At 47.8% G+C, this 71329-nt stretch overlaps 1 protein-coding gene across 1 annotated transcript; it reads left to right on the forward strand.

Annotated features, from left to right (window-relative positions):
• The first annotated feature begins 7184 nt into the window (after positions 1-7184).
• Sfrp1 (secreted frizzled related protein 1) lies at positions 7185-47760 on the forward strand. Its single transcript, XM_075986364.1, has 3 exons — positions 7185-7866; positions 12847-12924; positions 44355-47760. Exons 1-3 carry the CDS (start codon positions 7323-7325, stop codon positions 44675-44677), a joined length of 945 nt encoding a protein of 314 aa, XP_075842479.1. The 5' UTR covers positions 7185-7322; the 3' UTR covers positions 44678-47760.
• The last annotated feature ends 23569 nt before the right edge of the window (positions 47761-71329 follow it).

Genomic DNA, 71329 nt, shown 5'->3' on the forward strand with positions numbered 1-71329 from the left:
AGAAAGACTGCATTCACAGCAACTCGGAGGCTTTTGCAGAGACCCAACTGTGATAACACACATCAAAGAAAGTTGGGGAGGAGTATAAAAAGGTAGCCTGCTAGAAAGTAGGCCTTGCCTTAACCCAGGTGTGCTGTGGGATGTCTTTCTGTATGCTGTGAAAAGCATAGATAAGAAATCTATGGCAAAGCACAGATCAGAAATACAGATTAAATTTAAATGTAAGAACTAAGTGGTAATAAGCCCGAGTCATTGGCCGAACATTTATAATTAATATAAACCTCTGCATGGTTATTCGGGAACTGGTGGGAGGGAGAGAAGTGTTCAGTTACACAGGCGAGTGGGTGTCACTCCAATAGTGGAGGACTGAGGCACTGGACAGTCAGGCAGAGCTGGGATGTGGTTATGGTAGAGAAGACAGCGTTCACAGGGGCAGCGGAGGGCTTTGGGGGGGGGGGGGTTGCTCTCTTCCTCCAGCACCTCATCTATATCCCAGTGAGCTTCTGTTCAAACCCTCCACGAGGGGTTTAAACATCTGCCCAGCTACCAGTGGGGTTTAGGTAAATTAGTGCATGGCCCTGAGGCATGTGCTCTGGAGCCGAGCTGTCCCTTGGGGCTGTTCAGGCAGATTTATGGGCCTCCTGCAGCTTCACTTTCACTTCCTGCCGGGATCAGAAGGGTGACTAGTTCAGTTTCCTCAAAACTAGCTCTCCTGCCCCGTGGTGTCCTGTAATGCCTTGAGCCATGAAGCCATGACCTAGAGCCAGGTGTCACACTGAGGGGTCCCCTTCTATGGGCTCCATTCCTCACTCTTAGACGCTGCTGCCAGAAGCTCCTAGGACACTTCCCCCTCCCCCCATACCTTCAGTGCATCAGCCTTGGGATCTGTGTGCCAAGAACTCGGGCACCATCTCTTTCCAGGAAGTTCTTTTCTTTGCCTGGAACCGGCTGTTGTCCTCATGACCCACTTCTACTGAGCAACCTCCTCCTTGGGGCAGACAGTGGCAATGGGGGTAAAACTGATGCCCACAGGGCAGGCTATGGGGAGGGAAGAGAACTTGCCCAGACAGAAGGCTTCTATCTACGGTAGAATATAAGGCACCAACCACCAGTTGCTGTAAGGACTCAGAGCTGGGAGGTATTTCTTTCTTGGAAGCGGAAGAAACCGCAGGAGCTGCTGCTCATACTTACTGCCTTGATTCTCAGAAATCTTAGTGCAGCATCAGTGCCCAGAGGCAGTGCTCCGCCAAGTCTGTGCTTTCTACCACCCTCACATGTATTACCAGGATGAAGGGCCTGAGTATTTCATGTGTATATCGGGTGCAGTGCCAGGAGCTGGGATGCAACTCAAGCTGGCAAGACATACCAAGGTCTTGCTCTCTGTAAACTCAAAGACGTGCAGCAAATCCTCAGAAACGGGCAGATATACATTGTAGAAAACCGGCAGTTAGACACTGTAGACATCAGAGCTGATGTGAGGTGGATGGCTGCCCTGGATGCCTAGGAGATGGGAGAGGAAGGGAAGAAGAGGGAGGGAGGAGAAGAGGAGAAGGGGGGAGAAAGAGGGGGATGGGGGGGATTAATCAGATCAGGAATGGAGGAGGAAAGTAATGGAGAGAGGATCAGGCATGGTAGCCTACAGGAAGCTTCACCAGAAAGAGGAATAGGTGGGGCTGCCAAGAAAAGATCCAGGACACCCAGTAAAATCTGAATTTTAGATGAACAGCAAATGCATTTTTTTAAAGCAAAAGTATATCCCCAACTATTGTATGAGACGTACTTACTCTACAAGTTACGCATTGTTTAGCTAAACTTCAAACCTGACTGGGCATCCTGCTTTTATTTGTAAGTCTGGGGACCACGGAGAAAAATGCACATGCAAACAACAAATGGACAAGGTGCAGAGGGGGCAGAGGAGAAGCCAAGCTAGCACGCTGGTGTCTTAATGCAGCTGGACTTCGCCCAGGAGACAGTCCAAGGGTCACTAAGGGTTTAAATCCTAGAAATAGCCAGCTCTTTTTACTTCTATCTTTACAAATTCATGTCAAATTGTGCTATTTAACTCTAGTTCCTTCTTGAGGATAGTGCTTTGGGCCACAATTCATATGTTTATAGATGAATTACAACATTCAGGAATGAATAATTGTTCAAGTTCAACTTGACAAAGACTCCTCTGGAGATTGAGGAAGTGGATCTCTGAGCAAACAGGCAGGGACAGTGCCCATAGCCTTTTCCTCCAGGGAATGGCTGAAGTTGTCTTCCCAACTCTGAGCCTCAGACTCTCTTCTGCCTTACGCTGGAGCCACCACTACCTGGCCATAGGCAGGAAGGAGTAGCTCTGTGACTGGCAGCTCTGCTGATTGGTGAGTGTCTGCTGATCTTACTCTTGTAACTCAGTGGCCTAAAGATCACTGGTGAGTGAAATGCTAAGGGGATAGAAGAGGAGCCAGAGCCGAGGCAGGATTCTCCTCTCCAGGTTTTAAGTTCTTTGCATGGAAGAGGCCACCAGCTAGGTACTGGGAGGCCCCTCAGTAGTCCTGATTTCCTGTCAGCTTTTTTTTTTTTTTGGTTTTATTTATTTATTTATTAAGGATTTCTGCCTCCTCCCCGCAACCGCCTCCCATTTCCCTCCCCCTCCCCCAATCAAGTCACCCTCTCTCATCTGCTCAAAGAGCAATCAGGGTTCCCTGACCTGTGGGAAGCCCAAGGACCGCCCACCTCTATCCAGGTCTCCTAAGGTGAGCACCCAAACTGCCTAGGCTCCCCCAAAGCCAGTACGTGCAGTAGGATCAAAAACCCACTGCGATTGTTCCTGAGTTCTCAGTATTCCTCATTGTCCTCTATGTTCAGCTAGTCCGGATTTATCCCATGCTTTTTCAGACCCAGGCCAGCTGGCCTTGGTGAGTTCCCGATAGAACATCCCCATTGTCTCAGTGTGTGGGTGCACCGCTTGTGGTCCTGAGGTCCTTGCTCGTGCTCCGTCTCCTTCTGCTCCTGATTTGGACCTTGAGATTTCTGTCCCGTGCTCCTCTGACTCTGTCTCCTTTCATCGCCTGATGAAGGTTAATATTCATGAGGATGCCTATGTGTTTGTCTTTGGGTTCACCTTCTTACTTAGCTTCTCTAGGAACATGCATTATAAGCTCATTGTCCTTTATTTATGGCTAGAAACCAAATATGAGTGAGTACATCCCATGTTCCTCTTTTTGGGTCTGGCTTACCTCACTCAGGATAGTGTTTTCTATTTCCATCCATTTGTATGCAAAATTCAAGAAGTCCTTGTTTTTTACTGCTGAGTAATATTCTAATATGTATATATTCCATACTTTCTTCATCCATTCTTCTGTTGAAGGGCATCTAGGTGGTTTCCAGGTTCTGGCTATTACAAACAATGCTGCCATGAACATAGTTGAGCATATACTTTTGTTGTATGATAGGGCCTCTCTTGGGTATATTCCCAAGAGTGGTATTGCTGGATCCAGGGGTAGGTTGATTCCGAATTTCCTGAGAAACCGAAACACTGCTTTCCAGAGTGGTTGCACAAGTTTGCATTCCCACCAGCAATGGGTGAGTGTCCCCCTTTCTCCACAACCTCTTCAGCAAAGGCTATCATTGGTGTTTTTTATTTTAGCCATTCTGACAGGTGTAAGATGGTATCTTAAAGTTGTCTTGATTTGCATTTCCCTGATCGCTAGGGAAGTTGAGCATGACCTTAAGTGTCTTTTGGCCATTTGAAGTTCTTCTGTTGAGAATTCTCTGTTCAGCTCAGTGCCCCATTTTATAATTGGATTGATTAGCCTTTTACAGTCTAGTTTCTTGATTTCTTTATATATTTTGGAGATCAGACCTTTGTCAGTTGCGGGGTTGGTGAAAATCTTCTCCCAGTAAGTGGGTTGCCTTTTTGTCTTAGTGACAGTGTCCTTTGCTGTACAGAAGCTTCTCAGCCTCAGGAGGTCCCATTTATTCAATGATGCCCTTAGTGTCTGTGCTGCTGGGGTTATACGTAGGAAGTGGTCTCCTGTGCCCATGTGCTGTAGAGTACTTCCCACTTCCTCTTCTATCCGGTTCAGTGTGTTCGGACTGATATTGAGGTCTTTAATCCATTTGGACTTGAGTTTTGTGCATGGTGATAGATATGGATCTATTTTCATTCTTTTACAGATTGACATCCAGTTTTGCCAGCACAATTTGTTGAAAATGCTGTCTTTTTTCCATTGTATACTTTTAGCTCCTTTATCAAAAATCAGGTGCTCATAGGTTTGTGGGTTAAAGTCCTGTCAGCTTTGAGACTAGTAAATGCCCCCTTAAGCTGATACAAAGCAATAGGCATGGCACTTCCCAATTTCCATGAGCAGGGGTGAAAGAAGATGGGGTAAAGCTTCATTTTGTCCCTGCTCACTTGAATTATTAGGGCAGGAGGAAGCCATGGGCTTCTCCTGGTTTATAGTTCTCAAACTCAGAAACCAAGGTTTCTGGGAGCTGTGTTAGGACAGTAGCATTTTAAACATTTAAAAAAATTTAAAGCATTTAAAAAAATTCTTTGTTCTAGCACTTTCTCTTGTATATACACTATCAGAGAAAGGGAGATTAGATTTTGAAGTATACGGTCTAGTGTTGCGAGATATTTGATTACACTGTGTACAGATATGTCACCCTGATTGGTTTAATAAAAAGCTGAGTGGCCAATAGCTTGGCAGGATTTGCAGGCAGAGAGTACCCTGGGAAGAAGAAGAGAGAAACACAAGGGCACAGAGCAAGCAGCATGGGCACTCCAAAGTAAAGGTAACTGAGCCACGTAAAAGAAATAGATGAAAAGAAGCGAGTTAATTAAAATTATAAGAGCTAGTTAGAAACAAGCCTCAGCTATTAGCCAATCTTCATAATTAATAATAAGTCTCCGTGTCATTATTGGGAAGCTGACGGTGCCGACAAAAAAATCTGCCTGCAGTCTAGTGATGAAAATTAGAACGTAGGTGTGGTCGGCCTCGGCTGACGCCGTCCTGCAGTGTGGCTTCCGGGGACGCTTTTCATGTCAAGCGGGATGGACGTCTATCAGTGGGGTCAACACTCAGCCTTCCCTTCCCAGCTGGTCCTTAGGAGGACTCAGGAAAACACAACCGTTGACATTCCTCATCCAGCCTGACAGTTGTGTCCCCGGCCTAGTGCCAGAGTCAACAAGGCTGTCAGGATGCAGGCCAGTTCTTCCTGTGAATGGCTTTGTGCAGTTGACTCTCCACTGGGGACTGTGCAGCCATCAGAGGCCACTCACCTGCATGCATTGCCAGCACTGTAACAGAGGGTAGACCCAAGGCCTCCTGCTGTAGGGGAGAATTGCACACAGGTGAGAGAGGGGTGGGCTAAATCTCCATCCCACGCTAATCTTTCCAACGAGTAAGCAAGCAGACACTTTAGCTTGGAAAGAGGGTCTACCCTGGGGAGAGAAAAAGAACCTTCTAGCAAACAGTTTGAGCCCTGACCGTTGCTGAATTGATACAAGGTGCCAGGCCTCCTGCCTCTAGGCTCTGTGAAGAATGTGGTTCCCCAGCTCCTCAGGCAGGCCAGCACTACAGGCTGTTTCTTGATTAACCCCTGGCCATCCACAGCCACGTTCTGCACGACCTTTCCCTCTACCTAAATAGGCCTGTTTGGCTTTGAGCACCTGTCACTGGCCCGGGAAGGACAGACATGTTGGCCATCTGCAGCCGCTTCCCGATTGTGTGGTGGAGTCCCAGGGTCAGCGTGCGCATGCTTGCTTTAAGAAAAAAATATCCCTGCATCTTTGCAAGCTCCAGGGCTTTTGCTTGGAACCAAGAAATCAGGTCTATAGAGTTGAAAATAAGAGTTCCCAGAGTTCTATAAACAAGTCGCCTGGGCCAGCCGCACCTCCAACTAAGAGTGGCAGTCCATTTGCCGCCTGGTGTGGCGCCACAGGGCATCCTTGGCTACCCCTCCAGCCACGCTGAAGGACACAGCATGCGGAGACCCAGAGAACTTCAAGAACTGCTTGTGCCTTCTCCGGCCGTTCTGGATCACCCCCTAGCTCTCTGATTCTAAGGCACTCGAGTAATTCCCAGGAAGTGACTAGTGGGGTAGGGGAGCCTAGGGGACAGCCTGGCTATTCCTGCCTGCTGGGCTTCTGCCTTGTTGAGCAGTGGTGGAGACATCTTTGGTTTTGACCTAGACTACCTGTGAGTTGGCGTGTATATCTAGCTCACTGATAGAGTTGGTAACCACCCAGACTCGCTGATAAGTGTTCATGTGTTTTTTCAGTGCTTTGGCTTTCTAATCCACAAACATGTCAGCATGTATGTGTTTGTGCAGATATGTCTTCCGCTGATCTGGGACTTGCGTTGGGTCTTGAAAATATCATTTAAAAACGTAAGCTGTCCTCCAAAACTAACACCTATCCAAGCAGTATTGTCCTCTATAGTGAGCTCCTTTCCCCTTCTGCCTCCTGTCACCTGGAAGGGTGCTGCGGTTTGAACACAGCCACGAAGACCACTTTCTCATAGACTTTGCAAAAGCCCAGGCTCATTTGGGAGAATTTAAAAGACCTATTTCATAAGCTCAGCCTGCTCATCCGAGTAGCTGAGAAGCAGCCTGCCTCTGTACATAAGCGGCACAGAATAAACCGTGGAGCGGAGAGCTGCTGGTCTGTTGCTCTGTTGCTTGGAACTGGGAAAACATGTAAAAGAAAAAAAGTCTTCACAATTGCATCAATTTGCAAGTATTATGAAAATTCCTTTTTTAAAACAAACCGACTCACATTAATTACAGCGTCCAACATCGTCTTTATCCATCGCAAGCTTTAACTACTCTCTTCTCTCAGCATTTGCCTTCTTCGAAGTATTTGCTTAGTTTTTGCTTTTGCTTTTTAAGGGGTGTTGACCTGTGTCTAGTTCTAGTAAACCGATCCCTCTGGCCGGCGCGGCGATTGGTTAACAGCGCGGCTGACTGACGCGGTATGGAGAGCGGCTCCCGGCAGCGCCGAGCTGATTGGCTGCGCGCGGGAGATCCAGGGCTCGGCCACCCGCACACCGCGCACTCGGGCTGCAGCGTCGCAAGTAGGTGCAGCCTCCCGCCGCCCGCCGCGCCTCCGCCAGCCGGGACGGCACTCTGTCCCCTGCGCCCCCTGCCCCGCGCCAGCCTCGCCGCGGCCTGCGGCATCCGTGGGCCCCATCGTCCCGAGACCCGGGGAGCAGCGCGCGGCCGCGAGCCGGACGGGGCCGGCCACTGCGCCTTTGTCCCCGGACGCTCCGGGAAGTTTGCAGCGGGACGCACGAGTGAAGGCAGCGAGGGCAGCCCCGACGTCGCCGAGCAGCATGGGCAGCGGGCGCAGCGCGCGGAGCCGCGGCGGGGCCGCCTCGGGCTTGCTGCTGGCGTTGGTGGCCGTGCTGCTGGCCGCAGGTTCGGCCAGCGAGTACGACTACGTGAGCTTCCAGTCGGACATCGGCTCGTACCAGAGCGGCCGCTTCTACACCAAGCCTCCGCAGTGCGTGGACATCCCGGTGGACCTGAGGCTGTGCCACAACGTGGGCTACAAGAAGATGGTGCTGCCCAACCTGCTGGAGCACGAGACCATGGCAGAGGTGAAGCAGCAGGCCAGCAGTTGGGTGCCGCTGCTCAACAAGAACTGCCACATGGGCACCCAGGTCTTCCTCTGCTCGCTCTTCGCGCCCGTCTGTCTGGACCGGCCCATCTACCCGTGCCGCTGGCTCTGCGAGGCCGTGCGCGACTCGTGCGAGCCGGTCATGCAATTCTTCGGCTTCTACTGGCCCGAGATGCTCAAATGTGACAAGTTCCCTGAGGGCGACGTCTGCATCGCCATGACGCCACCCAATGCCACCGAAGCCTCGAAGCCCCAAGGTAAGGGTGCTCCTTCCCACGCCTGCTAGCTCCCGCGTCCAGCCGCACTGACCCGGGCTGCAGCGGCGAAAGCCGGGGAGCTGCGCACTGCAGCCCACAAGGTGTGCAGACCCAATCCCGAAAGCTTCTAGGAGGCCCTGGGTCACTTGGTGCTTCTCCTGCCCCAGGTGCCCTGAGATTGCTGGAGGAGCCTTGGCCCGGGACGTGGGGGGGAGGGGGGGACGGACTACCTGGAGCTGCTCTTCCTGGGCTCCAGTCTGGCGTTTTCTATACCTGAAACAAAGCTCAGCCAAAGTTTTCAAGAAAAGGAGGGTGCTCATCCTAAGCTTTAAACTTTAGAAACAGAGACTGTTCCATAAGAAAACAACTCGCTCAATCTGCAGAAAACTCAGAGACTGAGGGAAAGCTTTGTTTATTTCATAAATTTGAAAAGTATTTTCCCCTAAAAACAAAACAAACAGCAACAAAACATCCCTTCTCCTTAGTTCATCTTCCCGTCGTGTTGCAGAACTGGCTGAGGAGAGGAAGTTTAGGAAGAGCCACTTCTGTACCTTCACCTTGCATTTACCAAATCTAAGGGATGCAAAAATCTCTGGTCCACCGTCCTTGCCTTCCCCCTGCGCCTCCCATTCACACAAATCCTTAGGTAATTAGAAAGATAAAAATGTAATTAGCTCATTGTTTATCTCCTCCTTGGGGGTGAGGACCTGCAAATTGGGCGCTGCAAATTCTGAACCCTGGGGGAGCAGAATTTCTTCTGGAGACCCAGGATTTAAAGGGAAGGGTTTTTTTGTTTTTGTTTTTGTTTTTTTAATGTGAGAAGGGAAAAAATCTGGAGACTCTAAAACAAAAACAAACACAGAACCCAAAGTAGCTAGCACTGCAGCAGGAGCAGGGTGGGGGCAGTTACTTGGGGCAGAGTTCTTTTTTTGTGAGAGGAGGCTCAGGAATGATAGATATTCTTGTCCAGTGGCCTTTATCACAGAAGAGGGCACCCCAAGGCCATTTCTGAAGACAAAACTTTAACTTATCTTGAAGTGTTGATTGTCTTGGCTTTCTGAGACAGGGTCTTAGTGGCTTGGTGTGCAGCCCAGGCTGGTCTTGAACACAAATTCCTCCTGTTTCAGCCTCCTCAGCTCTGGGATTACAGGCATGTGCTGCCAAGTGTTTCTTGTTTAGTGCCTCATTTGGCTGCCTCAGAGTGATGACTGGGGTAGCCGTGAGGAAATTTTGAAGGCTCCTATTCATTCTAGGGAGGAAGGTAGGTCCAAAGTGATTGCCCTCGTCTGGCATGGGCCCCAGCCTGTAAGGTAAATGGTAGCCCTGGGCATCCCTGTCCTCTGGGCTGGTATGTGCAGCCTTTTGAGACAGCTCGCTGGGGGTTGAGCCTTTCCTTAGACCACAGCACTGTGTCTTCTATCCCCAATTGAGTCCCCCCTCCCCTCCAGACCACAGTTTCCTTCCTAGCTCCTGCCTGCCAGGAGAGCCTGTGGCCAGTTTTGCTTGTATTCTGTCCATTCCCCATGGTCCCTGATTGATTGCCCTTTTCTGGGGCTATTGGTGGGCACACAGTGGAACCCTGTGGGAAGCAGCTTTGTGTAAAGTGGCTGATGTTTGGGGGTGGTGCTGTTTCTGAGGATCCCCCAAACCAGTCCCTCCAAAAGACTGGCAGGGCAAAGGGCATACTCGCCCTGACCCCATTTCTGGATGCTTTTGTGTGATTGCACGTCTCTGGTTTGACCTTGCCTGGAGCTCAGGTGGAGCAATTCTTTGCTGAAGAAATCTCTCTCTCTCTCTCTCTCTCTCTCTCTCTCTCTCTCTCTCTCTCTCTCTCTCTCTCTCTCGTGTGTGTGTGTGTTGTCCGGCAGGAATGTGACTGCGGCTCATTTTCTTTAAAGCAACTGATTTTTGTGAGAGTTACCAGTGTCTCTCCAGAATGACAAACCATCACCATCAGGGTGTCCCCACATGCTGTGTACCCCCCTTTGCCCTGCAGGGCTGCCAGACAGTCAGCTGACTGTTAAGCTGGTGTGTGTTTAGAGGAAGGTTAAAGCAGATTAGATTACTGGTCCTCAGAACCTTAGACTGATGGCCTCGGAACAAGACCTGGGACTGGGATGCTAATAAGTTCCATACAGGGGCCTTACTCTGTTTCTCATCCATCCTGTATTCTTAAAACTGAAATCTCAGGGCTGGAGAGATGGCTCAGTGGTTAAGAGCATTGCCTGCTCTTCCAAAGGTCCTGAGTTCAATTCCCAGCAACCACATGGTGGCTCACAACCATCTGTAATAAGGTCTGATACCTTCTTCTGGTCTGCAGGTATACACACAGATAGACTATTGTATACATAACAAATAAATAAATAAATAAATATTTAAAAAAAAACTGAAATCTCAGATTCTCAACATAGCATTACATTTTAGCATACACAGGAAGATTGGGAAATTCTTTGTTACTAAAGGTAAACTTGCTCATGAGCGATGAGCCAAAGACTTGGATTTCCTCTCTCGCCAACAGCGGCTGCTCACGCCACCTTGGCTTCCGTGACAGGGAAGGTAATTGTCCTGTCCGTCCCAGGAGACTGACTTCTAGATCTTGGACACACACTAGACTAATTTAGTAAGTTGTCGTTCTCCTTCCCGGCCAGGTTTCACTGAGTTGTATGAATGAGCCCTTCTTGTCCAGTTGTGTTGTTTAGGCATGTTGTGCATTAAGTCATAGGCTGGAGAGGCCTGGGAGCCCCTACTTCCTCCCAGAAGGCACCCTCTTCTCTCCCCTTCGTGAGCTAGCTGCCCAAGGAAAATCAATCTCCCTGCCTTTCCCTCCTCCCGTCTCTCCACCCCCACCTCTTCCCCACTCTCTCCACTCCCAATGCTCATTGATTTTACCGAGTCATCTTCGTCCTGATTCCAGTGTTGGCTTTCCCCTCTAGTTTCTTGTAAGCATTACCAACGTGCAAAATCTCTTAGTCTTTATTCACTGTCTTTATGCTTTCCAGCTAGGATGTGGTTTACCTGTCCAATGAACTAACTCTCAGTGGATTGATTCCTCCTGTGAGGTAGCCTGGCAGGGCCCCAAAGACACACGAGGGGCAGAGATTAATATTGCATTACACATTCTTCTCTCTCTGATGAAAGCTGCTCAGCTCCTGGCTGCAAGTATTGAGAAGAGGGAAAGCCACGCTGAACATAACCGGTGACCCACCCCCACCTACCCTGCGCCTTCCTCACCAGTAGCACTGATAGTGCTTAAGGGCCATGCACAGGCTGAGACATCTGTCCTGTTGGGGTGCAGAGCCATAGAGGGTCAGTAGAATTGGAGGTGTATGAAGGAGACCAATAAGACTTGCTCTTTATGTTTGGATCCCTTGCTGCTCCTTTGCTCAACAGTTTATACCTCAAACTTTGCAACGTGATAACTTCTATTAACAAAGAAAGGCAACCATAAAAATTACAGCTAGGAAACCCAAGCACGTAGTTCATGTTCCTATTATAGGTCACATGGTCCTGTCTATAACTTCCTTTCCTTTTTCTTTCTTTCTTTACATGGAAGCAAACACCATGATGGAGACTTCTGGGTAAGAGGTTTTCGTTGTTGTTGAGAAACATTACTTCCAGAACCCAATCTCAAGCTCTGTGAGCAAAACAAACATATTTCCAACATCTGGCCCAAAGAGTTTTGCTAGCCTCGCCGCCCCCCCCCAACTTTGAAAGGTATATGTGGAGAGAAACTAGTGGATACAGACTAAAGGTGTGTTCGCAGTCTTGGAGGGAGAGGGCTAGGGATCAGCTGCATCCCAGCCCCAGGGTGCCCATAACAGTGCCCAAGCCATGGGGAAGGGGGAGGGAGAAGAGATGGTGTTGATGAGCCACAGATGACAGGAAGTGGAAGGGAGCAAGTGGAGGTGCTCAGCACCCCAAAGCCCACCTTGAATGCTGTCTCAGGGCGACTGCCTTTCATCTCCCCCTGGGATCTGGCTTCCAGTGTCCAGAGTGTCTGAAACAGACTCTGTTTAGTGTACTTCTGGTTTTCTAGGTCATCAATAAACAGTAAATTGTTTGATAGACAATGAGGAGGAGAGATTATAGGGAGGTGATAGGCTACTTCTACCCTTGGTTTCTCCTGTACACTCTTTCTGCCCTTCCAAGGAGGCCTTGGAAGCCACCTCCCACAGGGGCCTAGCTACCTTTCAGTTACTTGTCCTGCATATGTGCGCGTGGGTGCACACACACATACGCACACGTGCATGCACGCACGTACACACACACTCACGTGCATGCATATGCACATGCAAATACATGTGCATGCACACGCATGCACACATACACACATGCAAACACATCCATGCACGTGCACACATGCACACACACGTGCATACACACACGCACACTCCTTTTCAAAGCACTTCATGAAAGATCATCTAAAGGCTTTCTTCCTCCTTAGCTCCGTCCTCCATTTGGTGACTCCTGCTAACCCCCCCCTCCCCCCCCCCCGCTTCACAGCCTGCTTTCTGGAGTCCCTATGGCACTTCAGGGCCCTGGGCTTGAGTAATTGAGTATGACTGTTTCCTTGGTCCTTGAGACCTGGTCAAATTGATAGGCTGTCTTGTTCAGGGTTTGCAGATAGGAAGGGGGCCCGGAATCAGGGGTGGAGGGGTAGATAAAGGGGAGGGAAGATCAGTTTTGGTTTATAAGTCAGCTTTTTATCTTTCAGATACTCATAGCAGCCTGGACCTGCCCCTACCTACCTCAGATAGCATAGATTAAATCATCGTCACATCCGACATATCTAGGCCAAATGTTTGAAGAAAACATCCATCTGTTTACATGCCCTTGATCCCTTTATTGCCATTGGCTGGACGCCTTTCCAGAATCCCAGACTTTTAGCCCTTGTTAGCCTGGCCCCCATCTGCTCCCTTGTCTGGGGGTTCCCATCACCATGACTTACAGCTTCTGTTTCGGCTTGCTTCCCCTCGCTAGGTACAACAGTGTGTCCTCCATGTGACAACGAGTTGAAGTCGGAGGCCATCATCGAACATCTCTGTGCAAGCGAATTTGGTAAGCTGGAGGTCCAGCCTCATGCAGGGCTCTTGGAATCCCCGCCTTTTCCTGTCCCGTGTCTCCACCCAGCCCAGAACATGGAGCTCATGGGGGGAGCATCGTGTTCGAGCCTTACCTCCTCTGCTTCCATCTTCTTGTTTTCCCTCTCGGGCAGAAGGCAGTCCAGGTAGAGTGGAGTGTGGGCCATCTTTTATTAAAGTTAGGCAACCTACTTCTGTGTCTCAGATTTGGGAAAATCTTCTTTGATGGCAGAGGGAGACAGACTTGGGGACTGGGTGAAGCCCTTCACCTGCTACAACAGTAGCCCTGGCTTGGCTTTCTTGGTGGTTTGATTTTTATATCCACCCCTAGGTGTCAGCACTACTCTACCCTGGACTAAAATGGCCCCAGTGTGGGTGGGGTGCCTTCCTAGGAGGGGAGATTTCTATGCTAGGGGCCTCCTGGGCCAAGAACATTGATGTTGACACAGGAGTGTGTTTTCTCTCCCTCCTTCCTAAGTCACTCTGGGTTGAATAAGAATTCGGAATTAACACCTGCAGCTGCCAGAGTGAGGTTAGACTGGGCTAGGGAGCAAATTCAGGGCCCTGCTAGGATGGCCCCTCTGGCCAATAGGAAAGCCTAATGGCTCCGGAACCTGAGCTGTGCACTTTTGGAGCCTGCTCACCCCCTCTCTTGGGTCTCCGCTGCTGGGTGTAGAGCAGTAGCCAAGGCCAGACCCATTTCGCTGAAGGACAGATTGAGGCTGATGCCTGCTATTCCAGGTTGTGTCCCTGGGAGTGGATTTTACACTTCTTACAGGAGAAAGCATAATGGTGGGGAGTGTAAGCTTTCGCGTCTGTGCAGCGCCACCTCCTCTGTGCGTGTGATAGCCCCATAGGATGACAAGCACAGGAAGAGTCTGATCTTGGGAAGGGCTGTGCTCCAGTGAGCCACACATGTGGGGGAGGGAGCACTCCCAAGCCCCAGGAGTTTGTGTGTCATGGTGCACATATTCACAGGGTGTTGGCAGATGTATGTACGGAAGCTGAATTGTTCAAATCGTTCACCAAAGACACCTTAATGAGAATAGATGCTTATTTATTGATTTTTTTTTTTTTTTTTAATTTTCGAGACAGGGTTTCTCTGTAGCTTTTGGTTCCTCTCCTGGAACTAGCTCTTCTAGACCAGGCTGGCCTTTTTAAAGCTACGTGTGTGTGCTCGTGTATGTGGAGGTCAGGGGACAAATCTCATCATGTGGGCCCTGGGGGCTGAGCTCAGTACTCTCTGAGCTTAAGGCATCCCAGTTTTTTTTTTTAAAGTTATATTTATTTCTGATGGTTTTAATTTTGATATCAAATGTCTGTATATGCCTTATTTGGTTTCCATTACATTTTGCTGCTTGTGCGAGTCACACCCTTTTTTCCTTGTTGTTTTAAAAAAATTTCAGACTTTTTTTTTTTTAAACAATCTTGAATGTATCCCAGTCTGGCCTATCACTGGCTGTGTAGCACAGGCTAGCTTCAGACTCTCCATTCTTTTACATTGACTTCCTGAGTTGTTGAGAAAATAGGTACAGGCCACCATACCATAGATACCTTCTGCAATTTTATTTTGAGTTCATTTAGAATGTTAACAAGAAGCTGGGTATGGTGGTGCATGTACCCTCACTTAGGGGTGGGGCCAGGGGGCCGGTCTTGAGTTTTAGACCAGTCTGGGCTATATAGGTAGACCCTGTATCAGCAAATGAACATGTTGCAGATACATGGAAAGGCTGGTGACTCTTCCACTCCCATCTTGATATTAGCTCCGTTTTGCTCCCCCAGGAGGTCCCCAAACTGGGCTCAGCCCAGTGGGTTTCCCTCATACAGCGTGTGGATACACAGCCCCATATTGCTGTAGCAGCAAGCTTCTCAGCCACAAAGATGCACCGGGTTCTTCCCAAGGATAAACCTGGAAGGAAAGGGACCCGGAATTGCAGAGAAACCCTGGCAGGAAGCCTTTTGTTACATGGTGAGGGCTGGGAGAATGGGCTTAGATGTGGCTGAGGTCCCAGAGGCTCCTAGGGAGGGCTAACGATGAGGCTGTTCTTTCCCATGTCATATCATAGTTCAGAGTGTTCACTTTTACCAGTTGCCCTGGTGTTGTATGAGATTGGGGAACCATCTCAGATGGAACCCAGAAAAATAACACCTTGCTGGATGCTTCCCTGTGTTTATGGAATTTTATCAGGTTCCGGGAAGAGTGATGGAAATCTCTAGATCTGAATGTATGGAGGTGACAGGTAAGAGATAGCTTCCTGCTAAGGAAGCTCCCAGCTCATGGTGTCTGTGTCTGAGTCTTCCCCTGCATATACTCTTTCACCTGGCATTCATTGAGTACAATGGGTTAGGCTCGATGCTGATCCAAAAATACCTACTTGGAATAAATTAAAATTTAACATCCCAGTCAGACCTTCGGCAGTGGTTTTCTGGAGAGTGGTGGATTTCAGTTAGAGTGGAGGTTATAGGAATTTAAGGGCCGGGTCAGCTCAGCCTTGTTGAGAAAGTGCGTGTAGGTCCAGAATCTTTGTTGAAACTTCCAATCCCAAATCATCATTATATCTCCTTTTCTCTCACTTTCTGCCCACAATTCTGTTCTGGGGGGGGGGGGGAGTTGTGCAGCTAAAGTACATACATTTGTAAGAGGCTCGCCTTCAGAAGAACCTGCTATGGTAAGCTTGGTTTTCTAACAAAGGCAGTGCCACAACCCACCCGTGTTGGGTGTCCCTCTATGGCAGTAGGACCCCCGCCAAGCCAGCAAGCCCCAGGCCTTAAAAGAGTGCCTCATTAGTGACCAGTGGGGGGCATGGTGAGCAGGAGTGCCGGGCCCTTTAAGACTGCCTCCTTGGAACCCCAGGAGTGTTTTCTTCTTGGGTTCATGAGGTCCTCCAACTTAGTCTTCATTTTACCAGATCCTCACATTTGATGAGCTAGGAGCCGACTTTCCCTCTTGAAACACTTTGACTCACCGAGGAACTTGTTTTCTCCTTTCCTGTGAGACAAGAAACAGTGCTAGGACCATCTGTGTACGGTACGACTGGGCGCGCTAGGCCTTTCTGAGGGATGGGAGAGAGTTTCTTGGCTTTTGGCTTGTAAAATTTTCCAAAGACGATCAATAGGATTTTTCTTTCCCTTTCTCTCTGTGGGGACCGAGCTTAGCCCTGCCCTTCTTAGAAGGCAGCCTTGTTGAGAAACTTGTTGCCTAGCTCGGTTCATTTCAAGGAAGAGAGGCAGTCAGCCACACTGATAGGATTCAGTTAGAATACAAAGACGTTTGACAATGGCAGGCTAACACACAGCAAAGAATGTTTGACTCCCCTCTCCAGGGATCAAGCTTTATATTAAGTGGCCCTGGTGTCCCCAGTGGGAGGACATCAGTTGCTGGAAAGCATTGCTTCTTAGGGGTGAGCACACACGCTCGCTCACTTGCTCCCTCTTGGCTCCTCCATCTGCGCACCTTAGCTTTTCCACAGCCAGCGTGGAGCCGGACATGCCGAGCCTGCGCGATTCCAACCCCGTGGCTGTATTCACTCCGTCCTTTTGCACGCTCCCCTCTCTCGGTGCAGAGAGCATTTTTTTCCCTCACTAGACAAAAACAACAGTAGGAAGTCTGCGCTGATGCTCAGGAATGCTTCAGATCAGCCTGGATCCAGAGCAGTCCATGGGGGGGAGGCCGCGGTCAGCTGACGCAAAGCCTTCAGACTCAAAATGGTGGTCACCCGGCCTGCCGTACCACAGTTAGGACCCACAGGTCTGCCTGGAGTCTTCCCTGTGGTTTCCCACTACTCTGTGACTGGGTGCTTTTGTCAGCTCCCACAGGATAACTTTGTGACTGATGGCTCATGCCCACAGCCACCTCTCTCTAGGTTAGTTACCTGATTCATAATTGCTGTGGCGTTCTTATTGTACTTCCAGTTACTTTGTTTAGTTTCTGTTTCACTTCCTATGAGTGCCCTCAGGCCTTTCCACAGTACCCATTTGATGATTCAAGGTGCTTTCTGAGGATGTTCCTTGCATGGGCATCTTTACTTTGGGGATCTGCAAGTTCTCCTGGCAGCTTCTTCAGCCAGCGTTTTTCTACTCAAGAAGAAAGGTTTCTTTGCCTTCCCCCACCCCCACCCGAGTTTTCCTTGCCCCCCTGAGAGAATATCACCCCTTTGTTTGTTTATAAATTTCCTCAAAGAGAGAAAAAAAAACGGTACTTGGCAATCAGTAAAATTAGTAAAATAGGAAAAGAAAAGAAAATCAACTCTGAGTCAGCACTGGGAAGGTTTCCTAGAAGGATTTCCTGTGGTCCCTGCTCCTCCGTGGATCTGTTCTCACTCTGCCTCGCGCCTCTCTCAAGGTTTCCTGGCCGAGTGGCTGTTGGAGGACCAATCTTTGCTCTGCGGGATGGTTTGCTGAGCTGCTGTTGAAAGTTGGGTGTGTGTGTGGGTGGGGGGGAGGGCTGAGCTTCCTTGCAAGGCGGTTTGCTCTCTTGCAGAAAAAAGTCAGCTCAGACTTTCCAAACTAAACTTCGGGTTTCCTCTTGGAAATGGGGGAAACCAGCTGCCAGCATGGCAATTCTAGCGCTGGAGCTGCTTGCGAGCAGGCTGTGTCTAGGACCAGATTTACCTCCTGCGTGATTAATAGATGCTCTATCAGCTCTGTACCACTGACAAAGAAAACACAACCTCATTGCTAAAATGTGAAAGAAAAACCTGCGTCTTAGAACAAAATAAAGCCCAGTTTGTACTCAGACTGGTCCCTGGGCAATGCCTCACACACAGCAGGAGACCATCCCTCCCGAGTGGCTGTGTGCAAATTGTTATTAAATTGAGGGGAGCAACATGCTAGGTTTGGAGTGACTGGTCCAGTTCAGTCTCAGGCGTAAGAGAAGTGGTGCTAGGGAGACAGCAAATAGCTGAGAGCACCTAGTATTCGCCAACATGTATCTCATCCTTATTCTCTGAGCTTGAAACAGTTGCCAACCGTTCCAAGCCCTGGGAATTGTTGAGCTGGGGGCCCTTTGATCCAAGCACTGCCTGTACAAGATGGCTCACAGTCTGCATCTCATTGTAACCAGACTACCTGATGCATGCATGGGGTTGGACCGTGCTGAACTCAAAGCCTTGAAAACCTTCCAGGGTCATGTAGCTAATATGATCACCTACTCATTCGTGGCTGCTGATTGGACAGTACCTGGGGGACTGGTCCAGGATCTCAGAGCCAGGGCCTAAGCAGGAGAACCACTAGGTTGATGTCACACATGGAGGAACCAGGAGAAAAAGCTGTAAAGAGTCAATGTTTCCCTTCAGTGAGTGTGGTGCAACCCTTCCTCCGTCACTGATTGGCTGGCAGGAAGATGTTACATTGAGTATCAGTCAGCACCTTCAAACCGATGAACCTCAGGATGGGATGCTTGACCCTCTGGGGCAGACTTGCATTCTTTGCTGTGTGGGCCCTGCACGCTGAGCAAGCCTCTCAAACTCTCCAAGCCTCAGTTTCTTCTAGGGTGGTGCGGATTTGGTGATGAAATGATATCCTCCCAGCTGCACCTAGGATGCTCATTTTGTTGACTTTCCCCCTCCCCCACACAGCTCTGGACTTTTACCTAATTGAGTTTTAAACCAAACTCAGTTCTCTCTTCAGCCTTTCCCCCTCTTCATGCTTTCGGTGTCTGCTGCATATCTTTGTCTTACAGATTTAGGTATGCATGCAAATGGTTTAGGACTGGATGGTGCCGGTTTGCTGGTTAGGTGTAGCTCTGACTGGGTTGTTAAGAACTTGTTGCGTGGTATCATCAAGAAGTTTGTGGGAGGTGCCTTCTGATCTGCATGCTGAGAGGCCCTGGTCGGAGTAGCCCAACATCACGCCTTGCCTTCCATCCTAGGTAGGAGCCTCACAGAAACCTCACCGTCTCAACCCTTTCTAAGCATTCAGGCAATCGTGTTAGGTACCTTGTGGTGGGAACATGGCCAGGTCTGTCTCTGGAGTTTTCATTATCTACACTGAAACTTTGTGCCCATTAAACAGTAATCTTGCCCCTCCCCGTCCAGCCCCTGGCAAACACCACTCTCCATCCTCTCGGTGAATATGGCTACTCAAGGAGCCTCACAGCAATGAATCAGGCAATATTTGTCTGTGCGTTTGGCCTACCTTACAAAGCCTGATGCCCTTTCCTTTTGGTATATGACTACTATTATTATTATAATTATTATATGTAACAGTCATGGCTAAGGTAACCCAGGAGGATTTGCCCTCAGTTGTCACCCTTTTTGAAGCCTTTCTGGTGGGTGGCAGAGGAGGACAGATAGGGGACAAGCTGAGATAAGGAGCTTGCGACAGCCAAAGCTTCTTATTTCCCTGAGTGCTGGGTGGTTCACCGGTTCCGATTTGCCACTGTAAAGGGACACCGAGTTGGGTGGAACCTCACAGGTCAGCCAGTCCATGTCCTCCCTTTATAGACTGGAAAGCAAGGAAAAGGAGTTAGCTCAAGGCTACCCAACCTGGCCTGGGTCCCTGGCAGCTCTCCTCTGCTAGTACTTGCTGGGCAGCAAGCTAGCTCATACCTCATGGTCCCACCTTCTCGCCTTGCGTGCCCACTACTCTCCTGTCCTGCCAGGATGGTGGAGCAGCTCCTTGGCAGGGAACTGGAGCACTCCTTTTCCCTCAGAATGTGGAATTTGAATGCCTTGTGCCTCACTCAACCAGAGAAGGTGCTTGCTTGCTCCACTGTTGTGGGTTTCTTCTTGGTGGAAAGAGAGGCCGAGCTGACTGAGACAGACTTGGATTAAATCCAAACCCTGTATGCTTGGCCACCACAAGGAGTCTCTCAACCGCCCTGAGCCTGCTTTCTCAAATGGTAATTCCATCATGATGTTGTTCAGAGAACTGGATTAATCAAGTAGATTAATTAATTGCGTTTCCTGGACTGGAGGAGGAGCTGTTTAACCCATAGGAATGTAATGTTCACCTCATACAAAGAACCATTTTAGGATGGAACTTAACCTAGGAAGGAGAAGTCGTCTGTCACTCATGAGATCATCTTGTTGGACAAGAAGAGAAAGCTTATAAAAAATGAAATAAAAAAGGAAGCGATTAGGAAGTGGAATGGTATATCTAGGTGATTATTTGGTTAGCAGAAGGTTTTATGAAGTAGTTTGAAAACTTGCTTCAAGGTTCCTGTAGTTAACCAAACCAAATACAGACAAGCAGACGCCCCTCCCCCACGCCTGCACCCCTCTAGATTCTAGAAGGGAAGGCAATCCCGCCTTGCCTTCGAAGGCACTCTTCAGTCACGCCGCTAGAAGCCACCGAGACAATTATAACCCAATCCACACCAGTTCCAGGACACGCCCACTGGAGTTTTCTTTTGTGCTGGTGTGTTTTCTGAGAAATCTTATCCGTAATATATTCCGCTCATAATTTATTGGGGTCTGTTTCAGAGAGATTTGAGAGCCCCCTTTGTGTTGGTGTACCTCCCTCTCCCTCCCCTTTTTCTCAAGCCGTATTCCAGGCCGGAGTTCCTTTTCAAATAGCTTCCTTGTGATGCCCAGCCCCACAAATAGGCTATATTCAGAAGAAAGGAGCCTTGAAATATTGGTAGGTTTTATCCAGTTTTGCAGAAATGAGCCAAAAGCTTCAATCTGTATTTTTTTTTTAAAGGAGAACAAATGGCCAAAGAAATGTCAAACCCTTGCCCTGCCCCAACCTGCTTAGAGCAGCCAATTAAACACGCATTAGCTTTGCAAAGCTTCTCAAAGGCCGTAGATTATGCTTGAGATCTTTGTTTAGTCTTTCAGGGACACTGTCACACGGATGATTTATCAAAGAAAGTTGTTTCTCTGGCAGTAAAATAAACTCTGGGCCTGTTCAGACTAAGATTTCCCGTGAATTTCTACCAAGGTAAACAGAGGTAACTGGCAGGTTGCACATTCTGTGTGAAAGCCAGACACATACGATAAATATTTGAACTATGGCTTTGCCGTGTAAGAGGCCCTGCCTGTCACGGTGCTGTCACTCCGGCCTGCCTGAGAAGACCTGGCAGGGTGGTTGTCTTGCGGTGTCTGTAGGAGCTGCCTTGGCCACTCTTCGTGCTCGGGGCACTTGGGACTTCCTGGTGCTGGGAGGGGGCAGGGCCTCAGGATGGCCTCCCTTGAGGGGGGTGAACCAGAAGCAGCCAGCTTAGGTTTCTTTGAAAAATGGGCATTTGTCAGAGTCAAACTCACAGGGGGCTGGTTGTATGGAAGGCGTTGGAAGCTGGAACCTATGCGTGGGGATAGAGATCGAAAACAACGCCTTCTGCTGAGCTTGAATCTCGTGGAGGGGGAAAAAACCAAATGCAGATGCTGGGGTTTCTGTCTTTGCTCTCCGGTGTTTAAGAGGTTTTCAGAGGTCTGTTTGGGGGGATCACAGAGCGGAGAGGCAGGAGCCTGAGCACGCTGAAGTGACAGAGTGAGCAGATGAATGATTGTAATTGTGGGAAAAAATGAAGCAGAGCCTGGGAGTGTAAGGGAGCTGCTGCCTCAGCTGCTTGTGACTCATGCCTGGCAGAAGCAATGGACAGGGAGGGAAGGTCAGGGGGGTTAGTCCGTGATTGGCTCTGTGTAAGTGGGTCGAGCATCATGGTGGTGAGGATGCGGGGCTGGGGAAGATGCCTTATGGCAGAGAGGAACCAAAGATCAAGAGAGGAAGGAACTCGTAGTAGAGTACCTCCAACGATCTGCACTCTGTAACTTGTTTCTCCAGCTAAGCCCGACCGCCCTGAAGTTCCCATGACCCCCAGAATGCCACCACCAGCAGGGACCTGGCTTTCACATACGATTCTGCAGGGAATGTATAGTGTCCACAATGGTAACAGTCGGTAACAGGAGTTTATTGAGGGGGCCTGAGATGGAAGCTGCTCCTTCTGTGGCAGGCTAAGCTGCTGGAGCCTGAGGATCACACAGGCTTCAGAAGGGCTCTTCACAAGGACCGGTTTGAGAGGTGGGAGTGGTTGCCTCTGACTCCTTCAGAAGGCTTGAAGAAGAGCTGACATCTGTGTCTGTCTGGTGAGGACTTGGGAGGCAGGGGGGCTGTGTCTGTCTGATGAGGACTTGGCGGGGAAGGGGAAGGGGCGTCTAGGCTCCCGTGCACAGCATGCATGCTCACAGTTGAGACAGTTCAGCCTTGGTTCCCGGGGGGGGGGGGGGGGGGCTCTAGCAAGGCTACAGACCTTAGTGAGGCAAGGATGTCCTAACAGCCCTTAGGTCTGCTTCGCAGGTAGGAGATGTTTACATTTAGGTGAGCAAAGAACCAGTTTCTTCAGGGCTGGAGTTAAGGGAAATTATTTACAAACTCTGAAAGGGGTGTCATGAGCTGGGAAGAGGTGCCAAAATAACCCTTTGGTCCTGGTGAGAAACAAGGAGTCGGTTTTCCCTAGCCGCATTCTTTCTCACTCAGGCAGGATTAGGGGATTTATTTCTCTGCTCTCCCTCACCTTCCACCAGCCACAGAACATTTCCTCTCGGGACTGTCTCGGGCCTGTCTCTCTGTGTGCACTTCTGGAATTAATTCCTACAGTGTCTCCCACTGTATATCCATCCCGTTTGGGGAAGTGGCTGGGAGATGAAGGGAACCTCAGTGTCTGGGGCCTCAGAGTGAGAGTGGACCTGAATAAAATGTGATAAATCCCCCCTCCCACCCAGCTACTTCCAAAGAACAAGTTCCATCCCGTGCAGCATCACCACCTTATCGCCTGTGGCTCCTGGGCTCGCCACAACCGCCCACCCCGAGCTCCCTTTGGTCCCAGCTCCACACTGTGGATTCGTTTCCGACCTTGACCCATTGGAGAGTCAGGCTGGACACCATGGTCTTTGTGAGCTCCTCAATTCTGATATGTGGTTTCATCTTTCAGGTCTGAGGGGTTTCTACAGGGTTTAGAGAAATTTGGAGGATTTCCATAGCTACCCCTGAGGGTTAAGAACAGGAAAGAAGTCAAGGAGGGTATTCCTGGGTTCAGGGGTCAAGGTCAAGGAGAGGAATTTAGGACCTCAACAACTAAGAGTGCTGAAATGGCAAAACTGCAATTAGATAAAGTATGTGAAGAATGTCTGCCATTTTTAAAGTCCAGCCGTGAACTTTTAGCATCCTTATTTAGAGCTATGTCTAGCAGAAGCTTGCAGACTCACTTCAGGACTAATGGAGAGAAAGACGTGGTTCTTGTGATCTTCCACTGGCCTCAAGGGTGGTGTGGTCCCCAAAACACTGGGCATTTTTTTTTCTTTTTGAAATCACAGCTGAAACAGAAACCATGGATAGTCACCAATTTGGCTGTAGCCATGGCTCAAGTGGAGATACCACCCCTGTGAGACTTGGAGGTAGGAGGGAAGGAGAGACACATCAAGCAGGTGCTTGTCAGCTCTGGGAAAGGTCCTGAGGTGTGGGAGGACAAGACTGAAACTCTGCAGGCTGCCTCTAGCCCCCAAGCAACAGATTGAGTCACAAGCTTTCCCCTCAGGTACAGAGATGCAAGGGGGCTCTTCCAGGTGCCAGGTGTTGGTTAGCAGGTTGCCTCTCGGACTGCAAGTTCTTCATGGGTGTCCACTTAAATACAGGCACCTGGCCTGTGGGTGTTCTCCTGTAAATCTGACCATGCAGAGAGGGCATCTTGTGCAGATTGGATTCCTTTGCAAGTTGCTGGGCTTGCACTGAGAGCAACAGTCTCCTTCGAAGGTCTTTCCTTATCTGCCAAGTTGGCAACTATCCTCTAACGATATTTGGTTGTGCATATGGAAGTGTTTGTATTGTTTTTCTGGAGGATTGAGGGGTCCTTCAATCAGCTGGGCAGGGTAGCTAGAGCGTCAACCCTGCTGACTGAAGAGGTCCAGCCAAGTTTGTTCCTTTCTCCAAGGGCTCCGACAGCTGTCCCAGTCAAGTTCTTCTTGCTAAGGGAGGTGAAATCTTCCTTGACCAAAAGCTAGCCCTTACCTGTAAATAAGGACGGTTGGAGGGATTTTAAGGAGACAGTTCTTTTAGGTTGCATGTTGTGCTTTAATCTGTGCAAGGATTGAGAAGCCTCCGGGAGACCTGCTGTGATGGGGGTGAGGGCACTGGGCAGACAGGCACTGGTGAGAGACTAGGAAGTGAGGTAGACTCTTGCTAGAGGTAGGCTCTTGTCAGGACTACGATGCCTCTGTCTACTCCCAGGGCCAGCTCAAGGCAGAGCATTGATGCCTCGGGCTCCCCCATCATGCCTCTAGTCTCCCCACAGGCCATAGTAGCCCCCTCTTCTCTTCCTCCTTATGGGGAGAAAGTGCCTTGACGGAGACTTAATGGGGTCTGAGGGACTGAACTGGCTGCATTGTCAGGCAGACTTGTCCCAGTTAGTCACACGAAATAGTTGTGCAGTGTGACCGAGATGCAGTTCCTGCCCCCCTCAGCCACTTCATTATCCAGGGATCAGAGGGCATATAGGATAATGCCTTCTTAAATCTGGCCTTCTAAGAGTAGCCAAGAGTTGGGGCCCCACAGTGGAGGAGGGAGGGAGCATTCTTCTCAGGGAGGGCAAGAGCCACAGGGAAGACTGGCCTACAGGGCAATGGTGGAGCTTGTTAGGCGGAAACATGGGCTCAGGAAAGAGCCACCTGCTAGTCAGGTCCGGGAAACGTCTGTGCCGGGTGTGTGGGGCAGGCCAGAGCCTGTGGTGGGCTCACTCATGAGTCAGCACAGAGCTGGGCCTTAGCAAGAACTGCTGCCAAGAGAAGCTTTCCAAGCGCCATGTCCTCTCCCTGAGCTTGTTGGCTGCTCTGGTAGGCAGCAAGTAGTTTCTGGAGCTGCCCTGCGATGGCTGTGCGGGTCATGACATTGGTCGGGGATGAGGGACAGGACCAGCTCAGTGTTCCGGTTTCTCTGGGGAAGGGTGAGAGAGGTCATAGCTATAATAACGGATAAGGATGGGGATGAATGATGAATGTCAGGTGTGTGTGTGTGTGTGTGTGTGTCAGTGTTTACATGCTGGGCACTCAGGTGTGTATGTGTGTGTGTGTCAGTGTTTACATGCTGGGCACTCAGGTGTGTATGTGTGTGTGTGTGTCAGTGTTTACATGCTGGGCACTCAGGTGTGTCTCCTGGCTAGTTGTCAGTGCACCCGCACAGTTGCCTGGTGGTCTAGGCTCTGTCCCTGAGGCTCTTGTGTATCTGTAAGTGTGGGTATTGAGTAACTATGACTTGAACTAACCAGTTAAAACTTCTGCATTTTTCCTTAAGCAAGCTGAAGCATCTTATAGGTGAGTTTTCCATCTTGGAAATTATGTTGGATTTTTTTCTTCTGCCAAAACTCTGGCTTTGTGTGTGTATGTGCGCGTGTGCGTGCATGTGTGTGTGTGTGTGTATGTGTGTGTGTGTAGTACTAGTAGTAATAGTAGTAGTCACTTTGTTAACACCTGCATGTCCCCTGGGAGCATTGGCCTTTGTGCTAGGCTTGTAAGTGTCTGAGAGGGTGGGACAGAGGCTAAGCAAGGTAGAAAACTGGCTGAGGAGCTGACTGGCTAGTGTGGGCAGGGGGAGGATAGGATCATTGCGAGGGGCAGTGCATTCAGCCAGCATCCTCTACCGTCACCTGGGTGGCTGCTGGTGGCCTGACCTTGCGCTCTTCTTTGGGCCCCTCCAGCCCTTTACTGTTTGTCTCAGAAACACTCAGTGATTGGTGGCACCTGTGTGGCGTTGGTACAACATTGTATGAGAGTGCTTTGGAAGCAGAGACTAAGTATTTCCTCTTCCTCCTCGTCCTCGTCCTCCTCCTCGTCCTCGTCCTCCTCCTCCTCCTCGTCGTCCTCCTCGTCCTCCTCTTCCTCCTCGTCCTCGTCCTCCTCCTCCTCCTCGTCCTCCTCCTCGTCCTCCTCCTCCTCCTCCTCCTCCTCCTCCTCCTCCTCGTCGTCCTCATCCTCGTCCTCCTCCTCCTCGTCCTCGTCCTCCTCCTCCTCGTCCTCGTTGTCCTCATCCTCGTCCTCCTCCTCCTTTCTTCTTCTCCTCCTGACTGGCCTCAAACTTGCTGTGTAGCAGAGGATGTCCTTAGACTTTCAGCCCTCTTGCATTTACCTCATATGTGCTTGGATTACAGGCGTGCACCACCGTGTCCAGTGTAGATAGTGCTGGGGATCGAACTTCTTGGGTCTTAGCCAAGTACTTTATTGACAGAACTAAGTTACACCCCTAACCGTTTTTGTGCTTTTTGAGACGGCATCATGCCGTGCAGCCCTGGCTTGTCTGAGGTAATTTCTGTAGACCAGGCCAGCTTCGAGCTTGTAGTAAGTCTTCTGTGGCTGCCTCCCAAAACTGGGATTACAGGTATGCGCCTCCATGTTTGGCTCAGAACAGGTACTATCCAAGCAGTTGCTGTCTCCATTCAAAACTGAGTATTTCTGCTTCACAGTTTATTGTACATTGGACTTTACTCAGGGCCCAGGGCCACTTCCTCTGAGCCAGTTTGCTCACCTGCCTCATGGGGCTAGTCATACATCCCTTACTGAGAGAGTGTTTGCAGCCCATGGCATTGCCTTGGTGTCCTGGAAACTACCAAGCAGATGCCATGTTTCGGCTCTGTGTAGTTACCCCACATAAGGCTTCCTCCTCAGGTTGGGACTGGTGGCATGCTGCACCTTCCTTAAAAAAGAAACAGACTAACTAAAGGAGTGTATTTTACAAATGGGTCAAATCTAAGCCAGGGCACGTGTGCTCATGCTTTTCTCTGAGGAAGCCTAAAATGAATTTTCAAGGTCATTGAAATACAGGCTGGGCTGATACTCAACATCTCTGGGCTCAGAAAGGGAGTTAGTATTATCTCGCGAGCCTGAGAGCTGAAGCCCTGGGTAGGAAACCATGCTCAGGAACTCAGGCTTGAGACTTCGTGCCAACCATTGGCTCCAAAGAAGGCGCAGTATCTTCAGATGCTTGGACAGGTAGGAGGGGGACCATCAGCTTTTGGTACCAAGTGGCTGTGCTGATTTTTTTTTACACTCTGCTCTGATGTGGACCCGGTGTTCAGCACAGCCATGGTTCACAGGGGCTGATGGCAGATGTGTCATCATGGAGAAGTGAGCTGCTGTGTTGGGGGTAACTATGCCCTTTCCTAAGGGCCTAGAAGTTACCTTCCCCTAATCTTTCTTTAAGACGGATGAGTCTGTCTGGACATGGTGAGGACCTGTGGCTGCCTCACCCTGCACAGGAAAGACCTGTTCTGTCTGTCTCTAGAAGAGTATGACTCACGGCTGAAAGCAAACTTGGGATGAGCTGCGTGTCAGGGAGCGTGCACCCCACTACTGGAAGCATGTGAAGGCAGGGTACCTCTAGTCTGTGACCTCTAAAGTCTGACGTGGCAGAAATCCAGAAGGAATTAACACGGTCCTTTCCAGCCCTTCAAACCGCAGGACCGCAATTCTTGGAGTACCTGCTGTGTGTCTTGCAGCAGGTGGTGGGGCTGGGTAGCAGGTGAGCCTGTTCGTCTTTCGTGGGGTCCGAAGCTGGCTTCCTTTTCTATCGCTGTGATAAAGCACCTTTACCAAGGCAACTTACAGAGGGAAGAGTTTATTTGGGGCTCAGTGTTCCGGAGGGTAAGAGTCCGTGAGGGCAGAGTAGAGGGAGCCGCAGCCTGCGGCTAGAGCAGTAGCCGGGAACGCCTATTTCAAACCAGAAAAGGTAAACAGGGAAAGCAAATTCAAAGTAGCTTTTGAATCTTTAAAGCCCTGCTCCTAGTGACATATTTTCTCCAGCAAGGCCACACCTCCTAATCCTCTCCAAACAGGGGACCAGGTACGTTTGAGGAACATCAAGTTCAAGCCACTTCAGAGGTTCTTACTAAGGAGCTGATTAGATCCTACCAATATTCACGGATCCCAGCCCTGAGCCCTGTTTCTCTCTAGTCCCTGGCCTCACAAACAGACCTAACATGATGCTAGCTGAGCAACAGGAACATCTGGAAGCCCGGAGTCTGCAGAGGAAGACCAGACAGCTCAGGCCATCCGTAGCCAGATCGTGAAACAGCTGTCCAGTTGCCAACGAAGAGGTCCAGCAGACATGCAGAGAAGAAGCTCAGGCCCTGGGGAGTCTCTTCCTCCCCCAGCCTACCTCCTTGTAAGCCCGAGTGTCTGGTCCTACCTCCCACTCCCAAGGTTCCTCTTGGTATCAGTTTTCCTGGTGATTTTTTAAAAGCCCCTTTTTTTTTTATTGTCTTTACAGTTGCACCACCGTGTATGTGGTAGAGACATGGAAAGGAGGCTGTGCATAAGGCTGCCCTTCATTGAGCAAGGAGTAGAATCAATATATTGTTTTGCTTTTTGCCTTGACTGACAGCTATTTGCCTAGAGCCTTCTATTCTTACAAACTTAATGTATCTCCTGGCACATTTTCTTGTTTGCAGTGATTGCTCCACATCAAGAATCGGTGAGCCGAGGGGAGCTTTTCCCTCCGTGGACCCATCAAAGTCCCCCTTTTCCCATGCTCTTTGGGGTTCGGGTGACTTGAAGGCTCTCTCTGGACTCTCCTGTGCCACCTAGATTCCTGTGAAAGCCAGGCCAGGACCCACGAGTTCTTTCAGCCTGGAAAATCATGGGAAACCCACATCTAAAATCTCCAGCAGGGACACTGACCTTTGGTCTGGAGTTAGTCCTGTCTGTCCTAAGTCTCGTCTCTATTTTGCCTACAATGCTGGTGGAAAGATAGAGCTGGGAACGTACTGAGATAAGCCCCAAGGAAACGCAGATACTTCACTGTGCCAGACAGGAGGAATTGTGGACTCCGGCCTTGCTGTGTCTGCTCAGTGGTCCTGGAATGGGAGGGGACAGCTCTGCCGGGGTCTTTCCACACTTGGGGAGTAGAGGCTGGCAGAGGGGACACTGACCTGGCTTTCCCTCTGTGCTGCTGCTACATCACTTTCAGGAAATGATAGTGAATTTAGGTTTTACGTCTTTAGTGCAGAGTGGGCCTCGTTTCTGGCTTGGGATTTTGTTTTGGCACTAGAAACACACACCGATAGAGAGCGGCTCATATGTGGGGAAGTAGCTTGGGCTAAGTGGATTTGGAAAGTGGGACTTCCAAGCCTGGATATATAGAGGGAAAAATGAGAGGAACATTCACGGAGGCTGAGGGGGTGGGACAGTGGTAGCCATAGCAGCTGTTGGCCTCGAAGCAGTGCTGGCCCCATGGCATCTCTGGGTGGTCGTTGGAGGTCTGGTTATGGCCTCTTAAATCTCACTTTGTCCTGTGTCCCATGTTCCTTAAACACATGCAAGGGTTGGAGGTGCAGTTCAGTTGTAGAGTACTTGCCTAACATCTGTAAAATCCTAGGTTCTAGTCCCTGCACAAGAAGAAAGGACATTTCCAAAACATGCTCACATGCATCTCTTCAAGGGAAAATGCGACTGGATTCCCTAACAGAAGGCCAGTCAGCGTGTCGCTAGCTAGGTAGAAAATGATCCAAGGCCATTTGATAAGGCCACTGTTACTTTGGTTACTGTGGGATGTGTGGCAGAAGAGAGATTAGTCAGTGAGAAACTGTTTATTTGTACTTGAACATCAGGGCTTGATCCAGAGGTTCCTGCCTCACTGAGGCGGTCATGACATGCAGTCAGGTCATGGGTACATTCCTCGATATTTACGTGAGCTCTCCAACTGCTTGCCAAGGGTTCTGTGGCCTCCAGGGTGAAGAGTTTGCTTCCTGTGCCGTTTCCAGGCTCTCTTATCCGAGGTGCCCCTGTACTCTGCAGTGGGCCATGGCTCCTGGGGTTGCCCGTTCGACTGCCCCCTGCCCATCTGCTTCCCTTGCTAGTTAAGCTGCTGTTGCTCGGCAGCCACGGCGCCAGGGTGAGGGTCTTCATTGATACTGGGCTGTCATAGAGGTGGGGTTGTTGTGGAAGAGCCGTGCTCTCCGACTGTGTCCCCCTGCCTCTGGGAAGACAACGCTTTCTCCCACAGGCTTTCTCCCACAGGGTGGCCTATTTGTGGTACAGCTCATCTGAGCTGGATCTGGAGCCACAGTTCTTTCCTCCCATCAGGCCCTGCTTCCAAGTCTGGCCTAATAAGCTAGCGTCATCCTTAGTCTCAGATTTTCCAGGGGCTTCTATGTCTTTGTCTAGATACGCTTGTGTGTGTGTGTAACTCCCACTTCCTGGTAACCTGAGTAGTCGTCTTCAGCGCTCAGTTGCCAACAGGTAGTGAGGATATGGTTAGGGGTGGGGACTGATTTGATGCCCAGTTGCTCATGTTAGCTGTATTCTGGCTCAGCCGAGACAGCTGCACATTGTTGTGTTAATGGGAACTGTTAGTCTAAACAAAGGAAAAAGTTCTATTTGGCACCACGAGTTGCTTCAACTAATGAGCAGGGACAAGAAAACCAGAGGAATTAATTTGTATTTTTACATCTACAGAGTGTTGGGGCTGGGGAGATGGCCCTGTGGATAATAAGGTGACCGCTATGTATGCCTGAGGACTGGGTTCAGACCCCTAGCACTCATACAAAGCGGGGTGAACGTGGCAGCCTGCCTGTAACCTTATCGTGTGGACTGCAGAGATGAGAAACACTGGGAGAAAGCTGGCTGGTTGGATTAGCTGATCCAGCCAACTCCAAACTCACTGAGAGCCTTTGGCTTAATATATAAGATTGAGAGTGACCGCCAAAGATCCCAGGGCCCATCAGCCTCGGGCCTCCACATACCCACAGTCACTTGTGCACGGACCTACATACACAATATATGTGCTCACACATGTGAGCGCTCATAATTCAGGTACGCCGCACACTTGTGTTGGTCTGGGCGGGCTTTTGCCATCTCATCTCCTGTTACTGTTGTGTCGTGCTCAGGTAATTGGACATCTTTCAGTACGTCTTGGGAATAGCTACAAAAACAATACGATGTCTTTCCAGGCATCTTTCCAAGCGTGGTTTCATTGGGTTTCCCACACAACCCCCAGGTTTATTAATGTAGGGTACTTGGGGATCCCAGGAAAAGGCCTGGTACAGTTCACGCCCATTGCATGGGGTCTCCCCGTGGGGTCTCCCCGGACATAAGAGGGAGGATGTGGTGTCCACCCAGCAGTCTTTCAGGGATCTCCTAGGGGGAACTGTCTGTTTGTCATAGCCAAGGGAAGATGCCCGGAGTCTCAATAAATACGACGTTGAACTCTCTGAGGCCAAAAGGGAAGAGATTATGTCATGGAAAGCAAGAACCCATGCTAAGCAACCCTCTTACCTACCTGCTTCCTCTGGGTTCTTAGAATCTCTTTTCTGCTGTTTGTAGTGACAGAAAAGAGATTGAGAGGACTTGAAGCAGGAACCAGAATACTTGGCTTCAGGGTGACATCAGTGCTACCCAGACTGAAGGCCAGCTCTCAAATAGCTGGGAAGTCATGATAAACTCTGGTGATAGCGATGAGACCAGCCTTGAGATAGGCCTGGTGTTAACTCTGATTTTCATTTCAACTCCTAGCTTTGACTTAACCCATATCAGGTCAAGACCAGTTTTTACCTCAGAGAGACCAACAGTCCTATTGGGAATACGCTGCCATCTCTCTGGCTCTGTATGCATTCCCCGAGGACCTCTGGATGGGTGCTAGAGACCCATGTGTGCTCTGTCCACTCTCACTAAACTTCTCCCCAGACCTTCTCATGGATGGGGAAGGTGGGGGCCAGGGCTCAGATTGGCCCTAAGCACTGGCTGAGGGTCACAGTCAGGATAGTCTTCCAGGGTCTCCCTGCCTTGAGTATAAACCCTTAGAGGCTTGAAAAAAAACAAAACAAAACAAAAAAAAAAAACAAACCAAGAACCCAGAAAGTTCAAATGTAGGTGGGTGCCGGACAGGACAGAATGAGAATGAGCACCATGCTTAGCTAAGTGTTGCTACAGAAGTCAGTGAGGAGGTGGGCGTGGGCTTGGGGACAGAATTAATGAGTTTGAGTGAAGGATTTGGCACATTGTCTTTGTTCTTGGTCTTAGCACAAGCTAGTGTTGAATAAGAGGGATGCTATCCTCTAAATCCCTTGGATGGAAAAGGGACCAGTGAGATTTCAATGAAGTCTGTCCTGACCCCAGGCCTGGAAAGCAGTATTCTACCATAGACAAGAAAGACATTCAGGACACAGGGATCAGGGTCTTGAGTGTTTTTTTTTTTGGGAAATTGACTTCCTGGGTTCAGATTCCAGTTCCACCATTGTCTAGTTGGACCTGGACAAAGGAGTTGACCTTTCCCATGTGAGTCATCTAGAAAGGTATCCAGAGCTGAATATCTCCTTCAGGAACTTAGGGGCCTGGGGCATGCATAGAGAAAGACTAAAGAATGCATTTGTGTAAAGAATTAGTCTCATGAGTGAGGCTGTGAACCTCAGGGCAATGACTGTGTGACTTTCATTCACTTTTTTGTGTGTGTGCTCAAAAAATGCTTAACTGATCGTTCTAGTGGCCAAGGCATTGCAGTAGTTGCCAAGCAGAGTTCATGTGAACTCACAACTGCACTAAGGGGAGGAGGAGAGATAAGGTGAACTCCTGGGTCATTAGCATACAAAGCTGTGCCTATTCAAGGTTCAGATGTTGAGGGCCACAGAGGGCAGGGTTGGGGCTGGCTGGCTGAGAGCTTCCTGGAGCCGATTGATACTTTGACTTAAATAGGAAAAACATGGGTGCTGCCTCTAAATGACTCCGTGTGGAACTAATGGAAGAAAGCCGAAGTGTGTCTGTGGCCATCATTGCTCAGAGGCACTGGATTCATGGCTTCTTCAGCTAATAGCATCCAGGGTGACAGCACCTGTCCTGTGCATCTTTTAATGGCTTGATATGAAGGCCGGCTAGTCACCATGCTTCGAGGTGTCCCGTGTGTTCTGCTCAAGTTGTCCTCGAGTTTAGACTAAGGTCATTTTCTTGGGCTGATGTTTGATGTGAGGCACGGTTGGGGTAAATCCAAGCAAAGTCCCTGGACAGTATGGACTGCGAGGGCCACCTGTACTCTCTGAGGTATTTACAATTTGGGTGGTCTGGGATTCAGTACTAGGTTTCCAAAACAGCAGAGGGAGGGGAACTGGAAGATTTAGATTTAGATCACAGGCCTGGAACACCTTAACTGCCTGCTCCTTGTTCTGCAAGTCCTTGTGGAGAGCCAGAGAAGTGGAGAGCCTTACCGTGTTCATACAGAAAGCTGCCAGTGGGGCTCGTGAGGGTCTGCTAAGTCTGCGTGTGGGCCCGTTTTCTTCCAGAATGTGCTGCCCCATGCTAGAAAAGCCTTTGTTTTCTGGTGTGCAAGGGCCACAACTAAGGGACCGAGGCCCAAAAGGTCACACTGACTCCATAAATGCTGCTAGGTCCAGACAGTCCTTGCTTGCAAACCCTTTGGGTGTCTCTAGCTGGTTCCCAGCCCGGCAGCATCCACGCTTTTCTAGAACTTGTTGGGAGTGTGAATTGTTGGGTCCCATCCCATTGCTACTGAATCAGAAACTGTGGAAAGAGGGGTGGCAGAAGGGTGGTAGGGGTGACGGGGGGAGTGTGCGTGTGGCAGAGGGTGTCTTAGCAGTCCCCTTTCCAACAGGCCAACATCTGAGTGATTCTGATGCTCAGGCTTGAGAGCCGTGTTCACAGTTACTGTTGAGAACTCATGGCTTGTTCAGTTCATGGGCTCTGAATCCCATTCCCTACTCTTACCAATTTCCTTCCTATGAGATGTTGCAACTTTGCCATTCATGTGAGCCCCAGGAGGTGGAATGGAGAGGGCTGGAAGCTCAATGACCCCGTGGTGGGAACAGCTGTTTGCTTTGGCAGGTTTGCTTGGGTTGGAGCCAAGATTCAGTCAGCCCTAATGACTGACTTCTTCAGATGGGTCTTCTCCTCCTGGCTGGTAGGCACGTATGAGTGGTTATGTTGAGTCCAGGATGAGAGAGCACTGGATCTCTCGGTTCTACTTAGGAATTCAAATTCTTGGTGCCAGAGCCACGCTTCTGAGATGGAAACGACACCATTCATGACTTTGTTCTCCAGTGGAGAGTTCAGCTTTGCTGCAACAGCCTAAGTTAGTGGTGCAGCAGTGAAGGCGGAGAGTTGGCAGTGGGGTTCCAGAAACTGCTAGGGTGTGTGTGTGGTGGTGGTGGTGGTGGGGGAAGTGGCGGGATATGTGTGGGGAGGGGGGAGCTGGGCACTTTTCTGTGATCAGCTCCCTAAATTCTAAATTATTAGGGATCCAGTAAGCAGGACAACTTCAGTTAAATAATTGGCTCCAAATGAGTCACTCAAAAAAAAATTTTAACCTTCTGTTCTTTGTAGCTGGTTGGGGCTTTCAATCTTTAATATGTATGTATGTATGTATGTATGTATGTATGTATGTATACGTGTATGTATGTAATGTGTGTCCTGTAGTCAGGAAGTATGTAGTGTGTGGTTTGTGAAACCGGGGAATAGAGTCTGAGTTCTTGTGCCTGAGTGTCAGCTCTTTTCTTTGCTAAACAAATTAATTATGCTAAACCCTGACTCCTGGTGGGAACAGAGAGCTCTGTCAGGCCACCATTGGGAGACCATTTGTATCTGGGCTCCAGTGTTTCAAAGCCAGCCCTCCGTATTGACCAGGCCCTCTCTGCATTCTGAAGGTGGCTGCCGCTACTGCCAAAGGCCCTTGCCCAGGCTGTTACTGGCACAGTTGAGTTCAAGGAAGGTGGTTTTTGCCTCAGGCCTTGGGAGGTTTATGAACTGGGATGAGGAAGCAGAAAGCCGACTCTCCAGTTTTCACAGATGAGTCAGGCTTTGTTATCTGAACACACTCTTTTCCCTGGAGGATCCACAGGGTAGGATCCGTGTAAGGCGGCAACATGGCTGGTGCATGGCAGTGCCCTTCTGTACCCATCTTCCCAAACCATTGGCTAGCTGAGTCTGGCAGGTGAGAGGCCACCACGGGATAAGGTGTCAGCTTCTGGAACTAGCTTACTCCTGCTCCCAGATTATCTCTTTGGAAACGTCAGACCTCTCTGAGAGAGTAATTTAGATAAAGCAAGTCTCACAGGAGCCAGGCTGCGTACTCTGGTGTCTGCCACCGTGGGTTACACGTCTGTGCTACTGGAAAGATGTGTACAGATGCTGGGTCAGTGGTCCCTATTCCTCCAGTCTTGCTCCAGGAGGCAAACCTTTGGGGCCGAGGCCGGGAACAGGTGGTAGTCGTGGCTGTGGGGGTTTCTGGCCTCCTGACTTAGCCAGGAACAACAGTTGAAGGAGGTCTAACATCCTTTTCAGTTCAAAGTAAACAAGGCACTTTCTGACCTAATGGATTTTTCATCTGGAAAATGGTGAGTGTTGATAAGATGTGTGGGTTGCCTCTCCTTCATCTCTTAAAAGACGAGACAAAGGGAAGAGAAAGAAAGAGAGAGAAAGGGAAAAAAGGAAGGAAGGATTGAGAAACAAAGTTTTTATTCAAAATAATTATTATTTTGATTATTTATTAAAATAATCTTTAAGAAGGCTGAACTGAAACTAGGTTGCTTCATTTACACTGGACTGTATAATCTCTGTTTTCTCTGTAACTCATTCATGTTCTGCATGAGATCATAAGCTTTCTAAAAATTTATGGATTTTATGCCTCAAAACATAGCCTAAAAATCAAATAAGGATGAAAGGCTATTTATGAAAAACAACAACAACTAAAAGGAACAAAATAAAACTGGCTGGAGAGATGGCTCAACAGTTAAGAGCATCGACCTGACTGTTCTTCCAGAGGACCTGGGTTCAATTCCCAGCACCCTCATGGCAGCTCACAACAGTCTGTAACTCCAAGATCTGACACCCTCACAAAGAGATTCATGCAGGCAAGACACCAATGCACATAAAGTAAAAAGTAAATTAAAATAAAACCCTAATGAAATAAAATGGCAGCTTTCTCCCTCATGCCTCCCACCTGCATCTCACAAATCAGAAGTGCCAATTTTTCCGGGTAGAGTTTCTGGAGGTTGTTAGCAAACCTATAGCAAGTACAGGGCCTGCAGGGGTCGATTTCCTGGTCTCCTTGTGTGGACCATTTGTTGACTCTTCTACAGTGAAGGCTGAAGACAGTCTCTTTTACATCATCTTCCCGATGCAGCCACACAGCGCCCTTGGCTTAGCTTGTGCCCAACACAGCGCCCTTGCCTTAGCGCGTGCGCAGTTGAATTTCCGGGTGCTGTATAGACGACGTTATTTGCCTCTGAGCAGTTAAGTGCGCTGGCTGCGCTGTCACCTCTGATTTGGTCCCTTTCATTTTCCTTTGAGATAGTAATTGCCTTGTTTTATTTCCTTTGTTCCTCACTTCCTGTTATGAACTCAGCCCCCCCTTTAGCCCCCCTCCCTCTCTCTGCCCCCCCTTTTAGCTATGCAGCAGTATGTCTCCTGAGCTCTAGACTGAAACCATGCCACTGTGCCAAGTGTAATGGAGAAGATGTTTTAAGTCTTCTTTTGGCTTTCTTGATGTTAGCTCTTCATTTTCCTGAATCTTATACTTATTTTCATTAACCTCCACGTTAAAAAAAAAAAAGATTCCTCGTGAAAGACACTTAGGAATTAGTATTTAACCCATTAATGTCTGAAGATGTCTTTATCCTGTTGTTAAGTACAGGTTGGTGGTTTGGCTCTGTCATAGCTGGGGATTTTAAAGGCTTTCCTTCATTGTTCCACAGACTCCCAGGGTTGCTATTGCAAAACCCAGTACCATCCTGATGCCGGATCCATTGGCTTCGGAAGATCTTCTTTTCTGTGTATTTCAAAATGTCATTCCATTCCTTATGTTTCTAAGTGTGCCGATTCTTTGAGCCAGGTGTGACATAAACTGAGAGTTTATGTTCTTCGTCTCTGAAAAACTGACTTACATTATTTCCTTGGTTTCCCTCCATTTCTTTTCTGTGTTCCGTAATTGCCTTTATTCAGACGTAGAGACACAGGCCCCTGGTCTACTTTCGTGTTTTTCCTGCCTCCCCTCTCACTGTCTTTTTGTTTGTGATCTCAGGAAATGTCTTTAAACCTGACCTAAAACACACGTGTTGAACGCAGCCCTGTTCTGTGAAAGCTTCCTTTAATAGTTTTCTGTTCTTGTTATATGACATAGTAATTTACAATGTGATCGCATTTTAAAGGTTTCTTATGTTTTCCTACATTGCCCCTGATGTCTCTGGAATCCTCCCCACACCCCCGTTTATTTATTTATTTATTTATTTATTATAATTTTGGTCTCTATCATTCACATTTAGACTTACCTTAAAATCCTGTCAATCCTTTCCTGGACATTCGAGTTTGAGACCTGAGCAGGAGTTGAAAGCTTTTTGTATTTTAAACCTGCCAGTTGTTATCTCTCATTTGAGGTTTTTAAGGAGGGACAAAAATGAAACCCAAAAAACCTGTGGTCTTTTCTTTTGAGCTACTAACCCTCTGACTTGGAGGTAGAAATTGGTGTTCATCTAAGCATTTTTATAGCATTCTATTTCTTTATGTATTTATTTGTGTGAGTTATGTGTGTATGTGGAGGGGGGCCAGAGGACAGCTTGCGGGAGTGAGTTCTCTCCTTTCACCACGTGGGCTCCAGGGATTTGAACTCAGGTCATTAGGCTTAGCAGCAAGCCCCTCTCCCTGCGGAGCCATCACACCAGCCCAGAAATTTGGTGTTCCAAGATCCAAGGGTCCCACTTTTTACCTAGCAGTCTCTCACCCAATGCTGTAACGCCTCCTGTACTTCACTCCCTCTTCCTATCAGATGCGCACCTACCATATCAAGTAAACCTCCTGGCTACTGCTGGGGTTGACGTGAGGTCAGTCTCTGGAGCCCATAGTTGCATCCTGTGGCCTAGCTCTTTAGCATCTGTGGGCCCTGCATAGGGCCAGCATGCTCTTAGCAGTGGCAGCCCCCCCCCCCCAATCCCGTTAGCAGCTGGTTTCAGCTTGTCTTCTCTGTCAAGGCCAGTCTACCTTCTGTTTGCTTTCTGCTATCCAGAACTTTCTATTGCTGTATTCTTGTTGTCTTTACCATTTTCTTTTATGCTTTTTGTTTGTTAATTCTTTTTTAATTTTATTTTGTGTATTTGGATGTTTGTGTGTGCATGCCTAGTGTCCACAGAGGCCAGAAGGAGATGTTGGAGCCCCTGGAATAGTAGCTGTGGATAGTTGTGAGCCACCCACCATGTGGGTGCTGGGAATCAAACCCAGGTTCTGTGCAAGAGCAACGAGTGCTCTTAGCCACTGAGCCATCTCTTCAGCCCCTGTGGGTTTGTTGTTTTTGTTTTAACTAATTTCCAGTTGACTGCAGGAAGAGGTAGAGAGCTTGCGTGTGCCCCATCTAGTTGCGTTTGGCGTGTGGTCATCAGTGAGTGTCGTTCTTTTAGACATTCCAGGAATTCAGGGCCTGTCTGCGGGGAATGCTTTCGTCTTCTCCTCTCCGTTGGCTGTCAGCTGTCTGGAATGACCTCTGCTGGCTCAGATCCTGGCCTCTCACAGATGTCAGTGACCTGCATCACCAGGCAGTCCCGGTTTGAACACATTCTTCAGCACTGGGATGGGGAGGTGGCTGCTCCATTTGAAACAGCTGCCTAGGTTATTTTGTTTATTTTTAATCTTTGCCTCTGGCTCTTTTCTCCTAACTCTCCTCTTTCCCCTCGTTCCCAGCAAAGGTGATTCTTCAGGGCCCTTCTTTTTCTTCTCTCCTCTATACTTTATCCTCATTTTATCTGTTCCCTGTCATCTGCTGAGCTTCAAGCATGTTTTCTAACTCAGCTACACACCCACCTTTCCCCGAATTATTCCTTTTCCTCTTAGATGCGTACAGCAATGCCAGATTATTGGCTGTTTAACTGGATGGCTCTTGGCTGGTGGCCACCTTGCATCCGGCGGCTGTACCTGGCCATGATGGGAAGAAAGACGTTCGTAGACTAGGGATGTCAAGAGGAAGAGAGTGCAGGCTTGGGGGGGATGAATGTCAGGACTTTTCTGATTCTCCTTTTAGACTCAGAAATCTGGCTGAGCCCTGTCGGGAGGCAGTCAGGGAAGTATAATTGGTGTACAGAAAATACGGCTCGAGTGACCGAAAGAGGAATGGAGCTTTTTCATGGTCTACTGAAATGTACTCAGATGTACTCAAACAGAGGAGATCTTTTGCTTTAAGATTTCTGAGAAAGACCCAAAGAGTACAAATTGCAACCTCAAGTTTGGAGTTTTTCAAAGTTTGAGAATGTCTGAATTATTGGCTGGCGGTACGGCATAGATAAGAGTAATGCTTATCCCTTAGGGGATGCCAAATGGATGCTAAGAAGAAAGAATGGTTTTGTTTTCCTTTAGTTTTTCCTCTTCTTTTGTTTTAAGGTGACTGCAGTCTGGAGCGCAAGGTTTAGTTTCAGGGCCATGTTTATCTAACAGGGCAGGTGAGTGGAGCGTTGGGGGTGATGGAAGCCATGCCAACAGCAGCGAGGCTGTGCTTTCTATCTTACAGATGGGAAACAGTCCATACAGTATCGTGTCCCGAGGCTGCTCTCCCAGCTGCTGTCTCCCCTGGGTCTTTGATGCCACCAGCATTTGCATCACAAACCCATCCGTGGGTGAATTTCCTAGCCTCCTGGCAGCGAGCATGGCAGGATTAGAGAGAGCAATGGTGATAGATTCTTGGCCATTCTGGTCCCGTACCAACTTCTGCCTCAGTGCCACAGGCATAGCACGGTGGTAGTGGGAGAGAGAGCAATGGTGATAGATTCTTGGCCATTCTAGGTCCGTACCAACTTCTGCCTCAGTGCCACAGGCATAGCACGGTGGTAGTGGGAGAGAGAGCAATGGTGATAGATTCTTGGCCATTCTGGGCCCGTACCAACTTCTGCCTCAGTGCCACAGGCATGGCACGGTGGTGGTGGGGGGTTAGCACAGGCACCCGCAGATGTGAGGAAATTAACCTTGGACAGGTTATTACCTATCAAACACTCCAGGTCGCCTGCATGCCTAAAGCAAACCCTGCGAAGGTGGAAAGATGTTAGCAATTCTGGCCACATGTGCCTTCTTCCCTACTTTCTTCACCTTGAGAAAGAGAGCCAAGCAGCGGAGAACTGGAGCGTCTAATGCATACCACACTTCCATCATCAATTTCCCTCCTCCCTTCACCGCCCCCCAGCCTATGTAAACTAAATTCCTTTACATGGTCACGACAAAGGAACATTTTTTTTTGAGTTGTGATTAAAAGCAGCACAATCAAGAAATAGTTTCCACTGAGGCAATAGCGTTTTAAACTCAATAATGGGTGGGGAGAGAGAACGCGGTCAGCGGGCTTGGCTACGGGTTCTAATCCTGATTGCATCTCCTCCAAATGGCAGCCTTGTGCTGTCATTGTGTGGCCCTGCTTCTTCTCGCCTGTAATAAAGAACTCGACATGCCTGCCTGACTGCCATCGTGAGTGGCAACCAAGAGCCAGGAGATGAGCTGCTCTCAACCTTCCTGACGCTGCGACCCTTTAATACAGCTCCTTATGTCGCGGTGACCCCCAACCACAAAGTGATATCCTTGATACTTCATAACTGCAGTGTTGCTACGTTACGAATCTGATCTGCAACCCCCGTGGGGGTCATGGCTCACAGCTTGGGAACTGCTGCAGTAGATGGAGCACCTGGCCTGTGTTTGTCTCGCAAGTGCATTCAGTAAATGATGATGTGTTTCGGTGCAGTAAAGAAGGTCCCCTGTTAGTGGCCGGCATGTGCATCACTCTCTGTCTCTCGTGGTAATGCAAGTGGTAACTGACCACTTCTAAGACACGGTTGAGTTCTACACGTTGGACTTGGGCATCATCTACCTTGTGAAAGGAGCCGAGTTATCTCACTGCCTTGCAGCCGCAGCCTTTCTTTAAGAAGTAGTGAGTTCACTTCCTGTTGCCACAGCGAATACCTTACACAACCAGCTTCTACAGGAACGACTTCTTCGCCGAACAGTTTGGGAGGCTAGTGCATGGCCAGTTGGCCTGCTGCCTTGTGTGAGGCAGCGCACTATGGCTAGAACAGTCTTGGACGAAAGCCACTCACTTACTTCATGGCCAGAAAGCACCAAAGATTGGAGGAAGGTCTGGGGGGCGGCGGGACCTGCCATCCCTCTCAAAAGGCTCACATCAGTGACCTAAAGACCCCTCACGGCCTTGCAAACATTCCACTAATAGTCCCACCCAGGACTATGCTTTTAACACAGAAGTCTCCAAAGGACACTAAGATGGAAACAATGGGGAAGGTTTGTTTTCCGTTCCCATTGGCTCTGAGAAGCGAGGAGACTGCCTTGGCTTTGGCCCGGCTGATGAGTCTCTTCTGTCCACTCCCCTTGCTCAACCCCGTTGAGAGCTCTCCTTCATCAAGTTTTACACTGAATCAAGTGATTTTTTTTTTAAAGTAAAATCCCAGGTTCAAGGTGGAGTGGGAGCCGAGGTGAGTGTGGGCCAGTGCGCCAGTTTGGGCCCGCCTGGGTGAGGCCTTGGAGGGGCAGTCTCCCCTGTCTGTTCCTTGCAGGGTGGGGGCGCTGGCTTCCAATTGCTTTGTTCATCATGAGGCTGAGATTCAAGCAAATCAGAAGCGGTGGGCAGCAACCTACCCTACTGAGGCGGGGGTGTTGATGCTTTGAATTCACGGAAGTCAGGGTGCTGTTGCTCGCCTTACTGTTCAGAGTGCTGGGCACTCCCGAAGAGCTAGGTGGCCAACCGTTAGGAATGCCTGTTCACCAGGGTCCACTTGGGACTTTTCTGTCAGCCCTGGCGTGAAACATTTCTCACCCCTGGAGTATTTATTAGGCAGGACTTGAGTTAAGTAGGCCTCAAGGTCTAGAAAACGGTCGGGGGAGTAGTTTGAATTCACAGCCTTAGACACATTCGTTCGTGAAAGATTTGCTCTCAAGACTTCTCTTTGCCCTTCCTCTTTGCTTGTAAGGGAGTCGAGGTTTGGCCTGGTAACCAACAGAACATTCTGTGGTGACTTCTCCTCCTAGCATTATCTCTTTCAGCCAGAGGGACTCTTGTGTCGTTTCATGAGAGAAGCCATTCTAAAATGGAAGTGGAATTAGGAGCCTCTCTGAGGCCCTTATTTTCTCCATCCGGTTAGTGAGCACTCAAAGTTTGGGGTTCATTAGGAAGAACTTTGAAACCACAGAGGCAGCAGGCACAGCCCAGCGATTGGAAGTGTGGTTTGGCTGTAACCCCTCTGCCCCCAGGCCTATGTGCTGCAGGCTTGGTCCCCAGCTTCCGCCCGCGCCCCCTCCCCATCCCCGTGGCACTCAGGGAGCTGGTGTAACATTCAGATGGGTCTGATGGAAACGAGTTATTTTGGGCATGTCTTGAGGGAACCTGAACCACTGTGCTTTTCTTTCTTTTCGCTTGCTACTTACTACCATGTGGCTAGCAGCTTTTTCCTGTCGTGTGCTCTGGCAATCATGTGATGTTTGGTCACATGCCCATGGGGGACAGTACTGATGAATTGAAAACTGGAGTGTAACCAAAACAGAACTTTCCATCTTATCAGCTGATTTAACTCAGGAGTTTGTTGAAATAACGGACAGTTAATTAATGCACAGGGGTTGGAATTTAAAACTAATGAATGAGCAAGCCAACTGACTGGCCCAATGTCAGTTTTCTTATCTCCTAGATGGGGTCAATCATTGTCCTTTCTTCATGGAGTTACTAGAATCCATCTGTTAAAGGAATAAGGCTTTCTTCATGGAATACAATGGAAGTCTTGAGATATTTGAAAGTGATGGTGGTGGTGGTGGTGGTGGTGGATTTGGTAACTCTTCTAAAAATTTATTTATTTATTTAAAACTATCTTTTCTCATTTTACATACCAATCCCAGTTCCCACTCCCTTTCTCCCGCTCTCTGGCTTGGCAACTTTTAATTCAAAACAATTCAAGGGATGTATCGATTACCTGGTGGCTGATATCTGGAAGATGAGTTCCAATTTCTAATATGTGGTGTTGGCTACTTCTAAAGCACATAGCAGTGTGTGCTTAGTGGATGTCTTTGCTCACTGGGTCCCTGATGGTCACCACTGAAGGAGCTGTGCACAGGTTCAAAATAATATTCAGGGCTGGGATGCTGTCCAGTGGTAGAGTGCTTGCCTGTCACACAGTGGGGCCTGTGTCCCATATCCCATATTTATGGAAAAGAAAAACTAACACAGAATCCGTGGACACAAAGCAAAGCAGAGGGAGGGCTGATGGTATGTTGTTATTTCTTTCTCCAGGTTCTGAGAACCCAAGAGGCTCTTCTTGCATATTAGATGTGAGGAGGGGCTGTCACTTGTATGTGCCCACTAAAGCTGTCTCTGAGCTGTTAGGGAGTCAAGGTGAAGTTTAATTCTGCATGGGTCTTTTCCATGGACAGGACTTCAGAGGTGTCCATCTGTGGCCTAGTGATCAGTGGGGCAGTTCCTTCCTTAGATCAAACTTCCCTGAACAGACAGCTGGAGGAACTCTGACTTCACCTGCGCTGAAGTTGGCATTGATGTTGAGCACACGTTGGCATACAGTTTGAAGGGCTCTCTGAGTTCCCCTTGCTGCGTGTGCTCCCAGATTCTATCTGCCTTGTTTTGGATGGTATGAAAACAAAACCACTAACTTTCTTACAAAAAAAAAAAAACAATTAGGACAATTTTTTTCTTTAAATGTTTGGGACAGTAACATTAGATTATATAGGTTAAGTTGAATTGTGTGACCTCTTTTCATATTATTTTCTGACATACAAAAGAATTGGCTTCATGATATATTCATGCATGTGTATTGTTGTCTTCCACTTATATCCCTTCCCATTAGCTTATTCTCCCCTTCCCCGCTATATGCCCTTCCCCCACCTCAAGCTACCTTCATCACATGTGCATGCACATAGACACCCCTACATCACACACACCCCTACATCACACACACCCCTACATCACACACACACACCTACATCACACACACCCCTACATCATACATTCGCCTACATCACACACACCCCTACATCACACACACCCCTACATCACACAACCCCTACACCACACACCCCTACATCATACACACCCCTACACCACACACCCCTACATCACACACACCCCTACATCATACACACCCCTACATCACACACACCCCTACATCACACACACACACACACACACACCCCTACATCACACACACACCCCTACATCACACACACACACACACACCCTACTTCTCTATTCTGCACGAGAGAGAAACGCAACAGTATTTGTCTTTCCAATTCTGAATTACTTTGCTTAATGTGATGAAACCTGAAATTGATTTGAGACCCTCTTGATGCCCCGCAGCTACCCCCAGGGGGCTCTCACAGCTCGGTAGTACAGTGACCAGCGTCACTGTGTTCCCTTCCTGTAGGACTGGGTGGGCTGTTGTTTCCAGTGAAAACCTGTGTTCTAAATGCTTTCTCTTCCTCGCCCTCCCCTTCTCTCCCTGCCTCTCCCTCCTCATCCTAGCACTGCGGATGAAAATCAGAGAGGTGAAGAAAGAGAATGGCGACAAGAAGATCGTCCCCAAGAAGAAGAAGCCCCTGAAACTGGGGCCCATTAAGAAGAAGGAGCTGAAGCGGCTCGTGCTGTTCCTGAAGAACGGGGCCGACTGTCCCTGCCACCAGCTGGACAACCTCAGCCACAACTTTCTCATCATGGGCCGCAAGGTGAAGAGCCAGTACCTGCTGACGGCCATCCACAAGTGGGACAAGGAAAACAAGGAGTTCAAAAACTTCATGAAGAAAATGAAAAACCACGAGTGCCCCACCTTCCAGTCTGTTTTTAAGTGATACTGGGGTGGACTGGGGAGGGAGTGTGTGGCCTGGGGTGAGGGTGGGGGCAAGGGGACGGCCCTGGCTCTTGGGGTTCACATATTGCTCTTGCCCATTACAGTTGTGGCTTTTGCATCGCAGCTGGCTCCATTCCTACAGCGACCCCACTCCCCCCTCTTGACATAGCCGCACTCAGCTATGTCCAGGGCTCTTTAGACTAGAAGGCTTTTTAAGGGCGGCAGCAGGGCCAGCAGTCACTGTGCAAAAGGAGGGGCAGGATCCTTTCACTGAGTCTCAGGCACACACACACACACACACACACACACACACACACACACACACACGTTTGCCAGTTTGGAAAGAAGTGTGTGAGGGCAGCTGACGCAAACTGTATGCAGCTCTGGTCATCATTAGGAATTGCTCATGGAGTCTTTGGGTAAACCAAGTCCTTGCAGGTAGAAAAATTTGACCATTGGCAAGGCAGGTTGCTTTCAGTTTGGTAGTAATCTTCCCTGTTTTGCATTAGATAGAAACAAGACAAGAGCACCATCACCCCAACACACACACACACACACACACACACACACACACACACACTCCCAAGGTAGCCGGGGTATCCCAGTACAGAATGCGATAGACAAGGGGGTGAGATGGGAGGCCACTGCCTGATCTACCCTCAGCTTTTGCACCAGTCACCTTTGATAGGAGACTCTTGGTCTCAGATGGCCATGTCTATCCATCCCTTGGGACACAAGGGTGACGGAGGCTTGCTTTTGTATGAGGAGGAACATGGGCAGGCATGAAGAGACACGAGGCATTTCAGGCTGAGCAGCCAATGGTTTTCAAAAACATAGTGAAAGAAAAAAAAAAACAAGAGCATCAGCAAGTCACGAGTCAGGGTGAATGGGGAGCCTCACATTGTGGCTTCATCTGTCATATTTCAAAAGAACACCCGCTACATAAACAGCAACAAAACCTCACACACCCTTCAAGGCTTTGATAAAAATCCACACTGAGCGTTTGAAGGACAACCAAGACTAAGATCTGTATCTCTGCCCAAGGCTGCCCTCTTAATGAGCATGCTGTCTGCGCATGTGCTATGGAAAGTAACAACTGTCTGCGCATGTGCTGTGGAGGGGGCGTGGCATCATGGTAGTTCCCTGCTGCCCTGGAGCCCGCACAGCTGTGGAAGCTGTCAGTATCTACAGGGCTTCCCAGATTCCTTTTTCTCCAAGGAGATCCATTTCTTTCAACACGATTGCGTATGGTTAAAAGATACTCGAAATCGCTGCCTGCCTGACCCCTCCACTTTTGCTTTTGTATCCCTCCCACCACTTGTGCGTTTTGAGGATGTGTGTCCTGTCCAAGGAGATGGCGACAACAGCTAACCGTTGGCAAAAGTGCCCAAAAGTAGTCCTCAAAGTTGGTATGCTTAGTAAATGATGTAGATAAGCCGGTTCTCTTCCGCAGCCTAACTCCTGCTGTCCGAGTAGCTCTAAAGAAAAAAGACGTGAACGCTGATTTCTTCCACCAAAGTCTTGACTATTCATTCATTCCCCAGCACACCTCAAGGAACACAGTGGCGGTCTGTCTCCCTGGGGTGCTCAGTCCTGCTGCAGCATTGTGAGGAGTTGTGTCATCCAGTGGCCTTGGACTGACACAGAAACAGGGAAATTCTGGTAACTTCTGAACCCACCTGAGTGGGATACTGACCTAGTTAACCTCCTGTTTAGTAATCCCATTATCATAACACTTAAATATTCTCTCAACCTTAACGTTATTAGGGGCCTTAAATGATTTGCCTATACTTTTGGATGATTTTAAAATGCACATATGTATTAGTAATTAGTAATAGTCTACTTTTCTCATTGTTCAACTGAAACACAAGTGTATTTCATGAGTGTATAGAGTGAGGCCTAGAGTCGCTAGTTCAGGGCTCGCTGAAGGGCTGCTCACTTTGGCAAAGTGGGTCATGCAGCAGGGCCCTCTCCAAGTGACAGAGGACTTCCTACGTGAGTTTATATGGGGGTGTGTTAGCAGTTTCACAGAAAGCGAGCCGGGGCTGTGCTGGGCAGCTCTAGATTAGAACCATCAGGTAGGAGGCAATGCTCTCAGAAAGAATTCACAATAAACTGATCCCGTGAACTGCAGCGGCTCTCGCACCCCCCACCCCGCACCCCACCACTGCAGAATCCCTAGCATTAGAGTTCTATTGTGAACCTGTGAGGATTTTAGATGCGTATGCGCCAGTTTTGTCAGCATGAGCTCAGCAGGTCAGCACAAGCAAGGGAGGCTAGCTATGAACCCAAAGCTGCATGATCTCCAACCTTTGTTCATTTCGACAAAAGGCACAACAAACCAATGTGCAGACTCATTGGCCTCGGCACCAGCTTCCAGCAGAGGAGGTCCACGTGCGTTCTGACCATTGTTGCCAGGGAAAGGGTCAGCCTTAGAGAGCTTTAAAAGTCTCATTCTGGAGAGTAGGAGGAGGCCAGACCCGCGGATCCACTGGGCACTACCAGTAGAGAGAAGATAGGCTCAGAGGCAAGAACTGTAATACTATTTTAACACATTCTGTATCCACACTCAACTCTCATGGTTAGCGGGTTAGCGCTACGTTCTCCCGGGGGCTGGGCCTGAGCAGGGTTCCCGCTAACTGTGAAGGTTTCAATCACAGAGATCTCATTTCCCAAAGCTAGAGCCTGTCTTCCTTGTTAGACTCCATGTAGCTAGATGATCTGTTGTGCCTTCATAGCGGAAGTGTTTTGAGATGTGTTTCAGAAGCAAACCTGAGGCTACATCTCCATGCTGGCATGCTGGCAGCTCTGACCTGGCTTCGCAGGTCCCCAGCACACAGATGGAATTCCTGCTGGCCCTAGTTCTTTTGTGAGGGACTCCACTTTGAGAGTCCAAAACTTTTATAAAAAGCTTTGAATACTGTGAAGACGTTTTACATTCCATTTCATTTGTGTTGTTTTTTTTAACTACATTTGACCAGATGTTTTGATGTTATCACTTATGTAATAGTAATTCCCATATGTGTTTTGTTTTCATGCTTTTCCTGCCATGTATTCACTTGACTAAAATCACTCAATCAATAACCACGTGAGTTGTGATTTACCCGACTGCCTGTCCAGCATCCACGCTCCCCTACTCTGCATACTCCCCTGTGTTCCAGCGATGGCTTCTGGTCCCACAACATCTTGACGTGGTGCCTGGGTGTGGTGGGTGTAAGAGCCCTGGGAAGGACCATGAATATTCCCTGCCTTCCTTCCCCACTAACCATCTCTCCATAACAGCCTAATGTCTGTTTTGGCTGTGTGGGTTTTAGCTCGACCAAACTTTCTGCTGTGTTTTAGATGGCTTCCCCCCACCCTCCTCGCTGGTCCATTTTAGTGTTCACATTCAAATGACCTGCTAGAACTTAAGAAATGGTTTGTATCTGGTGCTGTGGTCCCATTCGGGATCTTGCAGATGAACAATCTAAGACGTGACATGGCTGGGCTTCCCAGAAGACTTTGGGTAACTGGCGTGGCTAGAATCAGAACCCACAGTCCCTGAGTCCCAGCTGAATTACCTACTGGGCCTGCTTTTGTACCCAGAGTGACACACTTTGCTGATCCCTGGATGTTTATTTTGGGGTTGGGCTTCTTGCCTATGGAATTTTTCCATTGTAGCGATGGCTCTATTACATGGTACCTCCCCCCCCCCCCCGCGAAAAAGTCTCCACACTAGAACCGCTAGTATTTCTCCAAATGTGCACCAGAGCCTCCCCCACCCAGGCACAACACCACCGTCTGTCTCTTAGGGGACAATAGAGGATCTTCAGATACTCATCTACTCTGGTGAAGTATTGATGCACCATCACGCTCAAGTAGGGCATTGTTACTTCCTCTTGGCTCTCTGTGGGTTAAGGAGAGAATTTCCTTTTGGCTTGGTCCTACCCTGCAGAAGCCATACTGCCATGACCCATAGCGTCTCATGACATTTCAAAGTGTCCTCTCCCTAACAAGTTAGCACAAGGGCGTAGAAGTCTACTTCTGTTTCTGGAGGTTCTGGGGGATTCAGGGTCCCCAGGGTTGTGAGTGGGTGGGCCTGCTTAGGCATGTCAGGTGATCTAAGGACTACAGGCTTGCTTGAGTTCAGTCTGCATAGTGCACATGACTCCTCAAGGAACTCTCCAGACCTCCCTATCAAAAGGCAGCAAGAGATGGGTCCAAGTGAGGTTGACTCTACCGTCTTCCCATGTGGGATCCAGATGTGCCAGCAAATCCACGTTGGCATCTGAGGAGGAACCTCTGGGGCAGTCTCCTGGTGACAATGGTAGAGGAGAGCAGGGGACATATTCCACCGTTAGCATGTGTGGCGGTCACCGAGAGTGACGTGCCCACATCCAGTTTCTGGCTTCCACCCCAAGAGATCTTGAATGTGAACGGTAGTAATGAGGTCTCATATGTTAGTTTGCCGCCTCTTCACTGAAACACGCGATCACAACACGGAGGAAACACAGAAAAGAAGGAGCCAGGGGAAGGAAGATGTGGCCTTAAGGACACTTCCCCAGTGACCTACTTCCTCCTACTAGGTCCTACCTGCGATTCCCCTCCCAACAGTTCATTCAAAGTTTTAATTCATCAGCGGATTGAACTGTTCATTGGGTCTGAGTCTTCAGGATCTGGTTGTCTCTCCTGAGCATATGACGGTTGAATGGTGTTGACAATCTAGATAACATTAGATTTACAACTTGTAAGTGGTTTACTGGCTGTTTCAAGACCCTGGTTTGTGGATCTTTGCAAAACCTAATTAATAGCATGAACTTGGCTTGGGATTGAGAAGCAGGTGCTTATTTGGGGCGTTTTCTTTTCTCTTCTGCACACATTGCTGCAAGACTTCCTGGAGTATTGTGGGTTACTTTGATATTAGTTAATGAAGTGGTTCAGAGGGCAGGGATGAGGCTTTGTTTCTTTCCTTTATAATGGGGTACATCGGGCTCTTCAAAGAGTTCTTCTGTGATTCAATCCCACAGCTACATAGGACAAGAGTAGATTCTGAGTCTGTGGATCTAAGACAAAGCATTTCTTTTTCTTTCTCCTTCCTCCCTTCCTTCCTTCCTTTCACTCAGTGTTTCAAGACAGGGTTTCTCTGTGTAACAGCTCTGGCTGTCCTGGAACTAGCTCTGTAGATCAGGTTGGCCTCAAACTCACAGAGATCTGCCTGCTTCTGCCTCCTGAGTGCTGGGATTAAAGGCTTGAGCTACCACCTAAGTACTCCACACCTCTAGGGACAGCGGGAGCTGGGTCTGCCAAACACTCCTTGGGCAGGGACACTCTCAGGAGCTCCCGAGAGGCCTTGCACACAGTGGGACAACCAGTCTGGGAAGTCCTCTTAAGGAACTATCTTCTCCACAATCATAGTAGGAGCCATACTTTGAATTGGAAACAAAACCAACGGGAGTGGGAGTCGATTATAAACCCAGGTTAGCTGGGGCTAATCTTCCATCATTTACTTCTTTTTTTCCATTTTAATTGTTTACAGTGCTGGGAGGCCAACCCCAGGCCTTGCACAGAGGAGGCAAGCTGTCCACTTTTGAGCTACACTCCTAGCCCTAAATGGCTGTCCTTCTGGGGTGCACTTTACTTTTGGGAGCACTCAAGACCCCATCTTTTGTTGCCCCCTTGGCCGGGCACCCTATTAGCTTTTCAAGCTGTGTCCCTTAATAGTGCTAGTTCCCACTACTGGCAGCTGCTGGAGCTAACTGGCTGCCGGTGTTATCTGGACAGCTGAAGTAAGACAGGAAGTTGCCAACAGAGGTGGGACTTTTCGTGTTCCATTTGTTCACATCTGGGCAGTTTCAAACCCTCGCTGTGGGGGAAGCCAAGATGGGAAGGGGCGACTGAAGTCTTCGGAGGGAAAATCCTTTCCCTGACAAATGGAGAATGGCCTGCCAAGCAGGGCTGATTTACTAGGGGGCAGGCATTAGGGTTTCTGTCAGCAGAGGCCAAGGAAGGCTGCTCTGTAGGGCTTTGAGGAAGATAGGTGTCAGGGCGAGCTCTCCAGAAGAGCAGAAAGCTCCCATGTCTTCATACATCTGTGCAGTATTTAGATAAGAAGGGGCTGCACTTAATCACAGCGAGGGTTGTTTGCTTAAATGGAGGGAGGGAACGTTGCATGTGTGTGAGTCTGAGGAGAGAAAGGAGGTGGGAACGCAGAAAAAGGAGCCAGCAGTTTTAAACAGTAACACGGCCACCACCACGTGGTTTTAATTAGGATGGCCTTCCCATCACCTGAGCACCCAAACCAGTCTGGATGCTGGGTAAGGATCAGAATTCACATGGCCTGGTCCTTGGGATTTCAGGGGGAGCTCTGGGGGAAAGTTTCTGCCTCCATCCCTGTAAACGCCTGAGTCAGGAGCCTGGGTGTCTATTCCTCCAGGAAGCCTGCTGTTTGAATGCCGGTGGGACCCAAGGCCAGAGCTTCTCTGGGAGTCCCTGGGTCTCAGGACTTACAGATAGCAATCCAGACATAAAGCTGCACACTCGATTTTCTTCTTTCCAACGACAGAAAGAGCAGGGGGTCTCATGGAGGCTGCTGTACATGTGTTTTTTACATCTCTGCTGCTTTCTGATGATGTGCATGAACACCCAACGTCATTCGTTATCCAGACTTGGGGAAGGATGATGGGAAAGGGAGAAGGTGACTTCAGGGCCTCAGTTTCCATTTTGCTGCCTCAATGTCATAGATATGGGTGATTGTGCCACTTTGTCTAGATGCTAAGTTCATCATCTGAATGAACGAAGGGAAAATTGCATGCCCAGACCCAAGGGGCTGTTTCACAATGCGACCCAGGGACAGGAAAGGTGAGTACCACCTAATATATGAGATTCCTCAGTAATAAGGACATTTCTCCCCTAAGGCGGCAGCTGAGGTTACTGGAAACCTAGTTTGGCAACTATCGTCCCAAGATACGCAACGGCTCCAGCCACGACAGTTTTCCTAGGCCTCGGCAAATCAACTTTTGACTTGGGTCAAGCTTAGGGGAGGCTCCAAAGGTCCTGAGGAGGTGTGTGTGGGGAGGTGGGGGATCGGGAATGGTGTCACCTGTGGACCAGTGAACAGAAAACCTTCTCAGCCATGTCCCTGGACTGGGCCATTGCTGTTGCGCAAGTGCGCTGCAGGCTCCCAGGATTCTCTTCGGCTGCATCCCATCTCTGACGCCAGAATTGGCAGATATTCGTGAGAAGGAAGCTACACGCAGGTGAGGATGACATTCCCCCATGGAGACTCGATACGGTCAGGTCGGATGTTTGTCAGGACAAGACATTTGTGTTTGTTTCCATTAGCTAGCTGGAGGGGAAGAAAGCCTCTTCCCAGGCGAGGGACCATCATTAGCTTGGCTGCGCCAGGACTCCATGAAGGAAAAGGGTGGCTGGTGTGTTGCGGACAGCCTGGCTCCTAGCAGGAACCTTCCATCCTAGACCTTTGTCGTTGGGACCTCTTTGTCCTGGGTTAGGGGGCAGGGGTCTGGTCCAGGGGCACTTCTCTCCCACCTGAAGATGTCTGGGTCCAGAGAAGGCAGGATTCCTTGTCTGACCTCTAGTCCTCCCTGCCTGGTGGACGGAAAGAATAGATTCAGCTGCAGGGGATGGATTCAGCTTCTAAAATCAAGTCAAGAAAGACATACACACACATCTCACACTTGAGCCTAGAGACCGGGTCACAGCTCTGCCCCCAGGACCTCCCACCCCCCTTTTCTCAGAGAAAAAGCTGTGCCAGAATTAATTTTTAAAAAAATTCTCTGCTACCCTGTGCTGACCACTCTCACCTGTTGGCATGGTTGTGCGCAGTTCCACGGTGGGAAAGCTTGCTCTCCTGTAAATGCCCGTTTCCTACTGAAATCCCCTCACCACACCCTTCCGTTATCCTCATTTTTGCTCGTCCCCCCCCCCCCCCGCCCCGGTTCTGTCTGGCCATAGGTAGCCTTGCTGTGTGCATCGATTTGGGCTACTGGGGTTTGTCACGTGCACCTTCTCCTTGCAGAATTGCAGGGCTAAGGGCTGTGGGGGAACCGTTCCTGGTTGTTGAGCCAAACATCAGGACGAGGGAGGCTTGACAAGGGTCTGGCCTGCTTCCTGATTTTGGATTAGGCCAAATTGGGAGTGTATTGTACACCCCCACCCTCAAGTATTTGAGAGGAAATGTGACCCTTGTGTTTCTGATTCATGTGCACTTAACTCATTAAAATGCTGATTTACAGACAGTGGCGATGTCCAAACTCATCTCTGGGGTCTCTTTTGCAAGCCAGCCAGCTTTTGTTTTTTTTTCTTCTTCTTGGTGACTTTTTATGGAAAGAGTAGGTGGGAAGAAGAAATCGCGATTTTTGCTTCCCTACGAGGGCAGCTGCATTCCTCTAGTATTGGAACTTGGGCCTGGCAGGCAGGGACAGGAACTCCGACCTTGGAATTGATTGGGTTCTCTGCTGGAGGAGACCTAATCAGAGCCACCTGGTATTCCTCAAGGCCCAGTCATTGTCCATGCTGTAGGAAGCAGTGGAACTTGACCTGTGCTGGAAAGGAGCCAGGGTACACTAGAAAGGACGCATCCACTTTGGGGAAGGAGTGCAGGTTTAAGGAGCTCGCAGATTCTGCAGCCAAGGCACCAAGCCTGGCTTGGCTGGCCCCGCTGCAGCTGAGATTCCATCAGCTTCTCCTGTGAGCACCAGTTTCCTCCTGGGAACTTAGGGTGCATTTGCTCGCACGGTGCATATGAAACTTGTTTGTAACAAGACAAAGAAGGTGGGTAGATCATAAATTCAGCAGCTGACCGCTAAATTCTTTAGGAGCCTTGGGATTTTGCCCCATTTCTCAGTTTTGTTTTTAAGGCGGAGAAGGTTTACGAACAAAACAAAACCTAAACTGGAGTAAGAAGAATGAATCTCTTGTTATTACGAGTGGGTGGTATCAGTGTGTGTGTGTGTGAGAGAGAGTGTGCACATATGAGTTTGTGTGTATGTGTGAAAGAGATCAGGGCATGTGTGTGGGTGTGGGTCTGTGGGTGGTAGTATCAGGGTTTGTGTGTCTGTGTTGGTATCAAGGTGTTATGCGTGTTGTGTGTGTCTTAGTTAGGTTTCTACTGCTGTGATAAAACACCGTGATCCAAAGTAACTTGAGAAGGACAGGGTTTATTTCACTGTACAGCTTATGTCACTGACAGACGCCAGGGCAGGAACCTGCAGGCAGGAAGAGGAGCAAAGACTATGGAGGATTGTTGTTTGCTGACTTACTCCCTCCTGGCTTGCTCAGCCTACTTTTTTCTTCTTTCCATTCTTCCTTCTTTTCTTTTCTTTTCCTTTTTTTTTGTTTGTTTTTGTTCTTTGAGACAGGGTTTCTCTGTGTAACAGTCATGGCTGTCCTGGAACTCACTCTGTAGACCAGGCTGGGCTCAAACTCACAGAGATCCACCTGTCTCTGCCTCCCAAGTGCTATGATTAAAGGGGTGCGCCACTACTGCCAGGCTAAAGACTACTTTTCTAAGTACCCAGTACCACCAGCTCACAGGGGACACCACCCACAATGGGCTGGGCCCTCCCACATCCCTCACTTATTTTTTTAAGCACTATTGATTTCCCCATAGGCCAATCTTTGGGGGGAATTATCTCAATTGAGAGTCCTTGCTCCCAAAAGACACTAGCTTGTGTCGGTTGGCACAGAACTAGCCAGCACAGCGTGTGTGTGTGTGTGTGTGTGTGTGTGTGTCTATATGTTGGGGCTGTTGAATACCAGATAGATATTAGTGCCAGTGTGTATAGGCATTAGATGTAAGTCCCTTGTTTTATGTTGGCGTCTCTCTACAGTTTGGCTGTCCCGACTTTTTGCTTCTTGTAGGCACCTCCCTGGGCACTACTTGCCTTACTTTGTGTGCAAAATTGTGTGATACTAAGTCTACCATGCATTGACCACCCTTGTTTCTCCATGTTTTATAGTTTATAATTACCTGGCATGTTTGTAGGCACCCCAATCATAGCATGCTAATTCCAGCACCATCCCCTCCCACTGTTCTCAGCCTAGTGCCTGGCATATGACATATGTGAAGGCCTGGGTTGAAGCTGGTGGATCTTGGTGTGGGTTTGGCCCATGGCATTGGGAAGGCCTCAGGGGAACGGGGAATTTCACAAAATGGTGGGGAACTTGGACAGCATCCAGTCGCTTTTCTCTACCTGCCTGGGAATTCTTCCTTACATCCTGGTATCTGAAGTCAGTGGTTGATGTCATCCTCCGTTAAACTAGATCTGTTTTCTCCATTACAAAAGGAGGGTGGTGAATCCGCTTAGGAGAGTTGAACTTCTGAAGAGTAGTCTGCTCACAGACAATGTCTGTCTGTGCTGATTTGCCAGTGAGATGAGAGCAAAGCTGGTTTCTCGGCGTTTCTCTGGCAGAAGACTCAGCGAATGACACTGGACCAGGATTAGGGCTTATGAAACAGAGTCAGGACTCGGGATGCTGACTCTCCTCCCAGGATGCTCGCACCTGCTTCTCTGCAGAGAGCCAAATGCTTGCCTTGGCTCACTCCTCACTCCAGTTGTCCTCCTTTCAGGAAGATCTTTTCTCATTCGAGGAGTTAAAATCTGAGCTGTCTGGCAAAGCCGGGATGCTTTCTTCTGAATAGGTGGCTCTTTGGTTGATTTCAGATGTTTTATAAGGAATTAACTTTTCAAGGTTTCTCACTAGATGACGTTAAAAAAACATACTCAACAAACAAACAAATCAAAATGGCCACCATCAAAATAAATCACAACCAGACAGCAATAAAGCAACAAATAAAACTATAGAAGAACTCTTTCTTTAGCACAGGTATGCAAAGGAATATTTCTGCTACTCTCATGTATGGACTTTGCCAAGGCAAGTGACTGGATGGAGGGCTAGCTCCTCACCTGTTGGGGTGTGCTCGGTGGGAACAAGGCTGAGAAACTGAGGCACACCAATCACGGCAATCGTGACAGAACTTTAGCCCCCTTTTCTCTCAGAAGCATCTTGGAGAAGAAGCATAGAATTGGCTTGAAGTAGTGCTTCTTATAAGCCACAAAAGAAAAAAAATAAATTTGGATTACATCAAAAAAGAAAATTAAAACTTCTGTGAATCTAAGAGGAAAAACACTGGAAAAAAAGAGGCAAGCCACAGAATGGGAGAGAGAATTTGCTAATCATGTGCCTGGTAAGAAATTACTGTTCAAAATGTATAAAGAACTCCAACAACTTAACAAGAAAAATAACTGAATAACTTGATTAGAAAGTGGACAAAGGAATTGGATAGACATTTCTCCAAAAAGGACATGCAATGGGCATGAGGAATGATGCCCAACTCCTGAGTCACTGGCGAAGTGTAAATCCATTCTGAGGAGCTAGAGAGATGACTCAGTGGTTAAGAGCACTAATTGCTCTTCCAGAGAACCTGGGTTTGATACTGGGTTACCCACATGTTGACTAACAATTTGTCTATAAAGTCCTATGGAATTTGATGTCCTCTTCTGGTCTCTTCAGACACCAGGCATGCATGTGGTATATAGACATACATGTAGACAAAATATCCATACACATTAAAATAAGCAAATAAATAAATTTTTAAAAAGATTTATTTATTATGTGCCCAACATTCTCCCTCTATGTCTGCCTGTAGGCCAGAAGAGGGCATCAGATCTCATTGATGATTTTTGTGAGTTACCACATGGTTGCTGGGAATTGAACTCAGGTCCTCTGGGAGAGCAGGCAGTGCTCTTAACCTCTGAGCCATCTCTCCAGACTCAAACTTTTGAGTTTTTCATGGAGGGTAATTGGGGATCAGTCACCCCAAGAAAGATATCACTTTCCCCCAGTTACAGGTGATAAGTGACACATCTTTCGCTGACGTCTATGGGCTACCCCATCTGTTTGTTCTCTTCACAGAGGCCACAAAGGACAGATGCTAAAGTCGCACACTGTGTAGGGTGTCCTTGAAGGCGCAAGGACACGGATCTTATGTTGCTTGTGGGACAGGATCTGGTATGTTTTGATCCTTGTTACTCCCTTGGGCAGTAGGGAGATCCAGAGCTATATCCTGGCACGAGCCTGAGATAAAATCATAGGTGAACTTGGGAGGCGTCAAGCAGCAGCTTGCTCTTGTGACCAGGTTGGGTCCCATCTCTTTGTCTACCAACTCCTCACCCGTGTGTACTGTGCAGCTGGCTTATTGAATGGATTCGACTTGGACTGAAATAGTGGAGGAAAGATGTGCTTTTTCATAGCTGTATGGCCCCTTCTAATCACCAAGAATCACTTCCGTCTTCATGGATCAAACACTCCAGACTAATCTTTAGAAAAGATAGAAGAGTTCTTACTCAGGGCAAACTTCTCCCCAGCATTGCGGGCTCAGAAAACCACAACAAAAAAGAGCAGGTGAATGTCTCTGCCTTTGTTCTGCCTCTTCTCTCCCTGGTTTTCCTGCTTGCTGCTGGTGGGGAAATTGGGAAGGTGTGTATGGGGGAGTGGGGTAGGGAATATGGGAAAGTGTGTATGGGGGAGTGGGGTAGGAGTTTATGGCAAGGTATGTATTGGGGGCAGTGGGATGGGGGGAATATAGAAAAGTGTGTGTGTGTCTAAAGCTCTCCACCCGAGTTGTCCTGAGTTCATCCCGATGGCTACCCTCAGATGTGCTAGAACTCATTGCTTCTCACTGTTGGTCCTTCTGAACACCCTTCCCTGCCTGTGCAGGTCTCCCATACCCCAGGGGACACGGAGGTGCTCCTTCAGTTCCTGCTTCTGTCCATATCTGTCCTTTAGAGTCACTGGTCCCAGATGGAGTGTTTGTGGGTGGGACTCTTCAGATTGGTTCACTCCAGGGCCTGCCCACAGCAGCCTTTCTCATTGGGCCTTCTAAGTAACCATGTCCATTCTGCCCTCTGGTTGTCCTGCTGTGGGGTGTTTATCTTCCAACTCTGGGAACATCTCTTAGGATCCATTAGGCAGTCTCTTTTTGCTTCTGCCCTGATCCCAGGGCCCCTTTTCCTTGAGGTGTTGAGAAAGAGAAACATGCATACAAACTTCCACTAAGTCTCAACCTCCTCCTAAGCAGGACGTTCTCATAGCCCCCTCTGTTCAGTTTTCTTTCTCACCCATTTAAACTGCACGGAAATGACCGGTCCTGACAGGAGACAGAACACGTGCATTATCTTAAAATAAGGACAATCTAAATAGCTGTGAACCATACAAGTGGAAAACTGAGAAGATGCAACAGGCTGTCTAAGTCTGAATGACTAGGAATTCTAGCAGGTGGGAACCTCGGCAAGGAGCAGAGGAAATCTGGGATTAGGAAGATTTGGACTCTTGCCTAGCAAGCACTAACAGTGTCTGTAATTGTTCTTCTGCTACAAATAACTGAGAGAGAGAGAGAGAGAGAGAGAGAGAATATGTGCAGTGAGTATTGTCAGACACTCGGTACAGGAAGCCCTGGAGAGGAGGAAAATGAGAGCCTGCCTGGTCGCTCTGACTGTTGGCAAGGTGTGAATTTCAAAACCGTGTGCAAGCAGAGGGAATGGAGGCAGCCCCGGCAGATCCACGGAGATAAGGAGACAGACACTGGGCTTCTGGAGGCTGATGGAGCTGGGATTTTTGAGGCCGGAGTTGGGCATGAATGACACTGGGAAGGAGCCCCAGGGTTGTGTCTAAAAGTCCCTTTAGACGGTAGACTACGTGGGATGACAAACGAGGTTGAGCAAAAGGTAACTCACAGGGAAAAGAGCAGCCCCAGGAGCTGCAGGCTCACACAGGCCAACGGTCCATTCCATTTGCTGTGGTTTGAGTGAGAATGTCTCTTATGGGCTCATTCATACTTGATCCCCAGTTGGTGGCACTGTTTGGGAAGGCTTAGGAGGTAAGGCCCTGTTGGAGGCAGTACATCTCTGGAGGCGGGCTGTGAGAGTTAAAGGCCTGAGCTGTTCCTAGTTGCTCTGTTCCCTGCTTGCAGTTCAGGATGTGAGTTCTCGGTTTGCTGCTGAAGCTGCCGTGCCTCCACCCTGCCATCAGAGTCATGGCCCTGTGTAAGCCAACATCAACTCTTTCTCCCTTAAGCTGGCTTGGTCGTGGTGTTTTGTCTCAGCCACAGGAAAGCAATTGGTCCGCCACTACTGCAGACACCATGGAGAAGCCCTGCTCCATGTTGTGAAGGCCCCAGCATGTATTGACATGAACAATGGCAGTTAAGGTCGCCAAACCATCCCAGAAAAAGAGATTTTAAAAAAAAAATGTCACAAAGATTAAACTTTGTTGGTAAGCAAAAAAATCTTACCTATTTCCAGAATAAAAATCAAATACTTTAAAGAAACGTAACACAGCTCTTACCACTCGGGAAGGTAAATGTCACCATATCATTGGACTCACAAAGCAAGGAAATGTGACCCACAACTTAGAAAATTGTACCCAGAAATGACGGACATGACCAAATTAGAAAACCTTAACATTTCCTTCTTTCTCTCCTCATCGGTGCTATCTGGATTGGGTTGCTCACTTCCAGAGTATATGACACGCAAGGTACAGTGAGACCTGGAGAGAGAGACTCATGGACTGCCTTGGCAAGGGCTCAAGGTCAATGCCAATCATCTATCAAAAACGTGTCATGAGACCCCATTTCAATTTCATGGCCAACATCTCATGAGTCCAGGAATAAGTGAGGGAACATAGTAGAGGAAAAACTCAAGAACATTCATGGAAGACTCAGTAGCACTTTCTAGGTTGTGAAAAATGGGGACAACCTGGACCGAGTGACTTGAGAAGAGAGAGAGTCACGAGAAATGCAAGGCCTAACTGCAAGGCACGTCCCAGGTTGAATTCTGGAACAATAAAAGGGAGTTAACGGAAAAAGCAGCAAAGTTTGAACCTAGCCTTGCATGCACTGATTGTCTAAGGCTGTGGTAGGAAGTACCAGAGTCCGGGTGGCGACACCATTGACGTCACTAGCAATCCGTTGACTCATGACTGTGAAAGCTAACAGTCTTGAAAGCAGATGCTGCTGGAGAGGTGCTTTTTAGGGAATGTGTAAGGGAGAAGCTCTCCTCACCCCTAGGCTGCTGTGGGACAATGGTCTGTACCCTGTCACTTGAATTTTAAATAAACGCAGATTGGCCAGTAGCCAGGCAGTATAGGTGGGGCAAACAGGCAGGAAGTAGAGGTGGGGAAACAAGAATTCCAGGAAGAGGGAAGCTTCAGTTTGCAGTTGTCACCCAGACACAGAAAAAGGAAGATGTGACCGCCTTGCTGAAAAAGATACCAAGCCACATGGCTAATACAGACAAGAATTATGGGCTAATATAAGTTAAAAGAGTCAATAAGAACCCTGTGCTAATAGGCCATTCAGTTTATAATTAATGTAGGCCTCTGTGTATTTCTTTGGGACTGAATGGCGGGACAGAAATCTCCTGTCAACAGAAAGCCTCGTAAGGCAGAAGCCCAAGTGACATTGTTTTCTGGTGCTTCTTCTATAAGGACTCCAGCTATCCTGGAGCAAGAGTCCACTGCATTCCAGTATGACTTCATCGTAACCTAATTACAACTGCAGAGATTTCATTTCCAAACAGGGTCAAGTTTACAAGCACCAATGGTTAGGCCTCAAGTGCGCCTCTTTGGGGGAAAGCGTCATCCAACCCACAACACTTAACTTTAGGAAGAGTGACACAGTTCCACACCACGGACAGTGAGAGAATGACAACCAGAAAGTCTGTGTCAGCTTGGCAATTTTTCTACAAGCCTGCAATAAAAAGTTATTAGAAAACCCATTGTCAATGAAGCAGTATTTTCTGGACAGGGCAGGGCAGTTGCATGGATGAACTCATAGAGGCTGTGACAACGTGTACAAGACATACACGAAATTAAGCCAGACCAATGTGCTAAACATTCTCAGAGGCCTAGTGGCCAAAGTGACAATAATGAAGAGGTAAACAGAGGCCAAGAAGAGAACTAAATCCAACTTCTAAAACTAAAACGTTGCTCTGAAGTGAGCCATGTGAACTCTACTCCAGCTGCTGTGGGCTGGAGCACGTCTGTCCCCCTCTTTGTTTCTCTCAGGTCTTTTGTTTACAGCAATAAAAAAGGTGACAGAAATGAGGAGAGAAGAAAACCCTCTTAAATAAGGAGCAACTCCCGTTAACAAGGTCTCCTCCTTAGCAGAAACTTGAGAAGGACGGACTTGCCTTCTGGGATTTTATTGGAGCCGATGTGACCTGGAGAAGAGGAAACACTTGACCGCAGGCAGTTGTGTACTTCCAGTGGATGGAGGAAACTCTAGGTCCAACTCCTCAATCCCTCCTCTACTATCTAAAAGATGAGGGGTAGAAAAGACACATACCTCCTGCTGTTCTATATAACTTGGCCATTCAAGACATATGGGGGGGAGGGGCCACTGGGGGTGTACTCTCAAAATGATGAGCATAGGAATAGAGGTAGAATTGTATTCTACAGGTATAGAAAACCAAATCTCCCACAAAGTCATAGAAGAAATCTCCTCCAGTTCAGGGGGAAAATGGTAGCCCAGATACAAGAGCCGTTCAGACGATCAAACACAAAACCAGAAAAGACTCTCCCTTTGGTTAAATTATAATGAAGCCACTAAACACAGAGAACAAAGAAAGCATATGGAGAGCAGCACCAGGCGCAGCAGGAGGGGAGCACCAGTCATGCAGAAAGGCAGGTCTGTCAGAACAGTAGCAGATTAAACTCCGGGAGCAACAACTGTCAATCCAGACCTCTCTGCCCAGACAAAGCTATCTGCCATAATGGAAGGAGAAAGGAAAGGGTCACATGTCGTGACCGCTCATCTAGTTCCACACGAGATGCTGGAAGGAGTTCCCAAGCCTGAGAAGAAAAGAAAAAAAATCCACCCACGAGGCTATGGAAAAGCATAAACTCTCTATGACAGTGCTCAAGCAAGGGGAAAGTAAGAAAACATCAAACATTATGGATCAACATTAGTAGGAGTTGGCATGCACCTTTCAACATTAACACTAAGTAAAGCAACATCTGGGTTAAATGGCACTATCGATCAGATGGACCTAACAGATGTCTGCATAACGCTTCATCCAAATGCTGCAGAATGTGTCTCCTCAGCAATCCAAGGAATGTTCTGGAATATTCTCTTAAGTTGATGGTGTATTTGAGGCACAAAGCAGGTCCTAACAATTCTAGAAAAGCTGAAATTATTCCTTGTTTCCCTCTTGTCTGGTCACAAGGAGATAAAACTATAAATTAACATCAAGAGAAACTCAAGTGTGTGTAAAAATGTGGAGAATAGCACTGTAGACTGAAAAAAAAAAAACCATTGAAGGTCGTTGAGAAAATCAGCCAAACAGAAAAACAAATTCCTAGAATCCAATGAAAACAAAAATACAATGAACAAAATAGAATGAAATCAGTCTCAATATGGAAGTCTATAACTCTAAGTGCTTACATTAAGAAATCAAGGGCTGGAGAGATGATCACTGATTAAGAGCATTGGCTGCTCTTCAAGAGGTCTTGAGTTCAGTTCCTAGCAACCCCATAGTGGCTCTCAACTATGTATAATGAGATCTGGTGTCCTCTTCCAGTGTGCTTGCGTGCATGCATGCAGATCACTATATACATAATAAACAAATCCTTTAAAAAGATAAAAAAGACATAAAATAAATAATTTAATGATACACCTAGGACCATGGAAAAACAAGAAGAGGTCAAAGTCAAAATCAGTAGTTGGAAAAATAATTAAGAGGAGGAGAAAGTAATGAAATGGATACATAAAATAAAAGAATCGATGAAACAACTGGCTCTTTGAAGGAATAAAAGTAACAAACTTTAGGTGAACTAACTATAAAAGAGAAAGATGACGCACATGAATATAACTAGAGTGGAAAGGGAAATATTACTAAGGATACCAATACAATTCAGAAAATTGGTAGGACATAAAGTAACAATATATAGACCAGCAAATTTGAAAATAGAAAAGAAATGGATGGGTTTCTAGATATATGTGACCTAACAAAGTTAAAACTAAATAAGACAAATATTTTTAAGAGATATATGGCAAGCAGGGAAGATTGAATAAAAAATAAACTCCTGACTGAAAAATCCCCAGGTCCAGATTGACCCACTGGTGATCTTCTAGACCTTCAAGGGACCAACACCAGATCTTCTCAAAATAGTCCATAAAGTAGAAAAGGAGGGAACACCACCAAATGTTTTTTATGGAGTTAGTATTACACTGATGCCTAAACTAGATAAACATACAAGAAAATAACCCAAAATTTTAGACCAATATCTCTGATAAACACAGAAGCAAGAAGCCTCAACAAAATACTTTCTAACTAAAATTTAAAAATGCATCAATATGATTATTCACTGTGATCAATTTAATTTTATTTCAGAGATGCAGGATGGGTCAACAAATGTAAATCAGTTATTGTAATTCATCACATAAATGGACTCAGGAACAGAAGTCTCATGATCGTCTCAATAGACACAGAAAAGACTTCTGACAAAACCCAATATCACTTGATAATAAAAGACCTGAAGAAATTGATAATAGACAGAAAATACCTCAACATAATAAAATCTACATACTATAAACCTACAGCCAACAGTACACTGCATGGGAAAAACTCAGAACACCTTCACTGAAGTTGGGAAGAAAAGTATATAGACAGACTGTTCTTTTTGGGCTTCCAGCTCACAATAAATGAGATGGAGACTTATTATTAGTTGTGAAAGCTCAGCCGATAGCTTAGGCTTGTTCCTAACTAGTTCTTTTTTAAAAATATTTATTTATTTATTATGTATACAATATTCTGTCTGTGTGTATGTCTGCAGGCCAGAAGAGGGCACCAGACCTCATTACAGATGGTTGTGAGCCACCATGTGGTTGCTGGGAATTGAACTCAGGACCTTTGGAAGAGCAGGCAATGCTCTTAACCACTGAGCCATCTCTCCAGCCCCCTAACTAGTTCTTATAACTTAAATTAACCCATTTCTTTTGTGTGGCTTGGTTACCTTTACTCTGAACTCCCCATTCTGTTTCCTCTTCATCTGGCTGGTGAGTCCCAGCATCTCCTCCTCCTTCTTCCCAGCATCCTCTCTGTCTGGAAAATCCTGCCTAGCTTTTGGCCATTCAGCTTTTTTATTGGACCAATAACAATGACACATCTTCATAGTATACAAAACATTATTCCATAACAAAGCTAGGCTGCCTACTATCTTCACTCTTATTTCAACATAGTACTAGAAGGCTTAATTACAGCAGTAGACAAGAGAAGCAAATTAAAGGGATATACATAGGAAGAAGTTAAAGTGTCCTTATTTGCAGATTTTGTGCATAAGAGACCCTACAGACTCCACTGGAAAATTCTTAGTACTGGTAGACACTTCCAGCAATGTAGCAGGAGATACAAAATTAATATTCAAAATTTGTAACTCTTCTATCTACTAGTGACAAATCTGCTGTAGAAATATCAGAGAAATAAACTGGCATGGAAAGTAAAATAAAATATCTCAGAAAGCTGAAGAGCATGATAAAATACTCAAGAGAGAGAGATGGAAGAGCCAGTGGGAAAGATCTCCTCTGCTCGTGGGTTGGAAAAATTGCATTGGGAAAATGTCTGTCTTCCCAGAAGCACCTATATATCCAGTGCCGTCTCTATCAAGATCCCAGTGAGTCTTCACAGAACAGAAAAAACAATCCCAGACACATCTAGAAGTGCAACATCTGTCATTCCCCCTGAGGTCTTGATTCCACCAAAATTCACTCTTGGTCACCAATCCATTTATTAGGCTCTCTTACAGAGCCTAGGTGAGGGGCTTCCTAGTGGGGTGTGGGCAGCTCCTCTCCCAATTATCTGCCCCTGGAAAGCCTTACCAGCCAGGGACCAGGGCTTCTCAGCAGCCACATAGATGGAGCCCTGCTTTAGTCTTCCCCAACTTCTGTCTGCTTTAGCCCTTCTCCCAGGCCACTTGGGGGTTGCCAGGTGGTAGGGAGCAGCTGAATGCTCAGGTGAAACTCTGATGTCCAACTTCTTGCTTCTACGAGGTGGTTTAAATGGTTAACAAGCTCAGCTTGTTGCAAGGAGGTGGGTAGCTGAACTACCCAAGATGGCAGTCGCTTGACTCAGAGGCCAGTCACTCCTAACAAGGTTCCTCAAAAAGAAGTTAAAACTAGAGCTCTCATATGCGTCAGGTACCCCCAAAGGACTCCACACTGTCCTACAAAAATACGTGCACACGCATGTTCACTGCTGTTCCAGTCACCATAGCTAGGACACGACATGAAGTCAGCCTAGATGTCCGTTGACTCATAAATAATGAAAATGTGGTGCATATGCCTTCCCTTTCTTGAGTACGTAGGTAGCTAATGTTTGCTAAGAGAGGGAACGGCGTTTCTTCAGGGGGTCGGCACTGGTGAAGTTACTCATGCTCCCTTAAATAAATCCTTTTTTAACTTAATCCTAATTAAACTCATGGGGTCACACATGCATGTGTGCGTGCACAGACGCACATGCACACTCACAAAGTCACACTCACACACACTCACACATACTCATTCATATACATATACTCACATACACATAAATACACTCACACTCACACACACTCACACATACTCATTCATATACATATACTCACATACACATAAATACACTCACACTCACACGCACTCACAAACTCACACTCTCACATCACAATGCTTACATGCACTCACACACTTACCCTCACACACATACTCACACACATACACTCCCACACACTCATACACTCACACACATAACTCACATTCACATACGCTCATACACACATACACTCACAAACATACATACTTGCTTACACGCATATACTCACACACTCACACATACTCCCCCCCACATGCACACACACTCACACATATTCACACACACTCATACATGCACACGCTATAACAGTAGACATGACACTAGTTGGGGGAGAGAAAGAATGTTAGTGGAAGCCAGAAGAGAACCAGAGAACATAACAGGGTGAATATGATCAAAATCTATTTCTATACGGCAAGGCAGGATGGTCTGTGATGTGCCAAGGAGCAAATAGTAATGTAAGGCTATTTTGTGGTCAGAAACTGCAAATCAGAAGGCATCCTTGAAGTGTGGGAGGTGTGAGGGAATGTGCCAGCCTAGGACACTTCTCCAGGTGAAAGTATCTTCCCCTGAAAAGTGAAAGCTTACTTTTCAGAAAAAAAAAAAGACAAAAACCAAAGAGGAGTTTTCTAAAAGAGGTGTGCCTTGCTGGGAATTTTAGGGTGATCTTCAAATGCAGAAGAAATATGGTGGTAGACTGGCCAGTGAGCTTGGAGATGGGGTGCCGGGAGTGGAACTGCGTGATGCACAAGGCCATTGACTTCATCCCAAACTTTCCTTAAAAAGTGTTGGCATTCTCATAATAATGCATTGTGAAATTTACAATATGAGATAAATGAAACGTGTATGACCACAACAGCAAAAAACGCAAGCTTGCCTTGGAAAGTCTCTAACTTTTACTAATGCGGCGTGTCACGTGATGGTAGACCGCTTAAACCTTAAAACAGCGGTCACATCTGGGAGGCCATCAGAGATAAGAGGAGAGATGACCACTGTAACTAGCTGTCTGGAAAAAAGAAAGTAGGAAATGAGGTTGAAGGAAGGTCCCAAACCCTGAGTGGGACAGGTAGAAACAGATCAAAGGACTGCCCATTAGTGAGGCTTTTACTTACAGTTGGTGTGAGCTGTCTAAAGACGTGGATGGAAACGCAGCCATGGCCAGCCTGTGTGAACCGGCAATGCTGTACACTAGAGATGCTCCTGAAGATGCCCCATGATAAGCAGGGGGTAATGGGGGTGGGGAGAACTGAGTTCATCAGCTGTGGAAACCCAGCATTCCGACTTTGTAGCTAAAGGATGTAGCTCAGAGGTCAGGCTATTGCTTCAAGTATTTATATAAAGAGAGAGAGAGAGAAAATCAGTAATCTAAATTCCTGCTTTATGAGTCTGTAAGAGAGAAAATGAAGATAAGTAGAAAGGAGAAATGATACAGGTTGTTGATGAGCTGGGAGGATAAACTCTGGTGAGCTGCCAGCGATTCCTGAGGCTAGTTCTTGGCTCAGCCCAATCAGCGTTGATATGCTGTTGTCTGGGGCACACAGGAACAGACGAAGAAAAAGACAAGGATCACCAGTATCTAGAACAAAACCAAAGACACCAGAAATCATAGAGCATTAAAAGTATATTATAAATACACGGAAAAGCTAGGCCAAAAGTGACGCTCAGTAACAAAAATTACCAAAAACTGATTTCAGAGATTAAAATCAGGAAACTAAGTAACAGCAATGAAATCTTAATTTTAGAATCCAGACCCTTTCTATACAGAATATTCAAGGCTCACATGGCTTCACTAAAGAATGTAAGCAACGTTTGAGGGAGAAATGATAGCAATCTTGTGAAACTAGGGAAAACAGAAGGGCCTTTCGGTTAGCTTAGTGAGCTCGTGTGACTGCGGTTGGCCTTGCTCTATTGGCCTCCAGAGGTCTTTTTGCCTGCCTCTCGCTCCCATTTTCTGTGGAGAGCTCTGAGCTCTTTACCTGAACTCTGGCTTCTGCTCAGAGCCCTGTAGCACTGGATACTAACTGACTAGTCACAAGAACTGTCACATGACCCATACGGAGGGCTGCCACACGGCCAGGAGTGCCTCGTGCACCCCTAGAACAAGCATCTGGACTGTAGCAGGACTAACTGTTCTTCAACTCATCCTTCAACAAACACGCCACAACCCACCTCTCTACAGCCCCTTCTCTGCCTCCTAAGTACCCTTTCTCCCTTCCCCTCTGCACCTCCCACCGGCCCACGTCTTCCCTTGAGATAGGAAGAGGTTGGTAGTCCTGGTAACAGACGGATCTACTGGGAGGCAGCCAGTGCCTTAGCATCCTGCTTCCCGGCCTCTTGTTGGGTTTCTCTGTTCTGCTTTCTGGGTCTCTCAGGGGACCCTAATCCGAGTTTGCCTGGGTCAGCCCCATTATCTCTGTCCTGCTGCTTTGAAGTTTCCAGTTTGATGATGAATGTTATGGCTGCCTCGGAAGGAGAAATTGGAGGTCTTTTTATATTATACTATGCTGAGCTCACCAAAATTCATACATTGAATTGCTAACCCTCTAGTTCCTTAATAGGGCCTTATTGGAAATAGGGTCGTTATAGTTAGAATTATTTATGATTATGTTGTGCTACAATAGGATGAGCTCCTAAGCCAACATGAATGATGACCCATGGAAAGAAGGCCTTGTTAAGTGCCCTGGCACATGCCACTTATCCCAGTTTTCCTGTCTGATAAAGGATGACTGAGAGGCCACCTGGATCACATTGTAGGACCTTGTCACAAACTGGAACTACACAGAGAAAGGAAGGAAAGGGGGAAGTAAAAGAGAGAAAGGAGGAAAAAGAAAGATGGAAGTTCTTGAGACCACACAGGCACACACAGACACACACACAGAGATATACAGTCACACAGAAACACACACAGATACACATATACAGATGTACAGTCACACAGACATACACACAGATACACACACATAGATACACACACAGACAGATGTACATACAAATACACAGTCATACACACATAGATACACAGTCATACAGATATACATACACGGACACATTCACACCGACATACACACACAGATACACCATTACACAGACACAGCACAGACATACACCAAGAGAGATACACAGTTTCACAGACACATAGACATATACACGCACTCACAGATAAACTGTCTCACAGACAGACACACATAGATACACAGTCACACAGACAGATACAGACACAACAGACATATACAGACAGATACACACAGACACACACACAGATACACACAGACACACACAAATACAAAGACACACAGGCACAAACATACACACACACACACACACTGAGTATGCCACTGACCACCAAGGCAGAAAACCAAGTGAGCCAAATACTGCCACAAATTGCTAGCAAACCAGGAGAAGGAAGAGAAAGGCTTGCACCAGATTTCCCTGTGGCCCTTAGAGAGGACACTTAGATTTCAGACCATCACCCCCCAGAGATATGACACAATAAATTCCTGTTGTCTAAGATTCCAAGTTTTGGGTCCCAATCTTCCAGCTCTAGGACACCGAATACAGTAGGGACAGCTGGACCTCATCCTGCACCCAGGCCAGTGAAGAAAGGGAGTCACGCAAGGTCAAGTGGCCTCCCAAGGTCACCAAGTGATTAGTGGCAGAGCTGAGATACTGAGATACCCAGTTTTCTGACTCACTGACAGGCCCTTTCGGCTTCATCAAACCGTCTCCATGCACAAGCTGAGTCAAGTGTACCTCCCGTAACACTTCTCCCCAGGTTTCTGCAGCAGAGATTTATCTGCCCTGAGTGGATGTTTTGAGTTCAGAAAGTTATGGCTAAGGCCTGCTGGGCTGGGGTGTGGGCCAGTTTGCAGGGGGGGGGGCGGGGGCGGGCAGGAACTGGGGAATTAGCACTGTTTGAGGAAAGATAGTGCAGACTTGTGCTGAAGACCAGACAAGTGTGGTCGTAACTCTCCCGTTTATCTGGGCCAGCCTAGGCAGGGCGTCTTGGCTGCACACCAGGCCTCCTCCTGCTCTGCCCCCGCCCAGGCTGGGCATCCCATTTGCACCAGATTGCTAGGATGAAAAGCTAGCTACTGTGATTTCCACACACCCATTCAGGGAGTGTTTGCTCAATGAGCCACTGGATGAATGGTTGTCAGAGCTCATTTGTGAGCTCCTTGGCGGCAGGGAACATGCTGTCCGTTTCACAGAGTTTGGGCTGTGCCCTGGAATTGGATAGAGAGAAAGATTATTTTTTTCCCTTGTCCTAGGTCTCATTTCCAGGTAGAGGACCCCAGCCTTCAGGCCTGGTTGACATACACAACCTGTCCCACAGTCTCAGCCTGTACCCCTGTACCTGGGTCCTGGCCAGCTGGTGTCTGGACGGCTGGGAAATGAGTTCTTCTGCTTCAGGGCTGCAGAGCAACAAGAACTCAAGTGACACAGGGTTTGTCTGCGCACGAGTGCAACCACCGTGCACCTAATAGGGGTTGACACAGTGGCTCTGGTCAATATTGAATGGCAAAAGCCCTCGAATTCCTGTCCTGATCAAGCCGGTTATAGATCCTCCATAGGCAATTTATCCGCATAATTTGGTCCCAAGTCAGGCAGCCTCCATCCTGAATTTAATATTTCGAACACTGTTATACATACAGGTGTGCATACTGTTCGAGGTTGGAAAAAGTTCCTTGATTGAGCCCCAGCATCAGTCTGAGGCCACACCTTAAATTGTACACAGTCCGGGGCATCAGGGAGTGGCTCTGCTAATGGTTAGGAGGCAGTTAGAAGAGACTATGAGATTGCCCAAACCTATGAAATGAATACTTAAGAAATACTTTTATTATATAGTAATTATACCTTTCATAAAAATAAAGCTTTTGTCTTGAAAACCCCAAACAAACAAACAAACAAAGAAATGTTTAGTTTTGCTATGTATTCTGGCTTTTTGGTTTACTCTTTTAAGCCTAAGTTTTATAAAATGAAGGAGTTTGACAAGCCTTCAATTCTGATATATTGTGATTTTTATACATTTTCTTAATTCTAAAGAAAAATTTGAAGACTGGTGGTGGTTGGCACACTCCTTTAATCCCAGCACTTTGGAGGAAGAGGCAGGTGGATCTCTTTGAGTCTGAGGTCAGCCTGGTCTACAGAGTAAGTTTCTGGACAGGTTCCAAAGCTATACAGAGGAACCCTATCTTGAAAAACTAAAAAAAAAAAGAAGGAAAGAAAAAAAAAGAAAGAAAGAATAAGAGAAAGAAAAACATGAGAGTGTACTGAGCTAGTTTTGCAATAGGAGAGCATTATTAACCCAGAAGCCATGGTAGATTACAAGGGCAACTGTCCTTAGACTACACTATATAATACAAACCCAAACCCCAAACACCTGCATTTTAAAAGCCCCTTCTGAAACTGAAATTAAACCATGGCAAAGAACACACAGCCTTAATTGTGTCAAGTTAATAAAAATGCTAATATCTCAACTGAAAAATGACCAACTAAAATGAGAAGCTGCTCATTACCAGGAACCTGAGTGGCCAACAAACCCAAGAACCGGCCAACAGAACTGTCAGCCAAGAGACCTCAGCCAAAATTACCAGATGCCATTTCCTCCCATTAATCGGAAAAAAGCTTTAAAACATGGGCTTGTTTTTGCAATGCTTTGCCCAGCACACTGGTGGATAGAATCATAAATTTGTTCAACATTTCTGTAAATAATTCATTAATAAGAATTTTCTTTAAAATGCTTATATCATTTATCACAATGATCTCATATTTAAAGACACTATAAAAAATGTCCACAACAGTGAACCCAAAATGTGATCAAAGGGTTTGTTCAAGAGTCTCATGGTCTGCAGGCTGAGTTAGCTGGGCCCCAAAGAGCGACACTTACACATGTCTATCGTGATATTATCGCGATGAGATAGTCCACATGGTTCAAACGTCCAAAAAAGGATCACTCAATTATAACACAATGCTTGGAAAGATCATTTGAGCAGGAAGTGTTACAGGGACCCCAGACACAAAGTTCCGAAGTC

Source organism: Microtus pennsylvanicus, chromosome 9, assembly GCF_037038515.1.
Source record: "Microtus pennsylvanicus isolate mMicPen1 chromosome 9, mMicPen1.hap1, whole genome shotgun sequence".
NCBI classification, from domain to species: domain Eukaryota; kingdom Metazoa; phylum Chordata; class Mammalia; order Rodentia; family Cricetidae; genus Microtus; species Microtus pennsylvanicus.

Bases quoted from the DNA above. Each gene is read 5' to 3' on its own strand.
- Sfrp1 (XM_075986364.1), top strand. From the start codon at position 7,323: ATGGGCAGCGGGCGCAGCGCGCGGAGCCGCGGCGGGGCCGCCTCGGGC. The intron at 7,867-12,846 runs GTAAGGGTGCTC...TCCCCTCGCTAG, and splicing joins CGAAGCCTCGAAGCCCCAAG to GTACAACAGTGTGTCCTCCA. The intron at 12,925-44,354 runs GTAAGCTGGAGG...TCCTCATCCTAG, and splicing joins TCTCTGTGCAAGCGAATTTG to CACTGCGGATGAAAATCAGA.